The sequence below is a fragment of the Pistacia vera genome, unplaced genomic scaffold (assembly GCF_008641045.1).
Source record: "Pistacia vera cultivar Batoury unplaced genomic scaffold, PisVer_v2 Contig173, whole genome shotgun sequence".
Lineage (NCBI taxonomy): Eukaryota > Viridiplantae > Streptophyta > Magnoliopsida > Sapindales > Anacardiaceae > Pistacia > Pistacia vera.
In genome coordinates, this window is record NW_022195823.1 from 423,490 (window position 1) to 495,578 (window position 72,089).

The 72,089-nt window shown below is 36.7% G+C and overlaps 3 protein-coding genes across 3 annotated transcripts; 2 read left to right on the forward strand and 1 right to left on the reverse strand.

Moving 5' to 3' along the window:
- The first annotated feature begins 11,789 nt into the window (after positions 1-11,789).
- Positions 11,790-26,999, forward strand: LOC116125878 (protein NRT1/ PTR FAMILY 5.10-like). The gene is given in 7 exon segments (XM_031411593.1): positions 11,790-12,026; positions 12,116-12,333; positions 19,086-19,630; positions 19,797-20,613; positions 26,171-26,375; positions 26,378-26,426; positions 26,428-26,999. Coding segments are annotated over 7 exon segments (2,505 nt in total). The 5' UTR covers positions 11,790-11,911; the 3' UTR covers positions 26,984-26,999.
- Positions 27,000-47,321: 20,322 nt separating this feature from the next.
- Positions 47,322-50,051, forward strand: LOC116125863 (patellin-3). Its single transcript, XM_031411580.1, has 5 exons — positions 47,322-47,908; positions 47,992-48,764; positions 48,863-48,987; positions 49,203-49,344; positions 49,490-50,051. Exons 1-5 carry the CDS (start codon positions 47,428-47,430, stop codon positions 49,742-49,744), a joined length of 1,776 nt encoding a protein of 591 aa, XP_031267440.1. The 5' UTR covers positions 47,322-47,427; the 3' UTR covers positions 49,745-50,051.
- Positions 50,052-58,705: 8,654 nt separating this feature from the next.
- Positions 58,706-61,271, reverse strand: LOC116125862 (patellin-3). Its single transcript, XM_031411579.1, has 4 exons — positions 60,013-61,271; positions 59,801-59,925; positions 59,550-59,700; positions 58,706-59,374 (listed from the first exon to the last, which is right to left on the reverse strand). The coding sequence occupies exons 1-4, from the start codon at positions 61,174-61,176 to the stop codon at positions 59,120-59,122; spliced, it is 1,695 nt and encodes a 564-aa protein (XP_031267439.1). The 5' UTR covers positions 61,177-61,271; the 3' UTR covers positions 58,706-59,119.
- Positions 61,272-72,089: the final 10,818 nt, after the last annotated feature.

The window sequence follows — 72,089 nt, forward strand, 5'->3', positions numbered from 1 at the left end:
TTGACACAAGACAGATAATGGTCCACTGAACTGATCGTACAGTCAAAATTCAAGCTTATTTCAATCTATTCCCCCCACATCATACAAGATTTGACTGCATTTTGGTCAGTAAAAAGAGCACAATAATCATTCCCAAATACACCATCCATATTTGTGAAATGAGGTAAGTTTCTACTAACGTGTCACACAAGTGCATTATGACATTCATCTATACATCATACGGTTGTAACCTTAATATATGTTGATGGAATTAGGTTGCAAATAATCCTTCTTAATTGGCCTTAATATGTGTTAATAACTAATGTTGCTTAACATTAACGTTAATAATCATGTGATGTTGTGAACATCTGAAGTTCACATTAAAGTCACTTAATATGGGGTTGACAACCTATTCAAAGAAAAAAAAAAGGATCACTAAAGCGATCCAGTGTTTATAAGCCTTCGTCACTTAAGCAATAATATAAATCGCTTAAGCGATCTTGTGAAAGGCATAATAAAGATCATCCGAATATACTAGATCGCTTAAGCGATTTCAGGTCTCACTTAAGCAATCCAGTATGTTTAGCCTTAGTTGCTTAAGCGATCATGTACAAGCCAGAATCAAGATCACTTAAGCGATTCTTCACTTTTAGCCTTAGTCGCTTAAGTGATGCATGAATGCTTAAGCGATCAAGTCCAAGGCAGAATGAAGTCACCCCAGATGCAGGATTGCTTAAGCGATTCTTCACTTTTACACTTGGTTGCTTAAGCGATCTAAGATTGCTTAAGTGATCAAGTCCAAGGCAGAATCAAAGTTACTTTAGCGATTCTTCACTTTTAGCCTTAGTTGATTAAGTGATTTACAATGGCTTAAGCGATCAAGTTCAAGGCAGAATTAAGATCATCCGAGATGCACGATCGCTTAAGTGATATATGTATCGCTTAAGCGATATGATTCTTCATTTTTAGCCTTGGTCGCTTAATCAATTTACGATCGCTTAAGCGATTAAGTCCAAGGCAAAATCAAGATCATTTTAGGTGCACGATCGCTTAAGCAATTTACGGGCTCACTTAAGCGATTCTTCACGTTTAGCCTTGGTCGCTTAAGCGATTTAGGATCATTTAAGTGATCAAGTCCAAGGCAGAATCAAGATCATCCCAGATGCACGATCACTTAAGCGATTTAGGGTCTCACTTAAGAGATTCTTCACTTTTAGCCTCAGTCACTTAAGTGATTTACGATCACTTAAACGATCAAGTCTAAGGCAGAATCAAGATCATCTCTGGTGCATAATCGCTTAAGCGATTTACAGTTTTGCTTAAGCTATTCTTCACTTTTAGCATTGGTTGCTTAAGTGATTTACGATCGCTTAAGCGATCAAGTCCAAGGCAGAATCAAGATCATCTTAGGTGCACAATCACTTAAGCAATTTATGTATCAGTTAAGCGATCCTGTTTAGAAAAACCCTTGATTGCTTAAGCGATATATATAGTCACTTAAGCAGTCATTGGCAACACCTATTTTTTCCAGCTTTTCTCCTAAATTTTGACAAACTAAAATCACCAACACATATTAATTTCATCTTTTCTCCTAAATTTGACAACTTAATTGCATCAACACTTTAATGCCATTTAATAAGAATATTAAATAAACTGAAACTCAAAAAAGGGAAAGAAATACTAAATTGCTTTTGTACAAATTTGAAATGTGTCAATTACATTAAATTATAACATTATATACAACAACAAAAATCCTATATACACCCAAAATAAAAGCAGTGCCAGTAGCCTCCATCCTCCCTCTTCATCATTCTCTTCAGCCACTTCTCCATCCTCCACAATTATCTAGCACACCTTCAGCATTAGCAACAGCAACAACAGTAACCTCTTCGTCTTCTTCTATAGCAACCCTTCCAACATTATCTAGCCTTGGCCTTGGCCACAAAGTATACACAACACCACAACCCAAATATCAACAGCCTAACGCCTAACAACCCTAGCTGATCCAATTCAAGACAATCCAATTATTCAAGACAACCCAATAAGAAATGCATTTCACATAAACTACAAAACTGTAAGTCTAACTTCCATACCTGATCTTAACTGCTGATCTTACGACATATTGCTTGCTTTCTTGCATTTGATCAATTCGAACCTGATTTTCTAGATTTGCATGTGATCAATTCTGGCAGCTGCTTCTCTTATGGCCAGGTTGCTTGCAAATAGAGAACTTATTTATCCTCTGAGGAACCTCACAGGCTGATGGAATACACTTAACTCTTTTTCTCCCCTTTTCTATCTTCTTAAATGGTGGATGGATGATAATTTTAACCAACTCTAGCGGCACCAGCCACTGCTCTTCTGGAGGAACTAGATATATCGTTTCTGAATAAGCCAACATGTAGTGGTTTGCCATATAGAGAGGGGAGCAAAGTTTCATGTAAATTCTTGCACCAAAATCCAGTTTCTGTTGGTGTTTCAATGCTGCCAGTGCATGAGGACAAGGTAAACGTTGAATGTCAAGCACTTTACAGCTGCAAGTTTTAGTAAGAATGTTAACTAGGGCATCCGGACTATAGCTGCATACGGTAAACTCTTAAGCATTGAGAGGATAGGTAAATAGTGCATTTGATAGTTTCATATGTTCTCGCAATAATTTTTCAGCTAACGGAAAAAGGGTTGCAGTAAAATTATTTGACTCTGTAAGATGCTCATGGAACCACCGTGATAATGTCCTCTGGATTGCATCAAAAAGGGCAACAATTGGAAACTCTCTTTCTATTAACAACTTTGAATTTATGGACTCAACTATGTTCATGGTCATGACATCGAACATTCTTCCAGGAAAGTAAGCTCTACTCCATGCTCAAGATACTTAGCAATTCTATCATCCTTGATTTAGATTTGCCGAAAGTGTTCCTCAAACTCATCAACTCCATAAGCTTTTGCTACCATGTAGTATATCTGAAGGAGGTCAGCGCACGTGAACTTTTATTTTATGTTCTCTCCAAGGTACCTCATACAGAATCTATAATGTGCTTGAGGGTAAGTAGTGGTAATCCCCTTTTTATAAAGTTGTGTCTATCAGATATTATGCACAACTCATCAGTGTCAGGCACTATTGTAAGTAATTGCTAGAAAAACCAAGTCCACGACTTTTCGTTCTCAAAGTCAACCACACACCATGCAACAGGATATGTGTGATTCTCGTTGTCCTATGCAGTGGCCACCAACAATGTACCTTCATACTTTCCCATCAAAAAGAAACCATCAACAGTCAACACATTTCTCATGTTTACAAAACCCCTTATAACAACACTGTAAGCAACAAAAAAATATTTTAACCTCATATTCTTGTCCCACTTCAAAGTCATCTTACTACCTTGGTTTGTCAACTCAAACATATAACGGTACACTTCTAATATTGCGTACCCATGCTCTAGCATGCCCCTCACAAAATCTTGTGCATGTTGTCTCCCTTTCCAGGATTTCTAGTAACTAACATCGCAAATCGAACTCTATGCGCATAAGTCTCTGAATGTCCTTAAGAGATGGACATTTCCTTTCAACAAACTGACTTTTGACAGATTGTCCAATAACATCAGTGGAGGCTTATCGATGCTCGCCTGAAATATATCCAAACACAGAAGTGTGCTCATAGGTATATGTGCTTACAATAAATTTTTTAGACTGCCGACCTTCTATACCCACCCGCCACTTGCACTTTCGATCATAACATGCAATCGTCACTACCAATGAATTAGACTTTTTGGTGATGAACTTAAAATTAGCTCTCACAGCAACAAGTTTTAGCTTCCTCACCACTTCCTCCTTGCTATCAAATAAATAACCTATGCACAAGTCTGATCCACCAGTAAAAACATGAGCTGATTCATTACTACCCGCAATTGCTGCCTTTGAACTTGTATAAACAACCATAATGTTCTCTTCCTCACAAAATACACTTTCTGCATAATCTCTATTTATAGGCATCTCTACATCTGCAGGAACATGTATGGGGTCCTCCTCCTCCACATTTTCAATCTGCCCACACGACCAACCTCTTCTACAGTGTCCTCCTCACCACCCAAATCACCACCTACTCTTGATTTTTCAATAAAGAAATCAATGCCCTCATAGTTAAAATTAAAACCAGCATTCTCCCCACCCAAATCAGTGCTTACTCCTGAACCAACTTCCAAAGCTTTATCCACAACCAAAACTGTTAAAATCAGCCTCGAAACATTATCGCCCACATCAAGCATAAATAATTTCACATCTTCATCAGACATTAATACAACAGGGGATACCTTAAAATTTGTAGGAGCTCTGCTTAAAACATATTTCACAACTATATCACTACATGAGCAACTCAACCCACCTCTTCCAATGATTTATCAATCAACTCATCAAAGCTAACTTATGTACTCACGGCAATTGTTTTAACTTGTTTGCTCTTCCCAATCCACTTCCAGCAACTTTCTTCCTCCACCCACTCACCAAAATATTCAACATTCAAAACCACTTATCCCATGTCTAATAATAACCAAGTACCTATAATGCAAGAAAGCAAAAATTATTAACCAATATATTAAGGGTTGACAAATTTTAAAAAGCATCTCTAGAGTATCGCTTAAGCGATATGGTGTATCGCTTAAGCAATCTGATATATTGCATATTGGATCGCTTAAGCAATCAAGTATATCGCTTAAGCGATCTAGTATAAATAAGTCTGATCACTTCAGCGATCTTATGTCATACACATGATCGCTTAAACGATCTGATACCATATACCAGACTTATAGCAGATCGCTTAAGTGATCTTCTGCCATAAACCTAATCGCTTAAGTGATCTCCTGCCATAAACCTAATCGCTTAAGCGATTTGCCATCTGGTGCATTAAACCAGACATACAAGATTGCTTAAGTGATACATAAGATTGCTTAAGCAATACATAAGATCGCTTAAGCGATCCATCAAATACAGAACATATTTTCAGTCATCTCTACCTACAATCGGTGCTACCACCCCCAGCTACCCACAATGCAAGAAAATATTCAACAAATTTCACTCCTTTGAACTTGCATTACATCAAACACAACCTAACAACCTAAACAACTAAATCAAAATCATAACCCAAACTCAATCCATCATTAAATCTTTGCAAATCAAAATTTAAAATGCAAAGAGAAGATACACATACCTAGACGAAATGTTAGGAAGAGAAGGAGGAGGAAGGGGATCTTTGGCGAAGAAGATATTAATGGCGGAGGAAGAAGAAAATGTTAATGGCGGAGGAAGAAGAAGATGTAGACAAAGCTTAGAAGAAACAACCAGGGGAGGTGCGTTAATGGCGGGAGGAAGAAGAAAAAGTTGTTTGGGTTTGTTTGCAAGAATTTCGGCTTTTTGGGGACATATTATAATTTTTTAAAAATTACACAATACTTCATTAATTTTAATTAACTGCTAATCATGTTTAATTAACCTTAATCAATGATAAGGCTATTTACTTAACACTTTATATGTACATGGCCTTTTAATTAAATTTGAACTTGATTTGGTCTTTTAATAAAATGTCCCTAGGTATTTATGATTCAAACTGGTTTCTTTATTTTAATTTTTAAGATTAATTTTTTTTTTTTTTTCCTTTTAAAGAGATTATGCTACGGGTATAAATGAAGTGATGTTTTTGTTATCAAGTGATGATATAATATTCCATCAAATACTATAGGTTGTGTAAGAAACTGACATTCATGAGAAATTTGTAGGATAGAAGATTTGCTCAAACTAAACACTCCTGATGACCCTACAATTACGAATTACTTACACAACATTCGTTAATGTCAAAGGGAGTCGGTAGGTTTTGCCCGCACGATCCTTGACTTACACAAGATTAGCGCTAGTGGATTATGGCAGTGTGATCCCTTCTATGCTTAATTTGGATACTAGATCAATAAAAACAACAAAAAGTAAGAGAAAAAGTAGCGATTGAGTTAAGTTTTACCCTTAGCTAGTTCCCCTTGCGTGATTTTTTGTCTATATTATATATACAATAAATAATTTAAAAATATAATTAACCAAATATACAATTATAAATTTTAAAAAGCTCAACAATTTTATAAATAATATTTACAAACACAAATTACCTTATATTTTAAGATGATAATTTTCAAAAAAGAAATATAAGAAAATTAGAAAAAGGGTTGTTAACATATAAATTATGGTAACCACCAATTATATTTTAAGATGATAATTTTAAGGCCTTGGGCCATGACATGTTCATTTCGTTATTGGACCTCATCAGGCTCAGGACGATTTTTGGCCCTAACACATATCCACCCATTTATCCTCCCAACCAAACATATTATTCACCAATTTATTCGAACCAACCAAACACATTTTCTAAACATTCTCAATAATCTTCAAGATGATCTTTTATTCCGTTAATATAATATCCATTTACAATAAAACATTATATGATCCAAATACCCCTTAGGAATAAAATAACGAAACAAAGGTGGAGCCATGTGCAGTGCACAGAGAGCTATTCAAAAGCCAGACAAAAACACTTAAAAATAAAAAGATTAGAAGCCACAAAGCTATAAATTAGAGAGTTAATTGCATTTACCCCTAGGTTTCGGGTTCATTAGTCCAAGCCTTACAGTTTAAAATACTAGGATATACTCTCCTAATTGTAATGGTTGTTAAGAAGAAATAAATAATTCGATGCAGAATCTAGGGTTGCATTTGTTTCACTATTTTTCTGCTATTTTATTCTAAAAACCCAAAAATGTATTTGTTTCAATATTCTTAATATCCAATCCTACTTTATTCAACTCAAAAAATTAACAATTATCTTTCTCAAAATACTATTTTATAACTCAACTTTTACTTTTTTTCAAAATATTATTTTAAAAAGCACCAGAATAGTGAACCAAACGGAGCTTAGACTTTTTAAACTGGGAAAATATCAAAATGAAGAGCATTCTAGTCTTTAAACAGAAAAATTATTCCAACTAAATTGATTATATGAACGTTTGTTAAATTAAAGAGGGTAAATCCTAGTATTTTAAAACAGAGAACATAAACCATAGTTGACAGAAACTTCAAAGTGGATAAAGTCTTTCTCTCGGAAAATTAGAAGCTCATTTCCTTGAACAATGTTGTTTTCTACCAATATCATAAATGGTGCAACCGTTACCTTCAAATTACAAGGAATATCCACCTTCTAGGAATTATCCCATACAAATTAAACAAGGTGGATCTATTGACATCAATTGCCTTGCTTAAAAGAATAGAAAGTACAATTTACACGTCAGTGGATCTATTGACACTCCATTCATGAACTAAAGAAGCTCCACTTTTTAATGAATAATATAATGACAAATTCATCCCTAAATTAAAATATTAATATTAACTTTAATTTCCTAATCTTTCAAATGCTTTTGACACCCCACTATTATCTCATAAACCCCTAATTTCTTTTGTGTTATTCAAATCATTCTCAAAACAAAAAAAAGTTTTAATAAAGGAAAAAGATTTACAATGGGACAAAACAGGTTACAAGAAATATAAAATTGTAAGTTTTTAATTAGTTCACATAATTTTTTTTTAGCTTTAATTTCTTTTGAATTTTCAATTTAAATATCTAAAATTTTATTTTAGGAATAACGATGGTGGAGTTTATTCCATAAATGCAAGGAATAAAATTTAACTCTTTTAAAATATTAAAAAAAAAAATAGGGAATGAAGGGCTTTTAAGGAATTTATGGGGTGCNTTGGAATCTTAGTAGGACACTAAGTCCTATTTTGGGAGATAATCCCTATCATGAAAGAGATATGATTTCTTGACCTTATTAGATTAAGTTTGATAGTATGAGTAAGATTTGGAATCTTAGTAGAAGAGGAAATAGAATGGGATTCTGATTTCCTATTTATATACTATTGCAAGCTAATGGGTTGAAACCCAGTTTAGCTTAGCTTATAGGATATTCTAACTCATAGAGTGGGTAGTTCACAAGGTGATTTTAAGCGTAGGCCCAATTGGGATAGGGTTGAGGCCTTGGGCCGTGACATGTTTATTTCGTTATTGTGCCTCGTCAAGCCCAAGACAATTTTTAGCCCTAACAGTTAAGCCCCCACTCTCTAAGTTAAAGAGTATTTAGCCTAGAGAGAAGATCTAATCGAATGAGTGCAGACTGAGCGGATTAGTGATAACAGCTCATTAGGTCGGATGGATCTTTGTGTGGATTGGGTCGATGACTTATCGATTTGAGGTGCAAGTCCTTCAATCGGTCTGGGCCGATTGAATGTGTAAATCTATAAATTGGTCTGGGCCAATCGAAGGTGTATACTTATGAATCGGTCTAGGCCAATCGAAGGTGTAAACTTATGAATCAGTTTGGGCCGATCGAAGGTGTAAACTTATGAATAGGTCTAGGCTGATCGAAGGTATCAACTCATGAATCGGTTTGAGCAAATCGAAGGTATAAACTCATGAATCAGTCTGGGCTGATCGAAGATGTAAACTCATGAATCGGTCTAAGCCAATCGAAAGTGTAAACTCATGAATCGGCCTAGGCCGATCGAAGGTGTAAACTCATGAATCGGTCTAAGCCAATCGAAGGTGTAAACTCATGAATCGGCCCAGGCCGATCGAAAGTGTAGACTTATAAGTCGGTCTAGGCTGATCAAACTTGTAAACTTATGAATCGGTCTGAGCCGATCGAAGGTGTAAACTGATGAATCAGTCTGGGCCATCGAAGGTGTAAACTCATGAATCGTTCTGGGCCGATCGAATATGTTTTATCAATATTATTTGAAAAATTTGCCGGTCAAATGACTTTCAACCGAAAAGGAAAATACTTTCACATTTGTTTAAGTTAAAATAATGAAGTACGCATTGAAAAAATAATCTAACAAGTTTATTTGGAGTGGAAATTAGGGATATTCTAATAATTGCATATCTTGATTATACTTGCTATTCTTAATTTGTCCAAATTAGTCATTTTATAAAAGGATAAAACTAAATTATTAATTAAAAAAAAAAAGATGAAAAGGGTCTAGTAGATAAAAGGTTAGAGCATACATCACTCAAAAAAAGAGCAAAGGACATGTTCCCACCCAAAAGTGGCGAAAAGGCAAGTTTTCACCCCTAGTTTCATTTATTCCAATCCTCACCCTTAAAGTAACACATCAATGACATCTAAATATGTAGGGGTACAATTACCAAATTACCCTCCCTTCTTCTTCTTCATCTTCCCTCCTCATCTCCACTGCCACTACCGCCACACAGACACCGTTGGTTGTGGCTTTTTTGCAAACAATGGTGGGTGCCAATGGGTGAGTGGAAAATGGTCGTTTTTTCAACATCTAATCTCCCAAAATGCAACAAATCAACTTCAATCAATGGCCAAACAAAACCTCCTGCAAAATCACTCCCAAACAACTCCAAAAATCAATCAAAGAAACCAAAAGTGAAGAACAACCATTTGGAAGTTCCTTCACCATCCCGCCTCATTGACCGCCATCGCAGTTCCTTGCCTACTCCCATTGTCGCCGGCGACTTTTGAAGTTCCCCCGCACAACCCCACCTAAAACACACCCACCACCTTTCCTTTGTCGCAGCAAACCACCATTCGCAATGGCAGTTCGTGTGATGCTTGCGCGTGCAAAGAAGTCATTGCGCCTTATCACCCCGCACCTCCGCTCTCATCCCCATGCACCCCTAAGTCAACCTCACCGTCCACTCCGCCGAATACATCTCGAGTGCCTTTGCGTAACAAGGTTTGTTTTTTCGATTAAGATTTGATTGGTGAAGTTGATTAAATACATTTTGTTGGGAGTTTGAAGTGTATTCGTGCTGTGGATTAAAGTTATTGTGTTTGGTGGTGGATTTGGAGGCAAAGAGGAAGGTGTCGTTTGCACAAAATTTTGATATAGATATTGTAGATGCAAAAAATCTACCGTCATAAAATAGGGTCTGATCCCGTGAGGTTGAAGCCACTGACAATCCGCTAGACCTGAACTATGAAAGGGCAAACGTGAAGCTCCTGAAAACATCGGGGTGGTGTTTGTCGTAGGCACTCTGACGCTCAAGTCAGCGAGGCTGAAAGAGTTATTTGATAGATATGGAGATAGAATTACCAGGATCTGTTGGAGCTAGGACTACGGTGGAGGTGTCGGGTTCTTAGAGTAAAAACTTTAGGACAAATAGATGGTTTTGAATACTAGATTGACTATGGAGATTCCATGCCTAATGAGAGGGCAAACCTCTGTTTTATAGTTGAACCCAAGGGGTTGGAATCCTAGTAGAACATTAGTCCTCTTTTTTGGGAGATAATCTCTATCAAGAAAGAAATATATTTCTTGACCTTATCAGACTAAGTTAATAGTTTAAATCAGATTTGGAATCTAGTAGTCACTAAGTCCTATTTGGGAGATAATCCATATCATGAAAGAGATATTTTTTGACCTTATCAGATTAAGTTTAATAAGTTAAATAAAATTTGGAACAGCTTCACTATTTAGATATTTGCCTTGCGATTGGGCCCAAGCCCATTTTATTAGCCCAATTGCTTGACAAAATCCTCCTATGGTTGTGACTGGAACTCTTATAGTTATAGATGGAAAGTCATCTTAGCCCTCGTATAATCGACTAGTAATAGTAACCCCCATGATTAAGTACACTATATTTATATTTTAAAATCTCTTTTTGAACCCCGCTTAATACCAAAATTGTCCTTTTAGACTTAATACCAAAACTACCCTTTTAGACTTAAATTTTTTTCCCTTTTAAGTCTCCTAAACTCAATATTTTAATTACTAAAATATATTTTCCTTACTTCTTCCATCAACCGGCAACTATTGAGTACAAAGATATGTATTCCTAGAAGAATTCCTAGGAACTCCACAGTGAGTTTATAACTTTAAGTTTAAGAAGAACTAACATACTTAAGGTAGATAATTGTAAAAAAAAAGGAAAAAGATGAAGATATGAAAAATCATATCTGGATTTAACCAAAAAATATAAATAAGATAGAGAAGTGAAAAGTAATTTAAAATGATACACTATGAGTTTTAAATGTTATAAAAAATAAATGGAAGGAAGATGTAAAATAAAGTAGGGGTGTACCTAGAATTTGTAATATCCTTTATAGTAATTTTACTTAAGGTTAAATTTGTCAAAGTGAGGGCTGAAAATGACTACCCTTGGCTAAAATCGTAACTCTTAATAAATGAAGCATTATAAAAAGAGATTAAGTATGATAAGTTTAGGAAGAATGAAGTAATTTTTAGCCCCATCAAATTTAGAAGCATTCTCATACACCTCTATTACTGTTAAAAGTTTCTCTTTAAATTTCATTTAATACCGAAAATAGTCCTACTTAATTTGATATCTTGTTTGCACCTATTTTCCCAATTTCAAACTTAATTTAAGATTTTTGTTAATACCACTTCTCTTTACCTTTTTCTTCTTTAGATTGAAATTCAAATTCATACTGTTGTTTTATTACTTTTTCTATAACTTTAATAATATATTTTCATCAAACAAAGAGATATTTGGGAAAAAGAAATAAATAAATTGTTTCAATGATTTAGAAAATATAAAGTTTGGGTTTATGTAAGAATTAAAAGTTGAAAATATAAACTAGAATATAAGTGTATTTAGAAATTATTATGTCATTCCTAATCATTTTTATTAAGGTCAAACAAATCACATATTTTCATTAATGGAGGTCAAAAATCACATCCTTTAGGAAAATAAATGTAGTCTTCTTTATCTTAGAATATGTTGATTCCCAAACGTGGTGACTTCAATACAATATTCTTTTTAAAGAAAACACCATTTGCCAAACGCTAACCCAATAACAGAAACAACCACTCCAATGAATCTCTAAAAAGTCTCATAAACTTTGGCTCTGATCCACTCATGGCCACAGAAACTCTACTTTCAGAAGAAACTGTAGATGGGTCTGTCGACTACAGAGGCCGTCGGGTCTCCAGATTCAACTCCGGCGGCTGGAGATCAGCCTCTTTCATTATAGGTAATTAACATAACTTTACTCATGAGTGATTAAGAAGAAGCAGTATTTATTACATGTGTTTGATAAGATAGAATTAATTATTATTTCAGGGACTGAAGCGGCGGAGAGATTTGCCTATCATGGAGTACTATCAAATCTTATAACATATTTAACGGGGCCTCTTGGTGAGTCCACGGCGACGGCTGCTGAGAATGTGAACTTGTGGTCTGGCACTGCCACGCTTATTCCTCTTCTAGGAGGGGCTGTAGCTGATTCTTTTCTTGGGAGATATTATACCATCCTTCTTGCTTCCCTCATCTACATCTTGGTTAGTTTCTCCTTTCTCTTTTGTCTCTCTCTTTCGCCTGCATCTGCAACTACTCTGGGGAGATATTTACTGTACATTTTTATGAATTGCTAAGAGAATTTGAAGAAGTTGTTGATAAAAATATACTCTTCGCAATTATTTATGAGTCAACAAAAGTTTGATTTGGTGAAGAATAGAGGGGTTTCTTTCTTGCGTGAACGTAAATACAAATTATTTTCTTTGGTATAAATTATAAGCGTGAAAGGCATTGAGCAATTATTTTATTTCTTCTTTTATTTTAACAGTATTAAAGTAAGGTCACATTTTTTTATTTTATTTTATGAGTAACGGTACAAATCTCGAAAATTAAAATATTTATTAAATTATTACTATATTTTGATTTTATATCACTTGAGATGAGAATTTTAAAATATTTTTAGGAATGCCTAATGTTATTTATATTTTATTGGATTTAAATATGATTGATATTTGGTCTTTGTCAAAAGAAAAAAACTTGGCTTACGGGATCTAAAATGTGACTTTCTGCCCAAACATTTTTGACAATGTGTAAAGACGCAAATGTCCTTTCTTGGTGTATCAACTTTCCCAGTTTTTCTATTATTAACTTGTATGACACTGTTGGTATTGAGGGTATAATTGTCATTGCATCAATATTATTCGAAAAATTTGCGGGTCAAATTACTTTCAACCGAAAAGGAAAATACTTAAATCACATTTTATAATGTCAACTTTGTCCTCCTTCATCAAATTATTGAGTTTTTTTTAATCCCTACGGTTTTTTTTTTAATAATTAAAAAAGAAAATAAGTTTAAGTCAAAATAATGAAGTACGCATTGAAAAAAAATTAATCTAAAACAAGGTTTTATTTGGAGTGGAAATTAGGGATATTCTAATAATTGCATATCTTGATTATACTTGCTATTTTTAATTTGTCCAAATTAGTCATTTTATAAAAGGATAAAACTAGAATTATTTTTAAAAAAAAAAAAAAAAAAGGAGAGAAAAGATGAAAAGGGGTCTAGTAAGATAAAAGGTTAGAGCAATACCATCACTCAAAAAAAGAGCAAAGGACATGTTCCCACCCAGGCAAGTTTTCACCCTTAGTTTCATTTATTCCAAATCCCCACCCTTAAAGTAACACAATCAATGAACTCTAAATATGTAGGGGTACAATTACCAAATTACCCTCCCTTCTTCTTCTTCATCTTCCCCTCCTCATCTCCACTGCCACTACCGCCACACAGACACCGTTGGTTGTGGCTTTTTTGCAAACAAATGGTGGGTGCCAATGGGTGAGTGGAAAATGGTCGTTTTTTCAACAATCTAATCTCCCAAAATGCAACAAATCAACTTCAATCAATGGCCAAACAAAACCTCCTGCAAAATCACTCCCAAACAACTCCAAAAATCAAATCAAAGAAACCAAAAGTGAAGAACAAACCATTTTGAAGTTCCTTCACCACTCCCGCCTCATTGACGCGCCATCGCAGTTCCTTCGCTACTCCCATTGTCGCCGGCGACTTTTGAAGTTCCCCCGCAACAACCCCACCTAAAACCAACCCACCACCTTTCCTTTGTCGCAGCAAAACCCATTCGCGAATGGCAGTTCGTGTGATGCTTGCGCGTGCAAAGAAGGTCATTGCGCCTTATCACCCCGCACCTCCCGCTCTCATCCCCATGCACCCCTAAGTCAACCTCACCGTCCAACTGCCGCCGAATACATCTCGAGTGCCTTTGCGTAACAAGGTTTGTTTTTTCGATTAAGATTTGATTGGTGAAGTTGATTAAATACAGTTTGTTGGGAGTTTGAAGTGTATTCGTGCTGTGGATTAAAGTTATTGGTGTTGGTGGTGGATTTGGAGGCAAAGAGGAAGGGTGGCGTTTGCACAAAATTTTGATATAGATATTGTAGATGCAAAAAATCTACCGTCATGAAAATAGGGTCTGATCCCGTGAGGTTGAAGCCACTGACAATCCGCTAGACCTGAACATATGAAAGGGCAAACGTGAAGCTTCCTGAAAACATCGGGGTGGTGTTTGTCGTAGGCACTCTGACGCTCAAGTCAGCGAGGCTGAAAGAGATTATTTGATAAGAATTAAGGAGATGAAGAATTACCAGGAATCTTGTTGGAAGCTAGGACTACGGTGGAGGTGTCGGGTTCTTAGGAGTAAGAACTTTAGGAGCAAATAGATGGTTTTGAGTAACGTAGATTGACTATGGGAGATTCCATGCCTAATGAGAGGGCAAACCTCTGTTTTTATAGTGAACCCAAGGGGTTGGAATCCTAGTAGGACATTGAGTCCTCTTTTTTGGGAGATAATCTCTATCAAGAAAGAAATATTATTTCTTGACCTTATCAGACTAAGTTTAATAGTTTAAATCAGATTTGGAATCTTAGTAGGTCACTAAGTCCTATTTTGGGAGATAATCCATATCATGAAAGAGATATAATTTTTTGACCTTATCAGATTAAGTTTAATAAGTTAAATAAAATTTGGAATCTTAGTAGGACACTAAGTCCTATTTTGGGAGATAATCCCTATCATGAAAGAGATATGATTTCTTGACCTTATTAGATTAAGTTTGATAGTATGAGTAAGATTTGGAATCTTAGTAGAAGAGGAAATAGAATGGGATTCTGATTTCCTATTTATATACTATTGCAAGCTAATGGGTTGAAACCCAGTTTAGCTTAGCTTATAGGATATTCTAACTCATAGAGTGGGTAGTTCACAAGGTGATTTTAAGCGTAGGCCCAATTGGGATAGGGTTGAGGCCTTGGGCCGTGACATGTTTATTTCGTTATTGTGCCTCGTCAAGCCCAAGACAATTTTTAGCCCTAACAGTTAAGCCCCCACTCTCTAAGTTAAAGAGTATTTAGCCTAGAGAGAAGATCTAATCGAATGAGTGCAGACTGAGCGGATTAGTGATAACAGCTCATTAGGTCGGATGGATCTTTGTGTGGATTGGGTCGATGACTTATCGATTTGAGGTGCAAGTCCTTCAATCGGTCTGGGCCGATTGAATGTGTAAATCTATAAATTGGTCTGGGCCAATCGAAGGTGTATACTTATGAATCGGTCTAGGCCAATCGAAGGTGTAAACTTATGAATCAGTTTGGGCCGATCGAAGGTGTAAACTTATGAATAGGTCTAGGCTGATCGAAGGTATCAACTCATGAATCGGTTTGAGCAAATCGAAGGTATAAACTCATGAATCAGTCTGGGCTGATCGAAGATGTAAACTCATGAATCGGTCTAAGCCAATCGAAAGTGTAAACTCATGAATCGGCCTAGGCCGATCGAAGGTGTAAACTCATGAATCGGTCTAAGCCAATCGAAGGTGTAAACTCATGAATCGGCCCAGGCCGATCGAAAGTGTAGACTTATAAGTCGGTCTAGGCTGATCAAACTTGTAAACTTATGAATCGGTCTGAGCCGATCGAAGGTGTAAACTGATGAATCAGTCTGGGCCATCGAAGGTGTAAACTCATGAATCGTTCTGGGCCGATCGAATATGTAAACTCATAAATCGGTCTGAGCCGATCGAAGGTGTAAACTCATGAATCGGTCTGGGTCGATCGAAGGTGTAAACTCATGAATCGGTCTGAGCAGATCGAAGGTGTAAACTCATGAATCGAGCTAGGCCGATCGAATGTGTAAACTCATGAATCGGTCTGGGCCGATCGAAGGTGTAAACTTATGAATCGGTCTGGGCCGATCGAAGGTGTAAACTCATGAATCGGTCTGGGCCGATCGAATATGTAAACTCATGAATCAGTCTGGGCCGATCGGAGGTGTAAACTCATGAATCAGTCTGGGCCGATCGAATATGTAAACTCATGAATCGGTCTAGGCCAATCGAAGATGTAAACTCATGAGTCGGTCTAGACCGATCGAAGGTGTAAACTCATGAATCGGTCTAAGCCGATTGAAGGTGTAAACTCATTAATCAGTCTGGGTCGATCGAAGGTGTAAACTCATGAATCGGTCTAAGCTGATCAAAGGTGTAAACTCATGAATCGGTTTGGGCCAATCGAAGGTGTATGCCAAGTGGAGCTTGTATGGAGTTTACGGTCGAGTCGGCGTGACTGACTTATAGTTGAAAGTTGAAACCTTTGAAAGCTATGTGGCCTAGTCGGCGTGACCGACTTTGTAGTTGAAAACATTTGATTGAAGCTGGAGTAGTGGCATACATGGCATGCATGTTTTAAGTAAAGAACCAAATGGAGAGTCAATATGCATTATGTGCATGTGTTATGGACTGAATGAAGAGTGAGCTAAATGGAAAAATGGGCTACATATATTTAAGTAATGGCCGAATAAAGAAAGATCTAACCAAATAGAGTGGTTGTTAAAATGAGATAATGACACATACTTTTCCCCTTCAAGTGCTGCCACCCATGCTTGCTGGACTGAGTGGAGAGAGGGGTGTTACTTTCTATGTCGGAGCTGAACCAGTTGAAGTTGAGTGGGCACATGATTCACTTTTGGGTTGAACCAAATGGGCACGTTGATATTGTATGTGCAGACCCAAATATCATCGAGTGGACTACTCATGTTGTTTAGTGGTGCTCAGTTGTAGTGGGGAGTGGAAAGTTTGCAAACAGCATGGAGCATGAAGGCTTTTGTGACAGGTGTGCTGGAGATTGTGATGTGAAGGTGGTTTGAGTTGATATGTATTGGTTAGGAATGGGAGATGGTTCGAGTTTGGAGTTTTGGAATACGATGGGGTAAGGAGATTAGACGAGAGTGGGGTGGCGTCACTTAAGCAGGTTTTGTTTGGGGGGTTTCTCTTCGTGTTTAGTAGATGACTTTGGATGTTTTGAGAGAATTATTGCTGTGTTTTTAGGATTTAACTGTATGATTAGAGAAGCTGTTAGGGCGATTTTAGGAGAACAGGTAGACGAGTTTTGGGTTTCAAAGTGATGGCAAATCTCAGTGAAGTTGAATTGGGATTGGATCAAGGTTGGTCGAGTTTTGAGTTACCTTCTAATAGGGCGAAGGTCTTGGAGATGCTGGCGTATTGCGGCATCTTCTTGAATGAACAAATTGACTGGTTTTATGGCGGATAATGCATTGCAAAGCTCTGATGACGGTGGCGGACCACCTGGTGGTTTGATGATTGAAGTGAAAAAATGCGTGTAGAGAGGTTAGAGACAGAAGCTATTGCCTTATCTGAACAAAGGATTAGAGAAGAGAGATTGTTGAAGCAAAGTCAATGAATCAAGTGGTTCAAGAACACCACTTTAAACTCTGACACATTATTATTTTATTATTAATTTACAACAATAATATGAGCTTCAAGGTCTTATACTACCTACTGAATGGATATAATATAAAATAAATTATGATATGCCGAATAGATATAATGTGGCATGTGAATAGATAAAACAAACGAAGAGAAAAAAAAAATTCTTATCGTGATGGGATTTTCTAATTAACATTTTCAATCAAAAGGAGTTCTGTGTCGCCTCCCATGTTGTAAGTCGTCGTTGGCAGATGATTGTCAGGGCCCCACGGTGGGTGCCAAACTGTAGATGCAAAAAATCTACCGTCATGAAAATAGGGTCTAATCCCGTAAGGTTGAAGCCACTGACAATCTGCTAGACTTGCACACATGAAAGGGCAAGCGTGAAGCTTCCGGAAAACACCGGGGTGCTGTTTGCCGTAGGCACTCTGACGCTTAAGTCAGCAAGGCTGAAAGAGATTATTTGATATGAATTAAGGAGATGAAGAATTACCAAGAGTCTTGTCGGAAGCTAGGACTACAGCGAAGGCATCGAGTTCTTGGGAGTAAGAACTTTAGGAGCAAATAGATGGTTTTGAGTAGTATACATTGATTATGGGAGATTGCATGCCTAATGAGAGGGCAAGCCTCTGTTTTTATAGTGAACCCAAGGGGTTGGAATCCTAGTAGGACATTGAGTCCTCTTTTTTGGGAGATAATCCCTATCAAGAAAAAAATATCATTTTTTGACCTTATCAGATTAAGTTTAATAGTTTAAATAAGATTTGAAATCTTAGTAGGACACTAAGTCCTATTTTGAGAGATAATCCCTATCATGAAAGAGATACGAGTTCTTGACCTTATCAGATTAAGTTTAATAGTTTAAATAAGATTTGGAATCTTAGTAAGACACTAAGTCCTATTTTGGGGGTAATCCTTATCATGAAAGAGATATGATTTCTTGACCTTATCAGATTAAGTTTGATAGTTTGAGTAAGATTTGAAATATTAGTAGAAGAGGACATAGAATAGGATTCTGATTTTCTACTTATAGATTGTTGCAGGCTAATGGGCTGAGACCTAGTTTTGCTTAACTTATAGGATAGCCCAACTTATAGAGTAGGTAGCTCACAATGTGATTTTAAGCATAGGCCCAATCGGGATTGGATTGAGGCCTTGGGCCTTGATATGTTTATTTCGTTATTGAGTCTCGTCAAGCTCCAGACGATTTTTGGCCCTAACAAATATGATTTATTATTTTTGGATAAAAAGACCTAAATAACCCTTAACTGTTATATTAAATTATTTTTGTTAATTTAATGGTGGAAATTTGGAATAAATGAAACCAAGGGTGGAACATTGTAATTTCACTAATTTTGTGCGGGAACATGTTGTTTACTCCTCAAAAAAATTAATACGAATTTAATGAAAATAAATACATGTGCTCCCCAAAGTAGGGAATGTAGTTGTAGGTTTCATAAATGTGTTCGAATTTTTTAGTCAAAATTTTAATGTATTGCAGGGACTAAGCTTGTTGACGCTTTCGGCTTTCTTAACATCTCTCAGTAATGTCAATGGCCAAAACAATCTTTCCACAGAATCATATTCTCCCCAAACAGTCATATTTTTCATCTCCCTATATCTCGTTGCTGTAGGGCAAGGTGGGCACAAGCCTTGCCTTATGGCATTCGGAGCCGATCAATTCGATGGAAAAAACTCAGAAGAAAGCAAATCCAAAAGCTCTTTCTTCAATTGGTGGTACTTCAGTTTATCTATAGCTATCATGTCGTCTCTCGTGGTGGTAGTCTACATTCAAGACAACATTAATTGGATCCTTGGATTTGGAGTTCCCTGTGCAGTAATGGTAGCTTCACTTGTTATTTTCTTGGTTGGAACTAAGACCTATAGATTTACTGTTAAAAGGAATGAGAAAAATCCATTTGGAAGAATCAGTCGAGTGTTCGTTGCAGCAGCTAAGAATTGGAAAACTTCTTCTTTAGTGATGGGTAGTGAAGATCATGAAGCTCGAGCTATCCTCCCTCAACAAAACAATTCTCAGCAATTCAAGTAAGAGAAATAACTCTATTAGCATTAATGGTAAATGGATTTTTAAATACAATTTTCTAAATATTTTTAGACACAATTCAAGTAAGAAAAAATTCCTGACTAGTCCTTGGTCGGATGACAATTTAATAGATAAAATCTCCTTTGAAATAATACTTCTTTGATCCAGGTTCCTCAACAAAGCTTTAGATGAAAAAGATGATTCGTTGGAAGATGGGAAAATGTGCAGCCTGAATGATGTTGAAGATGCCAAGGCATTATTAAGGCTTGCACCCATATGGGTCACAAGCTTGGGATATGCCATTGTGTTTGCTCAGTCCACCACTTTCTTCACAAAGCAAGGAGCAACCATGGACAGAACAATTTTCAAAGGCTTCGTAATTCCATCAGCTTCGCTTCAATTCTTCATCGGTGTTTCCATCGTCCTCCTCATGCCAATCTACGACCGCATGTTTGTTCCCATAGCAAGAGCAATAACCCAGAAACCCTCCGGAATCACAATGCTTCAAAGAATCGGAACTGGGATGCTTTTATCAACCATTTCCATGGTAATTGCAGCATTAGTCGAAATGAAAAGGCTTGAAACCGCTAAAGAATATGGACTAGTTGATGAGCCAAATGCCATAATTCCCATGAGTGTGTGGTGGTTGATTCCTCAATATCTCTTGCTTGGGCTTGCAGATGTGTTCACCATAGTTGGTCTTCAAGAGTTTTTCTGTGATCAAGTGCCCAAAGATTTGAGGAGTTTTGGTCTCTCTCTTTATTTCAGCATAATTGGAGTAGGGAGCTTTTTAAGCAGCTTTCTTGTGTCGATAATAAATAAAGCTACAGGTGGAGAAGGCAGAGAGAGTTGGTTTGCTAATAATCTGAATCAGGCACATCTTGATTACTTTTACTGGTTACTTGCTGGACTTAGTGCATTAGGTTTAGCTGCCTATTTGCATTCTTCTAAGTCTTACATTTATAAGAGGGAAGATAATGTTAATTAGGTTTTTTTTTTTTTTAGTATTTGAAAAATTATCAAATATATATATGAAATTAACTTTAAATTTTAAAGTTTGTATATCTTTTTATATACTTAGAAAGATAAATATTGAGGTCATCATTAATATATTAGATTATAAACATTTCAAAAATATATATTTTGATGCATTATTTAAGGGATCGAAACATAATAATGAAATTACAACGAAAATATGATATTTTACCATGAAAGCTAGATAGATCTTTGAATTTGGAGATGATCATATTTGTATTGACTTGATAACTTGCTAAATTTTATTTGCTGTGTTTTACATTCGTCATGCTCTTTCCTCACCTTTGTTTAGGATTAGTGGTAAAACTTTGATAAATGGAGCAAGCAATATGTTCTTATAAGGCCAACTCGATGATACTATTTTGACGGCCTAAGATAAAAACCTAGCCTGTATTAGGCCTGGCCTTGGCATATATAACACCCTTAGTACAGGCTTGGAAAATCAAGCTCGGGTTCTACCAGGAAAGCTTAGGCCCAGGTATATCTTAGAAGTTTTGTGAAAATACATATAACTTCCTATCTAAAATTACGTGAAACCCCCACATAATATTTGTAATACCCAGTCTTACAAATATTATTATAATTAATTATTAAACAACCTAGTTAATTAATTGAAGAGAAAATTCATAGATTCAGTTTAACTCATTAATTCATACCCGGATATCGATTGTCTGGAATAGATCATTTTTTCTTGTCTCGGGTATACAATTAGAAGTAAACAAGAGATCGAGAGAATTTTTCAAAACTAAAAATATTATTAACTTTCTCTGATTACAAATGTACAAAGCTTCTCTTTATATAGAGAAGTTCAGATTTCAAAAATTTTGAATCCGTAGATAAGATAAAATTTTACAAATCACAATGTCAATCACAAAACATGTGATTTGACTTTTAGCCTAATAAACATACACATGTAACTAAAAGAAAATATAGAAAATGTCATGGGGTCCACATGTCTCTCATGTTTAAAACAAACTAACTTATTACACATGTAACGTATTACATATGACACAATATTCAAGATTGCCTTTAAATATGCTGCGTTAAATTTCGTCGGCAAAATCTTGACGGTCCACGTATTATTTCCGCCTGTTGGATACACGTCAGCGTATTACGTGTTGGACATTTCCGGTTGTCTAAATTTCCATCTTCCAGATTTTATCAATCCTTAAAGTTATCCACTTCTATAAGATCAATAAAATCTTTTAGAGTCGTATCTTCTTGGGCTTCCTTTCGTGGGCTAAGACCAACCATAGAAGATCAATAGTTCCTTCCATTAAAGCCTGCTTTGGTAGATGGGTTAAATCGAACCCTTCTAGTAGCATTCTCAATTGGGCCTGTTAAAGCTTCTAAGGCAGCTACCTCTGCGAGATTCCTACTGGTAATAGTAATCCAATAAATTCTCGACAAAGCATATCCTTGAAGAGTGCAAAGATAGCCTCTCTATTCTTCAAGTCACCTACAGTATCTAACAGACCCGTACCAGCTTCTAGACTTCTCCAAAAGCTTCCTGCAGCTCCCTGCAGTGTAGATCTTAGAAATCTGTAAGTATCACTGAGTCCAAAATTCTTGTTTTGGATATGAACCCAGTTAACAGTTTCCCATGCTTCGATTGCATCTGTTACATTCGTAACACAATCGATGTTTAGGAAACTTCCGCTAGACGGTATCTCCACCATTCTAGGTACTCCCCGAGGCATAAACTCCGACCTTATCCTCGTGGGATAAGTTTGTTTATATTCGGGTTTAGAGATTTCCTTAAGGAATCCTTCGAAAGAATTTAAAGGATTACGAATTCCTTCAAGGGGATCATCTTTAAACTCAGATTCCCTAAGTTTCGAGATTAGCTCATCGAGCTCCGCCTTTTTAGGACCTGGACTTGGAATTGGTTTAAATCCTCCAGTTTCGTCTCCTTTCCTTTGTTTCTTCATTTCTTCCTCATAATACCTGCTAATTCGCTCAGCATTCGAGGGAGAAATTTCCGGAATATCAACCTTCCGTTTTCCATCCATTTTAGAAACAAAATCTTCTTCCTTGACACCTTTCATAAAGAGTTTTTCTGCCTTTTCCCAATCACCTTGGGTTTCTTTGGCCACAAACTGTGCATATCCTGGAGGCAATCCGAGATATTTTGCTTGCAAACTAGCTGCGAACTGATCCAAAACATCCTGACCACCCATGGTTAATCTGAATCAGGTCTCAACTCAGTTGCAAAGTCTGACTCTTTATATGATGTAGGATCTGGATCCAGCTGGGATTCGCCGTACCAGTAAGGAATTACCGCCTCAGCTTTTTCCAACCACTTATTCCGAAGCTCTAGCTCAGAGACTTCAATGGTGGAAATCCGGCAAATAAAACACAAATCTTGTGCACCCTTGACTAAAAGCCTTTTGAATAGCATCCAAAAGTCGCTTTACACCTAGCCAAGTCAGATACTCTTCTCGAATATCTGGGTTGTTTTTACAGAGGTCTAACACAACCCGTTAACTCTTGTTCGGTATATCCTTCAATAGGCCACACTTGTTCGATGTCACTTAACACCAGAGACATCTCCTATTTTACCGGCTTAGTAAATAGTTAGAATAGTTTCCAGTGTTTTGACCTTTTGAGTACAGAATTAATCTTTTCAATTTGGTTCCAATCTGGGTTAATTCTTCGTTTAGAGCAAATATATTAAATAACCAACAACCCCCTGTATAACTGGATCACTCTTATAAAGTAAAATTTCAAAAAAAAAACCCTCTTGACATCAGTTTGAAGCCCGAATTCAAAACCCATGCTTGGATTTTCGAAAAGAAACCCGGGCCGAGCCCAATGAGCCCAGCCTGGGTCAAGGTTATTACATCCCTGCCTAGGAGCTGGACTCTCACGTCGGAGTCTTCTGCCACCTAGGTCCCCCGCCCCTCTTGGGCTGAGCCGGTGAGGCCTACTTTAGGCTTGTTTTAGGCCTTTATTTCCTATTGGACCATTATTATGGAATGGATATTGGATGACTCACGTGACGTCACATTTTACCATGTTAGCCCTAATACCCATAAGTCCATACAATATATATCAACTAGTTTATATGTTTGATTTAATCAAATGTTTTCGGACACCGAGATAAAATTGATGGTCATAACAAATATCTTCAAACAACCAAAATCTTTTACTTGAAAACATGAAAAAGCCAGCGAATCTGACATCCAATAACAACAAAACAAAGAAAACCAAAAAACAAAATCAAGGAATCAGCATCACCGTTACCACATGTACCAAGATATAAAGATATCATTTTTATTCCTCCAATTAGATTTTGGTCTTAGATGATGGCCGCCGTTCCTACTTCTCCCGACGCAGCAACTCCGCTTCTTGAAGACAGAATTGATGGGTCCGTCGACTGCAAAGGCCGCCAGCCAACAGACGCACTTCTGGCCGCTGAGATCTGCATCTTTCATTATTGCTGTTGAAATGGCTGAGAGATTCGCCTATTATGGGATTGGTTCCAACCTTATTACCTACTTGACGGGGCCATTGGGTCAGTCCACTGCCACGGCCGCAGAGAACGTCAACGCCTGGTCAGGCACGCACGCTTCTGCCTCTTTTAGGAGCATTTGTTGCTGATTCTTTTCTTGGACGTACCGTACTATTGTTGTTGCCTCCCTCCTACTTACATTCTGGTTAGTTTCTTCCATTCCTCAATTGTGGGATTTGTTTCATCGTGGAGAAAGCTGGTTTTTTTTTTTTTTTTTTTTTTTTTTTTTTTTGCTACCCTGAAGTCAAGCTGGTTGATTTAAGATGAGAATTCTTTGTTTTCTTTAGTTTTATTTTAATTTGTTTTCTCTAGTTTTATTTTGTCTTAGTCTTAAGCATGGTTGATAAAAGCTATAATGTTTCCAAATTGATCAGAGGAAGCCAAGTCATCTTCTTCTTTTATTTTATTTTTTTCTGTAGAATAGTGAAGCTTAGATTTTCATAGTTAAAATCTTGCACCTTTTGTATGATTTGTTTTGTCAACACAGTGCTTTCAAATTAGTTTGCGTTTAGAAAGCAAGGGTTTATTGCTGGGTTTTGTGCTCTTTCAAGGTTTTCGGTTTTGTTAGTTTATGCCGTGATGATGTCAATGTACCAGCAATGTTGGTTTAATTTCCGGGGCATATTAAATTATAAATTCGCTAATTACTATTCAAAAACAATCTGCTCAATATACGTAGATGCTTTTATTAGCTTATTTGTTTTATCAATTTGCACCAGTTGGAAGACAAACTTTGATTGCAAGTTTGGAAAATCATCGGAATTCTTTTGCTAGTTAAGAATTTAGATTTTGAATAATACCGGACATAAGAAAGCTGAACGCTAAAGTATATTATATTTTATTTCGTGGGAGAAATGCCATGAATATTTATTTTGATTTACTGAGAAAAAGTTGAGTGCATTCTCTTACCAAATTTCTTTCATATTTGCGTTTTCACTGTACTGACCTGAATTTGTATGATTTTTAACAGGGACTGGGCTTGTTGACTTTATCAGCTGTGTTGCCATTGCCTGACATTCGATTGCCAAAACACAAATAAAATCACTCATGTTCTCCTTATCATTCCAAGTAATTTTATTCTTCTTCTCTTTGTACTTGGTAGCGCTTGGGCAGGGAGGGCACAAGCCTTGTGTTCAGGCTTTGGTGCGGATCAGTTTGATGGTCAAGATCCAAGGAATGCAAGCTAAAAGTTCATTCTTTAATTGGTGGTATTTTGGAATGTGTGGGGGAACCTTGGTGACACTTTTAATCTTAAACTACATCCAAGACAATCTCAATTGGGTTCTTGGATTTGGACTCCATGTTTATTGATGGCTATTGCCCTGTTTATTTTCTTGCTCGGAACCGAGACTTATCGATTTAGCATAAAATGATGGGAAAAACCCGTTTGTGAGAATTGGTAATGTTTTTGTTGCTGCGGTTAGGAATTGGCGAACTACGCCTTCTGCTATAGCTCTTGAAGAGGAAGCTCGTGGGAACCTTGCCACATCAAAATTCTAAGCAATACATAAGGAAAATATTTAAATCATTCGAGATTTAAAAGCAATAAAGGCCACAAACATCAAGTTAGTTTTCTCTGAAGAGATTTGATGTCTGAAAATTTAATAAGATCTGTTCATGCACAACATCAACTTATCCTGCAAAGTAACTTGAAATAAATGAATATTTATTCTTCAAGGATCAAATTATCACGTAAAACTAATCACTTTGTTTTGTTTTGTTATGGCATTGACATGTTATATATAATTATATATTTATGGTGCTGTGAAATTTCATTTTCTGCTTACCATCAGAGAAACATTTACTCATCAATACCATGAAACTTGTACCCATATATTACTGATGCCACCATAAAGAGATCTCTTATTAGTGGAGAAGTACTCTGTTCTTTATTTGTTTCCACGACTCTTGCTTCTTTCTGGTGGTTCTAAATTTTTAATCCATTGTTTTAGAACATTTTATGCAATCAATTTATCGCACAAAAATCTTGCAGGTTTCTCAACAAAGCCTTGCTTCACCAGATGGTTCAAAGGAATATGGGAAGTTGTGTGGCATCAGTGAAGTTGAAGAAGCAAAAGCATTTCTCAGGCTTGTTCCAATATGGGTTACAAGCTTGGTGTATGCAATCGTGTTTGCTCAATCTTCAACTTTCTTTACAAAGCAAGGAGTTACAATGGACAGATCAATTGCACCAAGCTTTACGTACCAGCTGCTTCACTTCAATCCTTCATCAGCCTTGCCATTTTTCTCCATTCCAATCTATGACCGTGTTTTTGTTCCAATTGCAAGAACCTTTACCGGGAAACCTGCTGGCATTACAATGCTTCAAAGAATTGGAACTGTATGTTTTTATCTGTTTTTGGTCGTGGTGATTGCAGCTTTAGTTGAGATGAAGAGACTTAAAACTGCTGAAGAATATGGACTGATTGACAAGCCAAATGTGACAATTCCAATGAGTGTGTGCTGGTTGATTCCTCAATATATCTTGTTTGGTGTTGCTGATGCTTTCACCATGGTAGGTCTTCAAGAATTTTTCTATGATCAAGTCCCATCTGAATTAAGGAGTGTAGGTCTCTCACTATACCTCAGTATCTTCGGTGTTGGGAGCTTTCTTAGCAGCTTTCTAATATCTGCCATTGAGAAAGCAACTGGTGGAAATGGCCATGAAAGCTGGTTTTCTAATAATCTCAACAAGGCACATCTTGATTACTTCTATTGGCTTCTCGCTGGACTGAGTGTTATAGAATTTGTAGTCTACTTGTATTTTGCAAAATCATACATTTATAATAAAGGAAGCACAATATGAATGGACTGCCCTGTAAGGAATGCTGTTGTTGTGGCTAGCTAGCAAGCATCATGAGGTTTCTTTTGAATATAACAGCTATTGATGCAAGTAGTAAGAGATTTAAGGCAAGTGAGAATTGCTCAAAAAGAGGAAGATTTATCAAACAAAAATGAAATGACAAGTTATTGATGGTGGTCAAGGGTCGGCAGCAAACTGGAGAACTGAGTTTACATACCCATCCAAACCCGATAAATTAGGGTCCCATTCATTTAATATTTAGTGCTATTACCCTTTACTTCACCTGAGGTTTGGATTTCTGTCAAACACCCCCAAAACTAAAATAGAATTCCAAGGATTAGATCTTAATAGCAGGACTGCAGGAGGAAGAAAGGAATGTTGATATGTTTTTGTATTGGTTCAATGTTTCTTTTGTGCATTTTTATATTATAAGTTTTGGAAGAGTACCACCTGTGTTTTTTGTAGGGGTGTGCAAAACCGGATATCCGATCTAGATGGAGAGTTTTCTAATCCGATCCGAATATTCGGATCGGGATAAACTTTGATTCGGATTTTGGCTGATCCATTTTTTCGGATATTCGAATTTGATCCAAATTTAATAAAAAAATGTTTATTAAAGTCAGCACATAGGAACCTTCCTTACTCTTTCCCATCCAATCCCCCAATAAAACTTCATGTTCTAGTTCTTGTTATAAGAGTTGTTGTGAGGGTATTTTAAAAACAATAATACTATACCCACAAACTTTTCTTATTAATTTTTTCTCATAAACGCACATGCTAATTTGTGATTAGTCAACTTATAATGGGTCTCGTTTGCTCAACAATAGATCTCGTCTACCCAAATACGAGTTAATTAATTGCAATCAGCCACGTCAATGTTTGTGAGAAGTTTGTCAGCTTATCTCTATTTTTTAAAAAAATTAAAATACCCAATCTCACTTCAGATAGATAACTCTTTCCTAGGCTCTTTATAAAGGAGAGTGAACTAAAGAAAGAAGGCTCCCATGCGCACGAGGCTTCATAACCCAAGCCAAAATCAAGAAATTGACCTGGAAACCAATTGACCGGGTGCGTACACGCGACAACTCGTACAAATCCACCCAATTGGGCCTTGTTTGTGAGTGCGGGCTTGGCCCTTTTCGTTATTTTTTACTTCTGTCAGGGTTAGTTACTTCTGTCACCAATTAAACCCCTGGTAAGGTGCTGGTAATGGGTTTAAAAAATGTAATTGTTTTTGCTTATTATTTTGAAGAAACTTTTTGCCTGCACTAGGCAGGCTTGACACGTTGTGTTGGGTACCACGTTGTGGTGGTCATGGATTTCATTTTTTCCTGTTTCTTGTTTGAAAATGGATGGATCTATTGATTTGGTCTAAAAAAATAGGTTGTTGGTAGGATTAATTTGTGTTGCTCTATTTGAAAATGGGTTGTTTGCTAGGTTGGCGTGTTTTACTTGGGCTTAAAAAACAAAGGGGAAAACTCAGAAAGTGCTTAAACTAAAAGAATATTCCCTATGATTAAATTGGGCCTCCCTTCTAGGGCAAAATGTTTGAACAAAAAATTGAATTTATATATATATATATTTTAGTGATTGAAATAAAATGTTGGTAAAATTTTTAAGTGATTAAACATATCTAAGCCTTGGCTTACACTGGAGAATTTATATGGCCTTAACTGTGGATAGTTAACTAGCCATGTTCTAGGTTTATGACTACATTTTAGAGTGGATCTATTGACACCTCGCTAGTGTCAGACTAAAGAAATCATTCTTTTTAATAAATTTTATAATGACAAATTTATTCGTATATTAAATTACTAAAATTAACTTTGATTTTATATTCTTAATAAATACTTTTTGACACCTCACTATTATCTCATAAACACTAATTTTTTCTTTTATGTTATTTAAATCATTTTTAGAACAAAATAGATAGTTTAACTGATGAAGAAGATTTGTAATTGGATATATTATATTACAAGTAATACCAAAACGAGAAAAAATCAAAAACCCACCCAATAGTTTCGGACAGTCAATTCGGGTGAAACTTTGACGATTTTAAGCAAGCTGCACTCAGTTGTTTCTGAAATACATCAAAATCCCCCCAAATTGGTTACAGCATTACAATATTCCTTAAATGCTCATATATGAATTATGTAAAAGACTAATAACACCTTTTTTTTTTTTTTTTTTTTNAAAGAGGAATCAAGCAGAAAATTGTTAATTTGGCAGGGAGGCAGCTGACCCTCGAAGTCAGTATTCTGGGAGGTGACTGACCCTCGAAGTCAGCCTTAGTACCATTTCTTTTATTGCACTTTCTGTGTTTATTTAGTACATTTGCTTAGTGAGTACTGATAGAGCAAGGCTACTGGAAGTATTGTTCTAGTTGTAGTGTTCTGTGCAGATATTAATAGAATTGGGCATTTTATTGTTGATTGTGAGTGACTGGTTGTGTGTTGTGGTATATTCTGTGGTATTGCTGGTGTTTTTGCAGGACAGGTTCTATCATATTCTGTCAACAAATCTTCAATTAAGTTTTTCACTTCCAGAAAAGATGAATTCCCAGTAATTCTTCTTGAGGTCGCTCGTGTTCTTCAAAAATTTACAAAGCTTATGGGTTTCTGTTCTTCAGACTTATTCAAACTGTTCTTTGTGCCACACCACACGAGTTGTTTGGCAAACTCTTCTATTAAAATTTTTCCAGAAAGTTGTAAAGGGAAATGGTTTTTCTAATTAAGATTGAACGCACTGTGTGAGTGTAACTTTCTTTAACCTCATTTTGTTTCAACCATTACTTCCCATAGCAATAAAGCTTAAGACGCCGGGGTATTTGCACCGAAAATATGTACCGGCTTACGTTTTCTCTAACTCACACCAGTAATCCAGATGCGTGATTAAACAATAAATATTTTTCTAGTGAACAGCCGTCCATACATGGACTTCCGTCCATATTATATGGACGGGGTCCATTTACTACGGTCGGACGTCCCCATTTAAATGACACCCGTCCATAAGTAAAATGGAATAAAAATTTTTATAAAAATTAAGGACGGCCATTCATATGTTATGGACAGTTGTACCTAAATATTGGACGTCCCTTACTTTATTTTGGTTTTACAAAACTAAAGAAAAAATTTGGACTAACGGCCGTAGTAAATGGACCTCATCCATATAATATGGACAGGAGTCTATGTAAGTGAACAGCTGTCTATATTTAATGGACGACCGTTCACTAGAAAAATATTTATTGTTTAACCAAGCGTCTGGATTGTTGGTGTGAGTCAGGAGAACACATAGGCCGATACAAATTTTTAGTGCAAAAACCCCGATGTCCGTAGCTTTATTGCTTCCCATAGTTTTCCATTCTAATTTAATATCTGTTGATGCTTGATTCTAACACCAACTAAACGACACGTGTGCAACGTTGATTGGTCAAGAAGCACACGTGATTATGGATAGAGAATACGAAATAAATGCAATAAGAGCTTTTAAAGTGGTTCGGATGCTAAGGTAGCAAGTCCTACGTCCACTGATTTATATTGATATTGTGGGTCAGGTCGCAAAAGCGAACCGACTTACAAATGATTGAGAAAGTAAATATGCAGTTTACAAGAGAGAGAGAGTTCAAGTGTAAGAATGGCCGAATCCCCTTAATGAAGGGGTTTTCCTCTTTTTATACCCAGTTGAATGCATGTAATCATCATTAAATCCTTGGGTTGGTGTGATTCTCAGGACATAATCCGGCTTTACGTCTCATTGCCCATTTTCCAAGCTGATTTCACGCGATTTGGAGCAGGGAAACGGACACGTGGGAGTCCCACGGCGCTTGGCAGGCCTGACATGCACTTACCACTCTGACGGGAGCAGGTCACGCTTTATCACGTGACTCCACGTCAGCCCTTGATTTTCCAGGCATAACAGAAGTCCCCTAGTTTTTAAGGTTTGAGGATCAAACCTTGGAAACTAAGTCATGCCGCGATTGGAGGTTCTGGTCGCTTCGACCTGAATGGGAGAAGCTCGGGACAGGGCCCTTGGCGAACACGACCTCGCACAATTCTTTGCCTAAACGACCTGACAATCTTCATCCTAGCGACCTGGATTCGTCGGGCGTTCCTTTCCGTGCCTTAGGGTTGGAGATTCAATGAACCTGGTTCTGTGCTGTCAGGCACTCTGCACGCGTTAAAGCATCTGGTAGGCTCATTAAAGGCGTTGTGTGCTGACCCGGCGTCGTTTTGACAGCATTAATTATACGACGCATTTGAAACGACGGCCCTTATCACGGCATTTAATGCGATGTGGGGCGCATTTAATGCGGGGAGAGAGAGAAAGCTGTCGTTTCGGTTCCGAGAGGTGGTAACCATCGATTTGCAGTCCATATAAAAGCTCACATTTTTCAGATGACGCCACCAAAATTCCTTTTGCCTCGAGTGACAAGCCTTTGCAAACCGAGAGTTCTTGTTTTCCGATTGGCGTCTCTCAGATATCTGAAACAAGATTCGGCCTTGGTCGCGCGTCCCAGAAGGTAAGATCTTTCTTCTTCCTCCTTTGTGTTTGGTTGGTGGGCAATGGCGTTGGGTCTCCCGGTGTTTCACCAGAGACGCGACGCCATCGTTGGATTCGAGCCGTGGATGGCGGCTCGAGTTACTGTTAGGGTTTAAGGGATTTGTCCCATGCCGCCGTGCGGGATATGCGATGGCTAAAATGACCTGTTTGTCGGTGTTACAGACTGGAATGGAACCGTCGACGTCCAAACCCGAGGAAGCGGCCAGCTCATCCTCGCGGGATGTTCCCGAGGACGCGTCCCTTGATGTCTTCTCGGTTCTCACCCAAGAAGAGTTCAATAGGATAAAAAAGCAGTTTGACGTCCGCGTAGAGGTGTTCCTCAACCACACCCGGTCGTCACGGCATCCTTCAGATGGCCTTGCTGCGATCTCCGAAGAGATCTTCAAGGGTGGAGGGATGATTCCCTTCCATCCTTTCATCAGGTCGGTACTGGATCACTTCGGGATCGCACCGATGCCGCTGACGCCAAACGCGTATGTCATCGCCGTCGCGATGTACATCGCATGCTGCGAGAGTGGCTTGGGAGAGCCAACGGTGGTGGAGCTCGGCATCGCCTACTATCTTAAGAAGAGTAGGGACAATGATTCGTATTACTTGTCCCGGTGACCTACCATCGCCGAGGGGATACATAGCTATCCTAGCAACGCGGGGGCCTACGAGACAAAATTCTTCTTTTTCTGTTATGACGGCTACTACCGCTTTCAGGAACCAAGTAGGTTCTTCTTCACTAGGTTCATTGTCTGTTCGCATGCTTTATAATAACGACCTGATTTCTTCTTTTGCAGTTAATAGAACGACCAGCCAAGACTTGCTTGACGACCCAGATAGGCTCGTGTCTTTTGGAGTCCTTCCCGAGGAAAGCCGAGACGTGAGGAAGCTCGTGACAACCGCGAACTTGCAGAAGTACGGTTTTATCAGTGACAACGCGTCTTTAGAGCCCCTAGAAGGTAAGTTACACTGATTTCTTTCTGGTCGTAGAATAATTTTGTTTACTAATGTACTTGCATGCAGCAACTATACCTTCGAAGGAGTCCGAGCAGCCTCGCCGAACACCGTTCGTCTTCCCTCGATCGAGGAGAGAGAGAACGGCCGAAACTGCTCGTCCCATTCTGGCACAATCGGTGCGAACAATCGCGCCTCCCCAGCCCCATCCTGTACAAGAAGCGACCAGGACAGAACAGGTCGCTCAGGCACCACCTGCTCACCCAAGGAGGAAGGCTCCGGCCCAAAGGTCGAAGAAGAGGAAGCAGATTCAGGCCGAAGAGTCGGAGACCGAATCTGAGGAAGAACCTTTGAGGTCGCGACAGGAATCAAGGAGGTCGGGTAAGGAACCCGTGAGCGAGGCGATCGCTGCCGACAAGGCGAAGGACGCACCAGTGCTGGACTCATTGTGGAGTCTGCCTGAATACCTACAGCCGATAGTCTATTCTCTACTCGAGTGTAGGCTATCGGAGTCGTATGAGGAGTTAGCTGATACGGGCGGCGACTTGATGACCACGTCGTTCCAGCATCTAAGCAAGGTAAACGAGCTGTATTTAAAGTTTCATTCTAATTCATATCTTGCTCGCAGGCTTTGCTTGCGATGAGGATGTCTATGGAGAAGACACGACTGGGGGCCGCGAAGGGGGCAAGCGACCTAAAGGAGGAGGTCGCGAAGCTGAAGCAGAGCCTGGAGTCCGTCAAAGCGGAGAGACACAAGCATTCGAAGCGGCGAACTGGTATCTGAACCAAAAGGATGCTGCTTTGCGAACAGTGGACTTCCAAAAGGCAGAGCTCGAGCGACGTGCGGAGGAAGTGAAGGAACTTCAAAGGACAACCGTCAGGCTCTCTAAGGAGGTCAGAGAAAAGGACCAGGAGATCCAGGCGACCTCCATATGGGCTCAGCGAGCTGAACAGGAGAGGGAGGCCTCCGAAAAGGAAAGGCAAGTTCTTGAGGCCGAACTCCAGGAGAGTCGGGAAAAAATCGCTTCTCTGACTGAAGAAATGCGGATTCAGTCAGAAGAGGTGGAGGATAAGGCCGCAGACTAGGCAATCGGGTCTATTTATTCCCTACGATCAAAGAACCTAGATCTGAACATTTCCGACCTCCCGGAGGGGTGGCAAGAGGCCTTGCGGATTCTGGCAGAGGAAGACGATCAAGCAGCAGCGGCCACCCGACGATCCGACCAGGCAAGGGGTTCTGGTCCTGTTTCGAAGGATCCCCCCGACCAGCCATAATGTAACGAGCCTGACTCCATTGAGATTGGGTCTTAATTTTTGTTTGTACATAAATGAAAATACATTTTGCTTTCAATTACTGTTCGCCTTTTCATACATAAGTACAGTTTACAATTCAGACTTACATAGGCAATTACAAATTCTTACACGCGAACAGAACACATGCGAACTGTTTCAAGCGAACAAAGTAATACTTTTACATTAAAGAAGAAACTAAAAAAAACTGAGAGCTGAGTTCGGGATTACTGATAGTATGGCTGGAGGTGCTCGGCATTCCAAGCTCGGGGTACTCTGGAACTGTTCAATCTTTTGAGATGGTAAGTCCCCGGTCTAATCACCTTATCGACCCGGTACGGACCTTCCCAGTTAGGTCCTAGTACCCCCGCACTTGGCTCCCTGTTTCCAAGGAGAACTTCCTTTAGCACAAGGTCCCCGACCTGGAAGTCTCTTCGCTTGACCTTTGAGTCGAAAAACCTCTTTGAACGCTGCTGGTAGGCTGCTATCCTTAGCGAAGCCTTGCTGCGGTGCTCTTCAACGAGATCCAAACTTGCCCTCATAAGTGCTTCGTTTTCGACCTCATTGTACAAGTCTCTCCGAAGAGAACCAGTTCCCACCTTTACAGGGATCATTGCTTCGCAGCCATAGGCTAGCGAAAAAGGGGTTTCTGAGATGGAAGTTCTTGGAGTTGTCTTGTACGCCCATAATACTTCGGGGAGATCGTCACCCCAATTTCCTTTGGCTGCCCCAAGTTTGGCCTTTAGAGTGTGCTTGATGGTCTTGTTGACTGCTTCAACTTGGCCATTCGCTTGCAGTCTGGCGACTGAGGCGAATTTTTTATGGATGCCTAACTCGTCGCTGAACTGCTTGAACTCCTCGTTATCGAATTGCTTTCCATTATCCGAGATGAGGGTGTGGGGAATTCCGTAGCGGCACACTATATTCTTGAAAACAAAGTCTTTCAGCTTTCTGGTCGTGATCGCGGCTAGCGGTTCGGCTTTCACCCATTTTGTGAAATAATCTACCGCGACCACGGCATACTTGACCCCTCCCTTTCCAACTGGCATGGGACCGATAAGGTCGATCCCCTACATGGAAAATGGCCAAGGGCTAGACATCGTTATCAGCTCGCGAGAGGGGGCTCGCAGAATGTTCGCGAACCGCTGGCACTTGTCACATTTCTTGACAAAATTGTGCGTATCTTCTTGGATTCGAGGCCAATAATATCCCTGACGAACAACCTTGCTCGCAAGAGATCGGGCAGCTGTGTGGTTACCGCATATCCCTTCATGAATTTCCCTCATGATGTAGTCTGCTTCTTCACTGGTTACACATCGGGGGAGAGGGGCACTGAATCCTCTCCTGTACAGCTGGTCCCCGATGAGCGTGTAACGAGCAGATCTTGTTCGCAGGACCCTTGCCTCGACCTTGTCGCTTGGCAAGGTCCCATCCTTGAGGTATTGGACAATGGGAGTCATCCAGGAATCTGGTTGAGCCACGTTTACGGTCTGTTCGATCGAGCTGATAGTTGGAGCATCGACGAAGCGAACATGAATGTTATCTGGAGCCTCTGAATCTAATGATGAGGCTATCTTTGCTAGGGCGTCTGCTATAGAATTGCTATCGCTGGGGATCTGAGCGATTTTAAAGTGCTTAAACGACCCCAGAGCGGTCTTAGCCTCTTTCAGGTAGTGGACCATATTCTCTTCCTTGGCTTGGTATTCTCCTAGAATTTGGTTGACGACCAGCATAGAGTCGTTGTAAATGCTGATCGCGGTTGCACCCATTTCTTTGGCAAGTCGCAACCCGACGAGCAGGGCTTCATACTCTGCCTCATTGTTGGTTGCCTTAAACCCGAACCGCAGAATACCATGAATTCGAGCCCGTCGGGGCTTACAAGGAGAAGACCCGCACCAGCTCTTTTCCTGTTTGATGACCCGTCGACGTAGAGGTTCCAGGTCGACAGGTTCTGAATACTTTCTTGCACGACTTCGCTAGGCTGTTGCTCGCTTGGGAGATAGGAAAATTCTGAAATGAAGTCTGCAACAGCTTGCCCTTTAATGGTCGGCCTGGGCTTGTACTTCAGGTCGAACTGGCTCAATTCCATGGCCCATTTGAGCAGTTTACCCGAGGCTTCTGGTTTCTGGAGGACCTGCCTGAGAGGGTAATTAGTTATTACATTGATTGTATGGGCATGGAAGTAAGGTCGCAGCTTTTTGGACGCGATTAGCAGAGCAAAGGCTAGTAGCTCTATTTCTGGATACCGCATCTCGGCATCCGATAGACGCTTACTTGCATAATACACTGGCCACTACGCCTTTTCCTCTTCCCGTACTAAAGCTGCACTAACCGCGAACTGGGAGACGGACAGGTAGATGAGCAGGATTTCCTGTGGAAGAGGCTTAGAGAGGAGAGGTGGCTTCCCAAGGTGTTCTTTTATACTCTGGAATGCCTGCTCGCATTCGAGAGTCCATTCAAATTTCTTATTGGCCTTCAGGACATTGAAAAATGGTAAGCAGCGGTCTGTTAGCCTTGATATGAAGCGACTAAGTGCCGCTATTCGCCCATTTAGACTCATGACCTGTTTTTTGCTGGTCGGGCTCTCCATATCTAGCAGAGCTTGAATCTTTTCGGGGTTTATTTCTATGCCCCGCTGATTAACCATATACCCCAGGAACTTTCCTGATGATACCCCGAACGAACACTTGAGAGGGTTCAGCTTCATTCTGCAGAGTCGGAGTATGTCAAACATCTCAGTGAGATGCGCAATATACTCTGAGGCGACCTGGGATTTGACCAGCATGTCGTCCACATAGACCTCCATTGTCCTCCCGATCTGGTCGGAGAACATTCGGTTGACCAACCTCTGATAGGTCGCGCCCGCATTCTTGAGGCCGAAAGGCATGACTTTGTAACAGTATAGCCCCCGGTCCGTAATAAAAGACGTATGCTCCTCGTCTGGCCTATACATCGGGATTTGATTGTATCCCGAGTATGCATCCATGAAGCATAACAGCTCGCGCCCCGAGGTGGCATCAACGAGCTGATCGATTCTCGACAGAGGGAAACTGTCTTTCGGGCAAGCCTTGTTGAGGTCGATGAAGTCAACGCAGGTCCGCCACTTACCATTTGGCTTCTTTACCAGGACCGGGTTGGCAACCCAGGTCGGGTAGAGAGCCTCACGAATGGATCCATTTCGGAGAAGGTTCTCCACTTTTGATTTTAGTGCAGCGTACCGCTCCGAATCCATCGCCCTTCTTTTCTGGCAAACTGGTTTGGCTTCGCTGCTGACGTTCAATGAATGGCAAATAATGTCCGAGCTGATCCCGACCATATCTGCGTGCAACCAGGCGAACACGTCAATGTTTTCCTTTAAGAAGCTTGTCAGTTCGGAAGCGAGCTGAGGGTTGAGACAGCTTCCAATCCTTAACACTCGGCTCGGCTCGGCTCTTTTGGATCAACCGAAATTTCGGACAGATCCTCAACCGGGCTGCTAGGGGGGATTTCCTGGATTCGCGGATCTATGTTATCCTCCGCTGGACCAGGCTGTGACTCGATCCAGCTGATCACCATAGCCTGGCAGGGCACATATCGCGAAATGCCCTTTCCCTTGTCTACCATTTGGACCGCTTTTACATAGCATTTGCGAGATGCGCTTTGCGATCTGCTTACTTCCCCTATCCCCGTTGGAGTGGGGAACTTCATCTTGAGGTGATAAATGGAAGTGACTGCCTTGAAGGTTCTCAACAAAGGTCGCCCCAAGATTCCATTAAAGGCCGATGGGTAGTCCACAACCAAAAATTCGATAACCCTAGTCACCTTGTCGTAGTCGCCGAGCGTGACTGGTAGCTGGATCGTTCCTTTGGGGATCAGGTGATCCCCTGTAAAACCGTAAAAAGGCATCGAGGCTGGCTTCAGGTCGGCCTTGACTAGGTTCGTTCTATCGAAAGCGGTCTTGAACAGAATGTTCACAGCGCTTCCGTTGTCCACAAGCATTCTGCAGACATTATGGCACCCTATCAGGGGCGTGATCACCAAAGCGTCCTCATGAGGATGGTGCAAGCGAGCTGCCTCCTTCTCGCAGAAGCTGATCGGTTCCTCCTTTCTAGCCTTTTGAGGTCGCTGCGAAGTGTTCATTACCCTGATCGGGTCATGATGTGCTTCACGAGCATACCTTTCCTGCGCTCCTCGCATGTTTCCCGCGAGGTGTGGACCTCCGAAGATTATGTTAACACTGCTGTACCCGATGCAATCACGACGTTTTTTCTTCTGCTCCCCTTGGTTCTCTTTTGAGGAGCCATCAATGTACTCCTTGAAGTGCCCTTTCTTGATGAGCTCTTCGATAGCCTGCTTTAGAGCTCGGCATTCATCAGTGTGATGCCCATTATCCCGATGGTACCGATAGTATTTTTTACTGTTTCGGGCCATAGCAGGGGTTTTCATGGGTTCCGGCTCACCGAGCAGGCTGGCCTCCTCGGATTTGTCAAGGATTGCAGATATGGACACGTTCAGCGGAGTGTATTGAGTTCTGTCGCGGTCGCGACGAGGAACAGGAGCATGGGACTTTCTCTGCTCGTAGCGGGGTTTCTTCCCTTTTCGCTGATCGTCAATGTCTCCTTTGCGATCAGCTCTCCTATTTTCTCCCCGACCAGACATACTGCTGGAAGTGCCGTGATCGCGACGGCGGAGTGCCGCCAATGAATTCTCTATTCGGAGATATTTTTCTGCAAGGTTGTAGAATCTGGTGAGGGAAACATCGTCCTCAGCCTGCAGTTCTTTCCACAGGTCGGTTTGCGGGCGAACTCCAGCTATTATAAGTGTTCGGATGGACTCTTCTGGAGCGTGAGCCACCTTGTTGAGTTCCCTGTGGAAACGGTCGATGTCAGATTGCAAAGATTCGTCTCTTTCTTGCCTTATGTTGCTGAGGTAGCTCAAAGGCATCGAAAACTTCCGATTCGCTTGGAAATGCCGCAGGAACGTCGTGCTCATCTGAGGCCATGAACTGATCGATCCCGCTGGGAGCAACCTTAACCACCGCTTCGCGTGAGAAGTCAGCGTCACGGCTAAACAACGGCATTTTGCAAGGTCCGAAACCTGGTGGAGCTCCATCAGGTCATTGAACTCATACAAATGATCCTGCGGGTCATGGTTCCTATCAAACGGTCGCATGTCGGGCATTCTGAACCCTGGTGGAAGTGGAGCAGCTAGCACTTCGGGAGAGAAAGGGGATGCAGAGGCGACCTGTGCCTGTTCATTTTGCTGCTCCTTTAACTTGTCCAGAGCTCACTGTAGCTCCTCAATTTGCGGTAACAGAGCCAATTGGGGGTTGCTTTCACCCGTGCGAGTCCGGCCTTCGTGATTACGGTTCAGGAAAGTCCGGAGGTTGGATTCCTCTTCGCCTCGGCCAGCATTTCCGGCCGCACTTGACACACGCTGACTAGAGGCGTGTGAAGGCGATGGATTGTGCGGGGCGTTTTCACGACCCTCGGGGTTGTACGAACCGCCTCGCGAGGTGTGGGGGCCACCCGCATGATAACGATCGGGATCGTTCTGCTGGCGGTGATAGGAATCATCACGCCCGGCACTTTTGGTTGGGTTCACCTGCGACGTGGCATGGGACAGCTCGGGATTCACTTTTTCGCCGAGTCTCAGCTTTGCCGGCACCCTGCTCGGGGCATGGTTTGTGTTCGCTGGTCCTTGGGAGTCCGTAGGCTTACTTTTTGCCACTTGCTTACCTTTACGCCTACGTGCTGCAGTGCTCGCGGCACAGGCTATTTCTCTTTGCCGCGCTTTCGCGCGACCTGCAGGCGTTTTTGGCGGTTGCACCGCCCCAGCTGTCGTAGATGACATGCCTTGGTCCAAACAGTCCAACCTTTGGTTGACCGTCTAAAGAGTGTTGTCGAACCTCTCCAGGTAGCTTCTGATGACGGGGTCGAGTTGCGGAGCTGCCGGGATATCCCCCGTGGCATTTTACGAAACTGGAAGTACCCTGGAGGGGGTATCCCCTTGGGTCAAGGGGACTTCTTCAGCACACTGGTTGACTTGCTCAGGTTCAGATTGGCGGGCCATTTGTTGCTGTAGGACCAGTAGGTCGAAGATTCTCCTGATGAAGGGTAGACACTAAATCAGGCCCTCCTTCTAGCGCCAAACTGTTGATGCTTGATTCTAACACCAACTAAACGACACGTGCACAACGTTGATTGGTCAAGAAGCACACGTGATTATGGATAGAGAATACAAAATAAATGTAATAAGAGCTTTTAAAGTGGTTTGGATTCTAAGGTAGCAAGTCCTACGTCCACTGATTTGTATTGATATTGTGGGTCAGGTCGCAAAAGCGGACCGACTTACAAATGATTGGGAAAGTAAATATGCAGTTTACAAGAGAGAGAGAGAGTTCAAGTGTAAGAATGGCCGAATCCCCTCAATGAAGGGGTCTTTCTCTTTTTATACCCAGTTGAATGCATGTAATCATCATTAAATCCTTGGGTTGGTGTGATTGTCAGGACATAATCCGGCTTTACGTCTCATTGCCCATTTCCCAAGCTGATTTCACGCGATTTGGAGCAGGGAAACGGACACGTGGGCGCCCCACGGCGCTTGGCAGGCCTGACGTGCGCTTACCACTCTGACAGGAGCACGTCACGCTTCATCACGTGACTCCACGTCAGCCCTTGATTTCCCAGGCATAACAATATCTACCAACTCAATCAACAAAAACTTGTTAAATGCATTGTCTAGGGTAGACAAAATAGGGAGAGTGGTGGGTTTGGTATAGGGAAATAAAGGAGTTTAGAGGAGGGAAAAAGAAGAGATGAGGAGGAGGAGGGTATTTTTGGCATTTCAATTAAAAAATTTATATATATTACTCTGCACTTGTCTCGAAAAAGACAAAAAAAGGGTATTATGTATTTTACTTAGTACACATATGAACAGTTAACAGATATTGTAATGTCGTAACCAATTTGGGGGGATTTTGATGCATTTCAAAAACTACTAGGGTTGGGTTTTTCTCAATACAAAATTGTAAGTACCCTATTTTAATTTATATATTTTTTTGCGATGTTTAACTGGATTATATTACTGGGATTAATTTTAAGGACTTTTTTAGTGAACTTTCAATTTTATTGTCTAAAATTTTATTTTAGGAATAACAATGTTGGCGTTATATAGCATATGCTAAGTTAACTTTATATATATATATATATATATATATATATATAGTAAAATCTTTATACAGTAATACTCTATATAGGAATAATATTTGTATAAATAAAAATAGATTTCATATTGTAATAAGTTATAATTTCTCTAATTCTCATCTTAAAAAAGTTGCCTCCACGTAGTAATAATTATATGTATATTGCAAAAATATGTATAATATGTTACATTAAAAGTTTAAGATAAAATAAAATATTTATTTAAAATCATTTGGGACAATAATTTATGTTTTAGAGTTGTTATCACATCTTTTAATTTGTAAGTACGTCATAACTAGCTAGTGTGGACACCTTTTTGTTGAAGCCAAAATATTTCTAACTTCTTAAGTATATTTGAAGTTTCTTGATATGAAATTTTTTGTATTTGTGTACTATCATTCTTAGGATTTTTTTTTCTCTCCTTATTTAATTGCAACAATGACAACTAAAACAATAAATTGAAATCGAAATACATGTTACTAAAACTTGAATTATAAAATAAGAAATCAAAACAGTAATTTTTGTGATTATACCGCTATTAAGTTATAACCTTTTTACATTAATAAATTAGTTTGATTCCACCATTATGATTATAGAGATGTTTTATTACATATGGTCGGCTCATTCCAACTTGAATTTTCAGCTTTTGATTTAAAATAATCTAACTATTAGTAAATGGGAAGTTACAAGTAATTATTTTACGTGCCATGTCATCACTTTTTCAACCGTGGGATAGTGATTTATCAATAACTAAAAATTAATGTGTCTATATATATATATATATAATGCAATAAAATTCCAAATAAATATAGCTTGGGGAACAGGTTGAGAACCTCTCTCCAAGTATGGAGCGTTGAAGAATTTAATTTGTTAAGAGGGTCATTAGGACAAAAGACCAAAACTAGTTTAAGGAAACTTGAGGAATTTGAAACTACAAGTCTTATAATAAAATGGCACTTAATAAAAGGGTAGAAGAGACATTTCCATGAAAAATATTAGATAAAATAGATGTTTTTAGTAAATAGGAAAAAAAATACCGTAGTTTAGGTCAAAACTATAGACTTTTCGATAAATAGAAAAAAAATATAAAATTGTTGTAAATTAATCCCCCACAAAAATAACATGATTTGAAGAGTTTTTAGTGTAAACAAAAGAATCGAGACATTCTTTTAAAATAAATCGGATATCGACCGTTGTATGCTAAAAAGTTAATTTTTGAATAGTGAATTTTTGTAAAATATGGATTTTCGCACTTCAAGGATAAAAAAGTTATTCTTTTGATGCAAAACAATTTTGGGAGATTTTAAAACCCTTTAGCTTTTGTTTTTGACGAAAAAAGCTGTCATGCATGCTCATTAAAATGTCTAATTCATCGAAACATTTTAATTATTAATAAGCCCTATTTAACTTTTTTATCTGTCACTCCGAAGAGAATTTTATTGAAGTGGGTTGGGTCCAACGGTCGCCGAAAAAGGTTCAAGAGAAACAAACCATTGAATCAAGCTCAATGGGCTTCGCTAACACGTCGAACAACTTTGAAACTTATATTAAGCCTACTTCCTTGACAAAAGTGAGTATCAACATAAATAAGTATAAAAACCAACATGATTGTTTTCCCAGGTATTCAAATATTAAAAAGATTTGAGCCGATCTTAATGCTCTAATGACAAGAAAGGTATTGAAAGCTTTTAAGTGAAGTTGATTTAATTTTAAACAACGGGGTTATTATGAGTAAATATTTTTCAAAATTAAACAGAATCTCAAGTGAAGTGAGGAAATGATGATCAATTACCTCACCCAATGACTTGGCTGTATCACTTTTTACAAATCTCCTTCTCGAATATGCCAATAGTAAAATAATTTTATTTTTATTAAAGACAAAAAAAAAATTATTACATAATATCCTACAAACATTTTAAGTTTATCTAACACTCAAAATTTTCAACCACTATGATTTTCTTTTATCAAAAATAAAGAAATTGCAAAAATAATGATGCTATTTAATCCCACTTTTAAATAAACCTTTTTTAAAAGTTTTAAATTATGTTTAATCTTTAAATATACCCGACTTAATTTCAATGTTGCCCTAAAATTTAAAATACGTTAATTTGATTGCAAAAAAAAATTTATACTTAAAATTATATATTTAATAACAATGTACCAAAAAAAAAAAGGCGATTATTAATACATATATAAAATTCTTTTATGACCATGATAACTAAGAAGAATAAAACCTGTAAACATTGTTTATAAAAATTGTGAGTGGAAAATGTTTTATAAAGAAAGAAATGATATGCAAAATAATTATACAGTATTTGCCTTATATGAAATATTAATTGAGGATAATATTGTAATTTTAATATATAAAATATTAAAAAGGTATCTTTTGAAACTTTAGTGAGGATTAAATAGAATCACTCATTATCAAAATCTCATCAATTTTATCAACAATCCCATATAAAAACATCAAACACTTTTAGTTATTACTCACAAGGTTATGAATTCGAGTTATTCTTCGATTACTAATAGAGGTTGTCACTAGAATTCTTGTCCAACAGATAGTTACAAGGTCTTGAAGGATTAGTTGAGGTGTACGTAAATTAGTTTGAACACTCCTAATCATAAAAAAAAAAGAAAAAGAAAAATGAAACACTCATCGGTAATGAGTATGTAATATTATCTGAAAACATTATATGCTAATAAATTAAAAATTAACTTTGATTTATATATATAAAAAAAAAAAAGGAATAATAATAAATTTAATATCATTGATATGCTTTTTCTTTTGTAACACAATACACAATACCCTAATATAAAATATTATATTAAAAAATAATGTTAAAATAATTACAACATGCTATATTAGAGTCACTCTTACATTATCTATTATTATTTAATAATTAAATCAATGCCAACAATTACAAGACTTTGATACAAACCCCACTACACTTATTCATACACACATTCTCAACTACAATCATTCTCCATATTTTTTTATTACAATATTAGGAGTGTAAAACTATATAATAAAAAAAAAAAAATTCAATTTGTAATTAAGCTAATTGGAAGAATCTTTCTTTAATTTAACTTTTATGGTCCCCACCAAAAATTTAACACCAACACGTAATCTCAATTTCCTTTCTTCATTACTTTTCTTATCTGTCAAAATTTACTGGAAATAAAAAAGAAATTAAAAATACAGAAAAGACTTTTCGATTTAGAAAAATTCAAAAATAATAGAAAGGGACAGCAAAGAAAAACCAGCCAACAGCTTTGAGATGCTTTAAGGAGCAAGAAAAGTGTGGTGCCCACACAGAAAAAAGACAAAACGATCCCTTGGAATATCATTTTCGGCAGGCTTTTCCAAGGGACGATAATGTCAAGAAAAAAGATATCATTGCATGACAACCTGTTATGCGGCTTATGACACGTGGCAAAAGTAGGAATGTTGTGGCAAAATATTGTATGGTGGTGGTCCAGCACGAAATGGATCCTGTGATTTTATTCTTATTGACAGCTCTGTCACTCTGTGTTTTTTTTCTTGTTTTTGTTAATCATCAAAGATTTTGTCAATAATTAGATAATACCAAGGGAAATAATAATCTACTACATACGTGCACACCGGTTTGTAAATTTAGAGATTGTGCAGCCCATTGTTTTGAATAATTGGACAGCTGAGCCGGTTAAGATTATGTTACCTAATTTAATTATGTTGAAGACTGATTTACGAAAACGATTTATCATAATCTTTTAACAAATATAATATAATATAATCTATTATAAGTCGTCGGAATTAATATTACAGAAATATCAAATTGATTATATGAAATAATATCAAATAGTGTCAACACAATAACACATTTCTTGTCTTTCTTCATCCATAATTTTAGTATATGGTATAATAATACATGTTAGACGCAGTAAGAGAATGATTTAATTTTTTTTTTATGTATATATAATGGAAATTTAATTATTTAATTAATCACACACATGGTTGATTGATATCATCATTTATCACTTTAATTTTAATTTGTAATGGTGTAAAGCCGAAAATAATTTTTCCTGAGAGATACAACAAAACATATGAGATTAGGCCTTTTGTTGTTTTGTTCTCTAGTTAATGTTAAAATCATATGATTACTTAAAGAAACGAGATTAATTTTTGTATTAAGTAGTTGGTTTGACTTGGTCTATTTCATCCATCAAGACTATAAGACAAAGTATAAAAAATCAAAATAATATTAATATGAGACAGGGATATTATGCTTTATTTAATGGATGATGATTTAAATTAAAACCTACACGTAACACAACAATTCAAACAGTTATTATTATTATTATTTTTGTAATAAACAAATGACCTCACTTATATTAGAATAATTAGTTGATAACTTCAAATTTTAACATTAAAAAACAATAAATAACACCATTTAGGATTCTTTTATATGTAATCATAATTAAAATTTTCAAGTGCAATTTATATTATAAATACTAGCAAAAAGTTAAATAAATAATAATGAATACTTGACTTGTGGTTGGATGATAAGACCTTAAATTACTTATAGATTTTGTATTCGAGTTCCACCACACGGTTATATACCACATTTATGACATATCTGATTTATTGAACTTGTATCGATGAGTTTCGAGAATTAGTTAAAATACGTATAATCTGACTTGAGCACCCTAATTAAATAATAATAATAATAATAATGAACCTTTAATTGAAAAATCCCAATATATCCCTACTCCACTTAACTTATAATGCCTTTATTATTGAGGCTAACGTTACCTCATGATGGAAGATACAGAAGGAGCAAGAAGAACCATCCAAGTTTAAACGGAAATAACGTTATCACTATTTGGAAAGGGTTAGTTTTTGAGTAGTTGACTGAAGATTTTTGACATTGACACGTCATGGTTTACACCAACCGAAAACAGGACAACTCTCAAACTAAACTAAGGGTTTACAACAACAATTGCCTCAGGGTTTGAACAAAGTACAACCACGCCCAGGAACTTTGAATAGTAACATACTTTACCATTATACCCTTTATCTAATTATATATATAAGTATATATATTCTTTTCATTTTTTATTTCTGTAATTTATACTATAACTATATAAATAGTAATATTTATTAACCAATTTTATATAATAAATTATAATTAAAATAAACATATGAATAGTTAAATAATAATTTAATTTTATACAATAAACTAAAAATATAAATTAAAAAAACCTTAACTTTAATTAAAATCATAGAGTTAGAAAATGAATAAAATAAAATAGGAGAGCAAAGTATAATAAAATAAATGATACTTAACTCTTCCAAACAAAGTTTTAAAGTTCTATATTTTTTTTTCTGTTTTTATGTCTTCAATTTATATATGCCCAACAATAACTATATTTTTTTTTTATCTTAATTAGAAATCTATCATTTTATAAATATTACAAAAAAGACATAAAGAATACTTAATTGTCTTCTTCACATTTTTGTATCATTTTGTTTTAAATTTTTACAATTCATGTTACATGATTATATTTTTATAATATAAGCTCATGATTACAATTATAACATTATTGTAAAACAAAATCAAAGATGAGATGAATTCATACAAATTTTTTTTTTCCAATAGTTGTAAAAATATTAAAATATGCATTTAATGATATTGACTAGAAATAATGGACAAATAATTTGCACAAACAATAATACACTTCCTAAATTTTATATCTAAAATGACATGTTATCATATATAGTATTGACACTCAAATAAAGTTATAATGTATTAGATAACATGGCTAGCCTATATGTTGACACATTATTTGACATGTGAAATTTGTGATAAATATTTGGGTGAGTAATATTACTATAAGTATAAAATATAGATTTGAAATGTGTAATATGTGAGAAGAGAAAATATAAATAAAAGAGTTACAACATTTTGTAAATAGGTTGGTTTATATAGTTGTACAAATTATAATAAAGTAAATTTAGAATTGGGATCTAATAAGAAAAAAAGTGGGGCAATAATACTATCCTTTATATATAGTTAAAATAAAAGTTAAAAAGAATATAATTAGACAAAGGGTATTATAGTCTTTATTGGTAAAGCAAGTAATTTTGGGTGCATTTACTTTCTCCAAACCTCAAACTGACCAAATAAAAATAAAACAAAAATTAGATATTTAATTTAAATTTGAATAAGAGAAAGTGACATTAAGGGTAGAGATTTAAAAGTGGTGTGGGGTCCAATGACAAACTGGTGTCTAGCTGGCAATTAGTTCTGACAGACTGTTTCTTTCCTTGTCCACCTCTCTCTCTCTCTCTCTCCTCCTCCTCATTTTAATAACTCCTTTCTTCCTTTCTTCCATTCTAATTTTTTTTTTTTTAACATTTTTTCTTCTTCTCCTTCTCTTTCAATAATCAGTTCAAACTCTTTTGTCTTTTTCATCTTTTATTGAACTTCGATTATGGCCGAGGAGACACAAAAGCCGGCAGCTGCTTCTGAAACCCCTTCATCAACTGAACAAGTTGTTGTGGCGAAACCCATCACTGAGAAGGACCCACTTCCTCCTGCTCCTGAACCTGAGCCTGAGGCTCCTGAGACTGAGAAGCCCACCACTGAAGAAGCCATCGAAGAGGCTATTGAAGCTGAGAAATCATCCAAGCCTGTTGACGAAGATAAGATTGCTCAATCCGCTTCTTTCAAGGAGGAGTCCAACGTTGTTGGTGAGCTTCCCGACCCTGAGAAGAAAGCTCTTGATGAGTTGAAACAACTTATCCAAGAAGCTCTCAACAAGCATGAGTTCACTGCACCGCCTCCTCCTCCACCCGCCAAAGAAGAAGAGAAGGCTCCTGAACCAGTCCAGATCAAAGAGGCTTCTGAAGAAGCAAAACCCGAGGAAGAAACTGAACCGAAAGAATCCACCAAAACGGAGGCTGAACCATCTGGTATAAAATATTTATTTTTTTATCACTTACAACTAATTCATGTATTGAATCATGTATTCACATCATAGTTGAATATGTTACAGCGGAGGCAGCTCCAGCTGTTGTTGAAGTTGAAGCAAAAGAGGAGGAAAAGACTGCACCACCACCAGCTGAGGCGGCGGAGACAGTGGTAGTTGCTGAAGTGGTTGAAACTGTAACGGCTGTTGTTGATGAAGATGGTGCCAAGACTGTTGAGGCTATTAAGGAGACGATAATTCCAGTTTCGGCTCCAGCTACCGCGGAAGAGGCGGCCCCAGCTGAGGTGACTCCCGCAGAAGAACCTAAAGAAGAAGAGGCGATTCCTATTCAACCCGAAGAGGTTTTCATTTGGGGAATTCCACTTCTGGGAGATGAAAAAAGTGATACAATCCTCTTGAAGTTCCTGAGAGCCAGGGATTTTAAGGTCAAGGACGCTTTCACTATGATCAAGAACACCGTTCGCTGGCGAAAGGAGTTCGGTATCGATTCTCTGCTGGAAGAAGATCTTGGAAATGAGTGGGATAAAGTGGTTTTTATGCATGGATTTGATAAGGAAGGTCATCCTGTGTGTTATAATGTGTTTGGTGAATTCCAAAACAAGGAGCTGTATCAGAATACTTTTGCTGATGATGAGAAACGCACCAAATTCTTGAGGTGGAGGATTCAGCTTTTGGAGAAGAGCATTAGAAAACTTGATTTCAGTCCAAGTGGAATCTGTACACTTGTTCAGGTCAATGATCTTAAGAATTTTTCTGGACTCAAGCGGGAGCTCAGGCTGGCTACCAACCAAGCTCTGCAACTTCTTCAAGATAATTATCCTGAATTTGTTGCTAAACAGGTACATGATCCTCCCTTAATTTTGTCCATATAAAACGTAGTTGGTTTTATGTATATGTTTTTAACAATTCTTTCTTTATTTGTTGTTGTTATTGAAAGGTGTTCATCAATGTTCCATGGTGGTACCTTGCCTTCAATAGGATGATTAGCCCTTTCTTCACACAGAGGACCAAGAGCAAGTTTGTATTTGCAGGCCCATCCAAATCTTCAGATGCCCTTTTCAAGTATGTGCAAATCCTTCCAATCTGTTAAATGGCTTGATCATTGATGGTTGCTACTTGCTACTTCATTAATGAATCTTTAGAACTCCAGTTATTGAATATTGATCATTTATATCACTGTGTCTGTGGTTCCCACTCTCCTTTCATTCCCTCTTATTGCTAAATTCAGTCTTTTGAGTTGGGATTGGCCTTATCTAAGAACTTTTGGTGACAAACAGATACATAGCTCCGGAACAAGTACCAGTTCAGTATGGTGGACTGAGCCGGGAGGGTGAGCAGGAATTTACAACTGCTGATGCTGTCACTGATATTATAATCAAGCCAGCTGCCAAACACATTATTGAATATCCAGCTGATGAGGTAGTTTCACCAAACTTAGACTTAGTATGCTTATAAAAAACTCTATTTTCGCATTGACTGCTAGGGTTTAGTGACAACTCGATTTGTTTCTAGGATGCATTGTGTTTGAATTACATGTTGATTATGTAATTTGCAAAATTTGCAGAAGAGCATTCTGGTTTGGGAACTTCGAGTTCTGGGGTGGGATGTGAGCTATGGAGCTGAATTTGTGCCAAGTTCAGAGAGTAGCTACACTGTAATTGTTTCAAAGACAAGGAAGGTTTCACCAACTGATGAGCCGGTTATCTCTGACACTTTCAAAGTTGGCGAACCCGGCAAGGTTGTGCTCACCATTGATAACCAGAGCTCTAAGAAAAAGAAGCTCCTATACAGGTCCAAGACCAAGCCCTGCTCTGATTAAACCCTTGAATGAATGATTACTCAAATGCCTTTCTGGAGTTTCAATATCTTATCAACTAGAAGGCCATTGCATTGCACAATAAGAAAGGGTTATCTTGTTTCTATAATAGAGGGTTATTTTTATTTTTATTTTTTTGGGTTGAAATTTAATTTAAAAAGTTGGGGGAATTTCATTTATATTAATTTTTTTTTTTTCCTATTAGTTTTGGGGACTTTGGTGGTCTGGTTTTGGCTGGAGATGTGTGTGGAATGCGGACAGAAAGTCTGAAATTATTCTTGATAGTAAATGCTTGTAAAATTTGTGTAAATTTGATTAAGTTGTTTATTACTTGGTGTATGTTTATTACTACATTTTGTTTCATTTATACAATATTGCAATTGGCAGTCATGTCAAAATATGATAAGGTTTTTGTTGATTTATTCACATGATAAGATCAGTTTTCTAAGATTGCCATTTTTGACAATGTGGCATTGAAAATAATAAAAGTATAGTTTGCTTATGTAACAGAAATTATTCATAGAAGATGATTGAAAATTCATAAGAAAATTGAAACTAAAATAGACGGAAATTCACGACTGAAAAGGGTCATTCTCTCATTAAGTTTTTGGTATTAAAATAAATGACAAAGATGTAATTTGATAAATATTTATTAATCCTAAAGACTAACGATAGAATGACGCCAGAATGGTGGTAATTTTGTTTGAATATAAAATATAAAAATGAATATATTTATTTATCATTTAATTATTATTGGAATATTTTATTAAATTGAATGAAATAAATGGAATGAAAGTGGTGGTGTAAGTTGAGAATTTAGAAGGTGAAATGTTAGTGGATCAATGGAGGAAGTTTTAAGAATTGGAAAGTGAAAAGGTGAAAAATAACGTGGAATTTAATGTTTTATTTCACTTTGAGTAGTATAAAAAAGTGTTTTTCCTCTTTTTTCAAACACACCTGAAAAAAAATTTGAGAGTTATTTCAATCTCTTATTTTCTTTCTAGTTTTTAAGGTCTTCTTTTGTTGAAGTTAAGACTTTATTCAGTTTGTTAGAATAGAATAGTGGTGCTTCTCTTGCTATTCATCTGTCGTTGTATCTTGGGAAATAGACGCTGCTCAAATCCTTGTGCACCCGAGTGAAGAAGGCGAATATGTTTTAAGGAAATTGTGTTACACAGGCCTCGCATTCTTTCTAAGGTTGTATTCTTTAGATCTCATCCTATCATTCTGAAAGATTTTTTACACGTGATCAAATTGTTGGTATTGTTAATTTTATTGTATTATCTTTTTATTTTATTAATAGTTAATTTTATTATTTTATATTAAAAAGATTTATTATTTGTTGTTACTAATATAATAATTGATTATTTTATTATAACAATATTTTTTCATAATAATTATTTGTTTGAAATTTCCTTCCATCTCTTGCGGATAAAGATATGATGAAACAGCACGTGACTTTTATCCTTAAAATTAAGATGAATTTGACAAGGGGGACCATACAAACGTGTCAAATTCTAGTTTAGAATTAGACATGACAACAGTAAATGTGTCACAATTTGTATAAAATAGAAATAGAAGGCAAATTCAAGTAAAATTAGGTTTGGAATTGGAATTTGTATTTGAATATGTCGATTCCTTGGTAGTTTGGGTTCTAATGATTATCCCCACCACTCCACCACCTTAATTAAAGATGTGATTGCCTNGGTGATAAAGATGTGATGAAACAGCACGTGACATTTATCCTTAAAATTAAGATGAATTTGACAAGGGGGGACCATACAAACGTGTCAAATTCTTGTTTAGAATTAGACATGACAACAGTAAATGTGTCACAATTTGTATAAAATAGAAATAGAAGGCAAATTCAAGTAAAATTAGGTTTGGAATTGGAATTTGTATTTGAATATGTCGATTCCTTGGTAGTTTGGGTTCTAATGATTATCCCCACCACTCCACCACCTTAATTAAAGATGTGATTGACTAACTCATTATCAAATTTCAATAATCATACTACTCTATAGGTTCCACCTCAATGATAATATTCCGATATTTTCCTATTTTACTCTAATCTTTATACTTCACTAGTCTGTGATTCTTTTTTTTTTTTTTTTTTTAATCGGGTTATCCGGACCAGTTTGCACTTATCTTAAATAATTTTTAAAGTTCATTAAACATCTTGTTCAGGCCAGCTTACACGTATTTTAGTTAATTAATTAGAGTCCATTAAATATCTTACAATCTCAAAGGATTAAGTAAGTCACAATAATATTGTAGTAGATGGTCCTAAAATTTGAATCAAAAAACTCAAGAAAGTGAATAAATCTCCTTAACAGCTAGACCAACCCGTTGGGGTTAAAATTCCTTGTTTTTGTCTTTACATATAAATTTAATTGTTTTTTTCTTTCTATTTTGAAGTAAAGAAAATAAAATCCACTTATTTCTCTTATAAGATTGTTTAATATTTAACATACGTATTTAAAATGATTAAAAAATAACGTAAAAGTACATAACTTTCTTTATGACGAGGTATTTGATATTTTTTTTGGCAATGTTGTTAGAGCATATTCAAATGACTCTTTATATGACCCAAACTTTTTATTATAAAGAGTCTATCCATAAAAATAAAAATCCAACATATTCTTTATCTTTAAAATATAAATTAGAGAGTGAGTTTGACTATCTACATTTAGAGAGTCAAATTTCACTCTCTATTATAATTATAATTAATAAATTATAAGTTCTTATGTATTTTATTTATTAATTCTCTCTCCCATTAAGTCTTTTTTTTTTTTTTTTAAATAAAGAACATCTTCATTAAATTTAAAGAATCTATTGGATTTGAATAAAAATTGTGTTCTTTATATTTAAAAATTAATAACGATACTCTTTATTTATATAAAAGATACTCTTCAAAATAAAGAACACCATTTGAAGATACGATGTACTTTAATATAAATCAGTCTGGTAGGAATATACGATGTAAACCTATTTATTATAGTAAATATTGATAAAAAGTAGTTTTTAGAAGAAAAAAAATGGCACTTGTATTTGGTTAGATAAATGTAACAGAATTTTCTAATATTAAATTACTAAAAAAGAAATGTTAAGAATGGTTATTATGAGTTGACCGCCAGGGCACTATGCCATGTTCGGGATTCATTTTGTACATTGCTTCCACCACGAGAGAATACTCAGAATAGCGACCAAACGCTTAATAGTATAAATTATAATTTTTAAAACTTTAGAAAAATGGAAAAAGACTAAAAGAGTATTAAAATTTTGAGTTTTTTTTGCAATTCTAAGAAAAATTATTATTTAGTCATTCATAAACTCCTTTCAATAATATGAGTAATATGCGATAATCTATTATTTTTTTCAAGGTTTATTGAGCACCCTATAAGGGGGTGTTTGTCTGAGCTTATGAAAATTAGCTTATAAGCAACAAGTACTTATAACCTAATTTTAGCTTATAAGAATTTGAAATTTTAAACAATTACGTGTTTGGTTAAAGTACTTATAAGTGACTGATAAGTAGTTGACGTGTTTGGTAAAATGTGGCTTATAAGTATATTTTATTATAAAATGACTAAAAAATGTACTACATTAAACAATGGTATACTATGAAATTTTAAAATTAAACAAGGATAATGTGGTAATATACTTGACAAATTAGCTTATAAACACTCTGCTTATAAGCCAAAAAAAAAAAAAAGTACTCCCCCAACTTATTTTTTTGGCTTATAAGCTCAACTTATAAGTTCAAAAAATTAAAACAAACAGGTCAGCTTAATTTTAGAGCTTATAAGCAAGTTTGACCAGTTTATAAGTTTAGACAAACACCCTCTAAGTTAATGGGTCAAATAAATTACAGATGTGATAAGTGACAATTTTGTAGGACTAACCTAGAGTTAGGAGGTTTGCTCAATTCCTTAAATTTTTGAATTCAAACTTTAGAGTTACTACCACAATATATTGTGGCTTACATGATTCTTTAAACTCGTAATTTGTTTAATGGATTTCGAAAATTAGTTAAGATACACATAAACTAGACCCAGATACTTTAGTACCCAAAATAAAAAAAAAATAAAAAAATTTAGAGGTTATTAAATGCACCAACCATATGCCATGCTTAGATCACGAATTGTGTTTGTGGTTTAATTAATGATGTTCAAGTCAGACAAAATGGCCAATTAATACTGTTTGCTGTTGAAAGAGAACAAGGCATTATAAGTTCATGAAATTTCACAATTTGCCTCGCCTTCTGCTATATATATTAAACCGAGGGTGACGGAATTTATTTTAAAAGGTTATTTTAGTCTAAAACACATAATTTGGGCCTGATGATAGTTTATAGGTAAATTAATTAAATTTAAGAAAAATGAAATAATTATTTATAAAATCTTTTTTTTTTTTTAGGGCCTAAATTAAAATCTAATATTTTCTTAATTGGTTTAGTATAAAAGACCTTTCATCCAATTCTTACTATTTTCACTATAAAAGCTAAAGTCGACTGAACTCTAATGCTCTACAGTAGACACTTTTTTATTTAATTTCTTATTTTTATAAAGTTCAAAACATTCCTCGTTATGAGATAATAAATTTTTAGCATAATCACAATTTAAAAAGATCTTTGTTTTTAAACCTAAGGGGGAATATTATTGTTAACATGGGATTTTTAATATATCCTTTTGGGGTGTTTTAAATAATTTTAAAATAGATTTTGATAATTAAACCCTCTTATGGGATCTTGTAGTACTTTTTTTGAAATTATAAATGCAATATTTAGGAGTGTAAATGGCAAACCTTTATAGCATATTAATTTGGAAATTATCAATTGATTAATTATAAGGATTTCTCAAGTATTTCAACTACCTAAAAGAGTATGAATTTTCAACATATCAAAATATTATTTGTTTTACAATAAAAATAGAAACGTGATATGACAACTCGTAATTGAAATCTATTGTTGGACAGATAGAATCTATTATAAACTGACCCATTGCAATCTAATAGATCATATTTGTAAGAAAAAATTAACGATTATCCTTGTTTTAATTATAGATTATTGTAACTTATCAATCTTGAATAGCAAAATTAGTGAAGGTGATTGAAAGAAGATTAGAGCCAATCTCGGGAAGGTGAGTCATAATTAAAGCTTAAATGAATAAAAAATAGGATATTTATAACTTGAAAAAGAAGAAAAGAATTTGTTTAAAGTTGAGGTGCGTACAACTAAGCAAAGAAGAGAGACGGTGACAGCGATTTTCATATTAATTTAGCCGGCTTTGCGGCCCTTATCCTTTGGGTTTCTGTTACCCTGAGAAAGTACCAACAACCTAGTGGCAAAGTCTTTTTCTTGGAAAAGTATTAAAATAAAACTAAATACATCTTTGAAACTTGTGAAGCTATTTAGACCCCTCAATTATTAGAAACTATCATAGATACCCCTGCCGTCTACTTTGGCCCTTAACATAGGAACAGATAAAGATTGAAAACTTAATTGCAGACACAATTGAATAAAAGATTACTTCATCCTAATATTAAGGCCAAAGAGGATGCTTAGGAATAATTTTTGCAAGTAAGGAAATAAAAAAGTGCCGCTTCACATTAACCATTCGCAGCTTCACTCTCTACCTACTCCAAAGCATCCAAAGCTTCTCTATAAAATCTTTCATCTTCTACCATCTCCCCCAACCACCATTGGGATAATAATTATTCTTGGTTTTGGGCATATCCCACTTCTCGTCCAACCTCGCCACATGGATGGTAACTGAGATCCGACACTCGGAGCGATCTACTTGATTGTAACCACATTTTGACACTTACATGAATTTGTCAAATTCGGTGATAAAGACCTCTTCTCTTGCTCTGCCGAATAATGGAATAGTTTTGGGATTTTTTTTCTTTTCGGAATTCTAGAGTAATTCTATGAAATACTTTTATTAGATTTTTTGTTAAAAAAAAAGTTTTTCACGTTCATTAAAATCGAAATGTCCAATTAGGGTTCCCTTAAGTGGGCCTAATTCAAATAAACATTTCAATTCTAATAAGTCGTATTAGACTTTCTACCGATTTCTGAAAAGGGTTTTAAGTTAAAAGGTCAAAAAAAAAAAAAAACCCCCTTTGAATCGAGCTCAACAAGCTTTGCTCGAATTGCTTAAAACTCCAATTTGTTGATGTTTCATTGAGTCCATTTGGACCTATTGAGCTTCCTTAACAAAAGCGGGTATTAACATAAGCATATATATATGTCTTGCCTTGAAGAATCTTTAAATGGGTTGGGATTGAAAATATTGATGAAATGTGAAGCAGCTACCTCTATTTATATTAAATTTGAGTAAATATCGTTATACCTAACAAAAGAAAAAAGGGAATAATTGAGAAGCATGGCATTGTGTTTTATTAGGTTGGCCACGCCAGTACAGAGGTGCAGTAAAATCATAGATAAAAACCACCAAATGATAAGACTTGGTTTCATTCAATGAACAATAAGCATGAGCAATCATATCTGTCACAAAGCATCTTACTTTATCAAAAAAAAAATGTCAATGTTAAATTAATTGAAGTTATTGGTACCACCCTTCTTCAACTGAATGTATTATTTTATGAACCAGAAATGGTCAATCTCTACATGGTAATTTGAGGGTTAAATCTTCATCTTTATTTATCTCAAGGGATCAATAAGGCTTAATCAAGATCAAGATGCATACACAATTGGCAAGCCAGCATCAACTGGGGCAATACAAGTTATACATAAACAAACTCTAATTGAGATATCTTTACTTGGAGCTACTAGGGCTGTGCAAAAAAATCCGATATCCGATATCCGATCTAATCCGCTCCGCTCCGCTCCGAAAAATCGGATATCCGAAATTCGGATCGGATACGGATCGGAATTTAGCAAAATCCGAATATTCGGATCGGATACCCGAGCGGGATAATTAAAAAATCGGATATCCGTATCGATCCGGATTTTGCTAAACTACGTCGTTTTGGTTTTCAAAATAAATTCACCCCCTAACATGCTTTTCAAAATTAAATTCACCCCCTATTTAACATGCCAACACCCAACAGCCTAACACAGACACAGTAACCACTAAGACACTAACACTGCTTTTCAAAATTAAATTCACCCCTCTCTGTCTCTGTGTCTCAGACTCGACTCGAACAACACGAAGTCACGAACCCTAAAGGCCTAAACAGTAAACACCCAGCAATCCAGCATCTCTCTCGCTCGACTGGAACACGATCGTTACACGAACACGCTGTCTCGCACTCTCGCTCACGCACAGCGTCAATCGTCATCGTCAATCGCACAGTATCGCACAGCCTCTCAGCTCTCACAAGTCACAGCCGTCATCGTCAGTCACACATGGCACAGCCCTCAGTCTCTCAGACCGATCGCGTTGTACTCTGTCGTCTCAATCTCTCACACTTTCACCAGATCTCATCTCAATCGATTGAAGCCCCAAATCGATTGTTGTCACAACGTAATAGCCTGGTGAGATTTTATTCAGTACTTGACTACTTTCTAGTTGCAAATTTGCAATGCTATTGCCTATTATATCGTAGAATAATGGGTACTGAGTTGAAGCAAGTGTTTTTTGAAGTCACCAAATATGCAAGTTTCATGACGCGAGTTAACTTTTACGGTTTTGGCAACTTCATTTACAGGCTGCTAGGAAGTCTAGTTTGAGGGGGATTGTTGAGCAAAGTCCAACTTCTCCAGTTTTAGGTTTTAGCAGTCAAGCTCCCAGTTTCCACTTTCCAGTTTTAGCTTCCAGCTTTGTTTGTTTGAATGTTTGTTAGTGATGTGGTGCGTTTTACTCTTCAGCAGCCTACAAAACCAGAAGCTTTGTATTTCGAAACTGCAGAAAATGAGAAACTCTCTCTCTCTCTCTTCAATTTGTTTGCTCTTCATTTTTCTTCGATTGGAATGCTCTTTGAAACTGTACTACAGTGAATTATTGTTGATTTTTCATTGTTTGACATAATATTTTTCCTTTTGTGCAGTGATGAATTGGAGCACCTTCACCTTGGTCTTTTTAGTTTCTACGTGGGGTGGCAACTGGCATTTGGCAAGGGACAAGACTTGATGGTCCCTTGAGCAACTGAATTCGAGTGATTGGACTCAAACAACTGGATTTCTCTTGCTGAATTCGAGTGATTGGACTCAAACAACTGGATTTACTCTTGCTGTCTTTATAGTTTATAGTCATTTTAATTGCTTATACTTTTTAGTTTATAGTTTATGTTGTAGTTCATTGAACAGTTTCGGAAAAATTTTAAATTGCTGTCTTTATAGTTTATAGTTCAATGAAATGAAGGATGAAATGAAGGATTGAATTATGGTTTTATTTTAATAAGAAAATATTAAAATTCGGATAAAATTCGGATATCGATATCCGATCCGAATAATCGGATATCCGGATAACGGATATCCACATAATTCGGATCGGATTCGGATCAACAAATAGCTTGTCCGAAAATTCGGATCGGATCAAAAAATGCCCTATTCGGATCGGATATCCGGATTTGCACAGCCCTAGGAGCTACACTATAAGGAAGGAACCTCAAAACAACACCAATTCTTTAAATTATCACCAGAAAATAACATCTGTGTTAAATGCACATCAATTACAGATCCAATATCATCCAACTTCTGTGTTAAGTGCTTCAGAAAATGATATCATCTATTATATTCACTTTGATTTATAATTTACTGACTTTATTACAACACTAAGCTTCATATAGAACTTAGGTGAAGGAGAGATAATTGGATAAAGTCCAACTAATATTTATAGAATTTGGGAACAAAATTTGATCCACAACCTATATAGTATTTATATATCAATACCAATTTTTGTAAGTTGAGATAGAGAACTGAATGGAAGTGAAAACATACATAACCAAACTAAGTAGTCCAATGAAAAGAGAATTGCAAATTAAGACAGACAGATATTCAAAATATTCGCTGGTTTAATCAATACCCTACTATTATCAAGTTCAAATACCAAGCATTCAAAGATATACAAATACCAACCAATAGCATAGACTGTTAAAAAGTACAAGGCTGCATTGGTTTCAAAATTTAGACATCCATGAGAAAAGAAAATATACAGTGCAAAGCACCCCAATTAAACAGTACATACCATTTATCTCCTGAGCCACCTCAAGTCTATTTGTTCACCCAAAACATGACAATCCTTTTTTAAAGTAAAATGTTGCAAACCAACACCAAATTCACACTCGTGCTAATTTCCACCAGCATTGCTCCTCATGGCAGTAAGCATAAACCACATAGAGAGACTTAACCAGAAACTAAAGAGCAACAAATTAAGTTTCCACATTCAAAGCCTTAATATGATGAGATATTCAATCAGAGAAGGGTTCAATCTTGAACCTGTAGAGAAACTTCTTCTTCTTTGAGGTTGGGTTGTCAATGGTGAGCAATACCTTGCCCAAATTACCAACTTTGAATCTGGTACACACCACCGGTTCATCAGCTGGGGCCATTTTTGTAGGCTTCTGAATGATAATGGCATATTGGTCTTTAGCATCTGGCACAAATTCAGCTCCATAGCTCACCTCCCATCCAACGACTCGGATCTCCCAAACAATAATACATTTCTGCAATTCATGAATTTCTAATTAGTAGAGCAAAAAACTGACAGTTGATTCATCATCATTCATTGACTGCAAATGTATCATATTAAACTTAGTTAATTTGATCATGCAGAAGCAAGTATCGCCTACTAGTACAAACCAAAAAAAAAAAAAAAAAAAAAAAAAAAAGCAATCCAACCTCGTAAATTATGATTTCCACAGTTTGCTTGGTTGCTGGTTTTACAGTGATATCAGTGACAGGATCATCAATCGTGAACTCTGGGTTGCAATCACAGTAATCTACACTCAGGCCACCGTATTGAATCGGTACATGTGCAGGCGAAATATATCTGTTTAATACAATTAAAATAAATCAATCTAAAATTTAAACTAAGCTGGAAATGGAAATTAAACTTTGAATGAGTAACAATAGCAAAAATGGTAGCTAACTTGAAAAGGGTTTCGGCAGATTTTGATGGGCCCGCAAAAACAAACTTGCTCTTGGTCCTTTGAGTCATAAAAGGACTAATCATTGTATAAAACGCAAGATACCACCAAGGAACATTAATAAATACCTAAACAAACCCAAAGTTAAAAATTAATCCCATAAAAAAGAAAGAGAATTGAAACAAGAGAGCACATAAAGGTAGTTAATTTTATACCTGTTTGGCAACAAATTCAGGATAATTATCTTGAAGCAATTGAACAGCCTGCTTGGTAGCCAATCTAAGTTCACGCTTTCCAGGCCCTGGCGAATTCTTAAGATCATTAACCTGAAAAATGGTGCATATTCCACCTGGCTTAAAATCAAGCTTTCTGATGCTTCTCTCCAAGTACTGAATCCTCCAACGCAAAAACTTCATCCTTCTTTCTTCATCAGAAAAAGTCTTCTGATACAATTCCTTATTCTGAAACTCACCATACACGTTGTAACAAACTGGATGCCCGTCCCTATCATAACCATGCATGAACACAACTTTCTCCAAATCATCTCCAAGATCTTCGTCGACAAGCCTGTCTATTCCAAATTCTTTCCTCCATTTGATTGTGTTCTTTATCATTGTAAAAGCATCCATCACTTTGAACTCTCTTGCCCTCAAAAATTTTAGCAGAATCACATCACTTCTATCATCTTTAAGAAGAGGAACTCCCCAGATGAACACCTCTTCTTTGGCTTCTTCCACTGCTGCTACTGCTTGCTTTTCAGGGTTTTCTTCCTCTGGGGGTGGTTTTATTTCAGTGCTTTTATCAGAGTCTGGTTCAGCTTCTGGGGTCTGTTTGTTTTCTTCTTTTGAAGCAAATTGGTGATTATTGAGAGCTTCTTGAACAAGCTTCTTGAACTCTTGCAAAGCCTTTCTCTCAACTTCAGAGAGATCAGCCACTATGTTACTTTCCTCCTTGAATGAGATCAAACTCTGAGGAATATTATGCTTCACAAGGGGCTTCTCTTGCTCTGTTTCAACAACTTCTTGTTTGCTTTTAGGTGGGGTTGTTGTGGGTGAAGATGACGATTCCTTTTCCATCATTGCAGCTAGTGATCTACCTTCTGCAGTCATGGGAGCTGCTGGTAGTGGCGGCGGTTCTTCTTGTTCAGTTATTGGGGGCGGCAGCTGTTCTTCTTGTTCAGTTATCGGTGGCGGCGGCGGCGGTTCTTCTTGTTCAGTTATCGGGGGCGGCGGCTGTTCTTCTTGTTCAGTTATCGGGGGCGGCGGCGGCGGTTCTTCCTGTTCAGTTATCGGGGGCGGCGGCCGCGGTTCTTCTTGTTCAGTTATCGGGGGCGGCGGCGGTGGTGGTTGTGGAGTTGGAGTGGAAGAATCTTCAGCCATTATAGACGGAGATGAGTTTGGTGAGAGAGTAAAGTGAACAAGTGAGAAAAAGAAAGAGAGTTGTTGTGAGGACAGTCTATTGACTATTGCTTTTACACACGTTTAGAGATGCTACTGTTCGGTGCAAATTCTGGAATCCTATGTTATTAATTTATTTAAGGTTTATAAAAATAATTAAATAATAAAAACTTAATCTAAACTTATAAAACATATCAAAAAATTCTATTATTATTAATTTTTTGTACGAAAATAAACTGTTAAATAGTAATTATATAAATATATATTAACAATTAATCATAGTTATATCTTAAGAGTAATGTTATGCTCATAATCATTTTTCACAAACTTTTTCTCAATATTTCAACGTGATAATTTGTAATTGATTAATTACAATTTATCACATGGAATCCAGATGAGATCTATTATAAACTAATCAATTATAAACTGTTACATCAGATTGTAAAAGAAAGTTTGTAAGAAGAGGTTATGGGTATAGTATTTTCAAATCTTAATATTTCATTGCAAAAAAAAATTGTATTATTTGTAAAATCTCTGGGAAAAATTATTTTACTATTTAATTAAATCTTAAGGGTTTAGAGAATAATCCATATATTAAATAAATGGGATATTAATAAATTGACCAAAGATTAGAGGGTTTTTTTAGTAAACTCCGTAATTTTCCATCCAAATATCTCAACTAAATATCAGAATGTCCTTGTCGCGAGTCTTCTAATACCATTTCATTCTCTTCGTTCATTTGCCACACATAATATCATAATTTGTAACCACCGTATTGCTCTAGAAAAACCAAACAATATTACACACTTAATCAAGATATGTCATTGATATTTTTTTGTTTTTAAATTTGTGGTTGCAAAATGAATTTAAATTATGTTTTGTCATACTTGAAATTGTTTTTGTCGGTCGGTGATACTTGGTTGTTATAATTTTATAGAGTAAATGATTTTTTTCTACCCAAATAATGGTCACTGTACTTTTCCATCTAAAAAGTTTTAAAATATAACTTAATTATCTAAACATTAGTAGTATTAATTATGAAGATGAAAATACTTTTTATTATTTGACATTAAATTACCAGTTTGTTCCTAATTTTTTTTTTTCTTCTCTTCTTATCTTTCCTCTCTCTAGCTGTGGTTGTTGTTGCTTCCCTTTCTTTTTCTCTCAAAGCCGAGTTGACTGAGAGAAGACTTGATTGTTTGATATCTTTTTTATATGATTTTTCTTGATTGATGATTGTTGTGTGTTCTGATGATTGTGGTGAGAAAGAATTGAAGTTTGGTGGTGTGTTTGGGTCGGATTTTGCTCACAGGAATATTGCTCATGGGAAGCTTGAAGTTTTTTGGAACGGCCAAAACACGAACCACCACGATAGTTGATTTCGACAGCCAAAACCCCACCCATCACCATTCCTAGCCCCATTGTCACCCTCTTAACAAAATCCCCAACATCTTGATGTCTGGTAGTTCGTCGAACCCCGTCCACCACTCTTTTGGTTGTTGTGGGTGATAGTCACAATTTATAGCTGATTGGATTTTATTTATTTATTTTGAGTTGTTTTGGAAGGAATTTGATTGTATTTGGAGTCCTTTTTGTTGCGGATTGATTGTAATTTCCTTACCGTTGGCCACCAATCCACCCACCTTTGAAACACGCCTACCAACTGTTCGATTTTTTTTATTTTTGACGCATAATGTTAATTGACCATCCTACCCTTATTTGTAACGAATTTTTGACTATCTTGCATTTGTTCACAACACTAACAAATCTGTATTATGAGTAATAAAGTTGTATTTTGAAACTTTTTAGGCGAAAAAATATCATTAAACCATTATAAGGATGAGAAAAAGTTGTTTACTTTAATTCTATATCATATAGTCATTGAGTCAATACATCAAATAAAAGTAAAATGGGAAGAAATCGTACGAGAGCATACAATTTCTAATTCACGATCGCTTGTGAGAATTTATCCAATTTGTGTGGTGAAGATCCACTTGGAGCACGCAACTATGTAATTTCACACAAAGTGACAGTTTTAATTGTGTTTGAAGTTTAATTTTGCCTTTTTATCATTCGTATACTAGGTTGGACAAATTTTGTTTTTTAATTTTTTTATAAAAAAATCTATTATTTTCATCCCTTTAGTTAAGGTTTTTTACTCTACTCTGGCCACCTGAATCTTTGAAATTCACACTTTGGCCCCATAATGTATCTTACTAACTCCTCATCGACCCTTTCATTGATTCAATGTAACATTTTGGCCTCCTAGAATTAATTGTAAGATTACTTAAAATGAACAATTTGGTCATTTGGGTGGTTACAAGAAGGGGGAGGTGAGGTCCATTAACACAAAATGATGAACAACAAGCCAAGTCACAGAAGCTTCACCACCGAACATAGATAAAATAAAAACAGTTAATTTATTAACAATTTTCACATAATTCTAGTAATTATCATATTGCATCTAGTAATTCATTATGTGAGTTTGTTCATCTAGTAATTTTTTTTAAATATTTTCTAGTATTCGAAGAATCAATGGATTATTGAAATTTTCATCATTACTTTGGATACTCATTGAATCAACGAATTTTGGATTTACCCCTTACTTCTCCACCCGACATTAAAAAAAAAAAAAAAAAAACTCTCTAAAAAGCTCCTATAGTTATTATACCTAATTAAGCAAAGTTATTTTCAGTATTAAATAGGGTTTAATATATATGTGTGTGTGTGTGTGTGTGTAACAATGACGGATAAGATCAATTTGATAAGGTTAAAAATCACTTCTCGTTTGATATTTCATTTAGTTTATTTTTGCACTTAATAATTGGAGTGGATAAAATCTCATAGTATATTTTTGGGTTTAATTATTTAAGGGGGTAATTGAAAGTATATAAACTATTGAGGGCTAAAAAAAAACTTAAAGATTTTTTTATTATGTTTCATTTTCAATTTAATTATACTATAAATTAGACTCTCACTTAAATTAGAGTGATGTTTCAAAATTTTCTTGAAAAAAATCCAACTTTTATAAGTACGTTGAGTTTCTCATTAATGATGTTATATTTCAATTTCATAATAATAAATAATAATCTCATCCTGGCTTGTAACGTAAAAGAGGCAAATCCATGGAATAATTGATGGTTGAGATTCAATGACGTTGATGATTTCCATTTCTTCAACCATCATTATTAAATTGCAAACTTTCATATCTTCATGATTTTCATAAATTAGGATCTTTTCCTCCCATAAAAAGAAGTTCTTTAATTAAATAGAAAATTCAATATTATAATTTTACCCTCAATTAAATACATCACGGAGACTTGTAAGAAAAAAGGTCATACACATGTTCATCCTCATCCACATGAAAAACCCATAAAACTAGAATAATTGATATTTCTATTATCACAAATTTAACATGTTTTCATTATCTACATTATTTAACCTTTGGGAAACTAAATCAAAGCTATTAATTTGTGTTCTCCTTGAGAAATATTTAAGTCAAAAACAGACAAACAATTATTAAAAAAAAAAAAAACTTCCCACATGTGGGTTTTCTTTATTATAGTATTTTAAAGGTTTTTTTTTTTTTTTTAATAAATTTTTTAGGGTGTTTTATAATATTTTTAATAAAACACCCCTAAAACCATGGGCCGGGTGTTTTCAACGTAAATTATCTCTTAATAGGTGAATGAAATAAAAACCCACTGATTTCTTATCAAATTTTATTAAACTCATAGATATTAGTAAAGTATATACTAAACCACAAATCTTATCAACAAAGATTCGTAAAATATGTCATAAATCTAATCCTTTGCTGAGAAAGCTCTTTTGATCAATGTGTTTATATCATGTGAAAAATACATTATTAACATTGAACATTAATTATGGAAAAGGTGTAGAATTAATGAAACATATTTAAAAAAAAAATCAATCAATTCTCACCTTTTGTAAAATAAACATATGGATTTTCAAGGATATCTTTCATATATCTCTAAAAATAATATTCAATTATAACGTCTCCTATATATTCTATAAGGCCTTCAATCAATTCTCGGTTTTATCCCGATTTAAATGATGCAATGGGTTATGGTTGCAGGGCAATCTCAACCATGGCAGTCATAGTAATCATCATTCAATCTTAGACAATACCACCATTGCTTCATTTCGACTTCAATGCTTTATTTCTGCTTTTAACCATGGAGTACTTCTCCTGATATGATCTAACAAGGTTAGAATTGGCTTTGAATTTTGATCTCATATCACCTAACCAACTACTTTATGGTTCACTAAAGTTGTTGGTGATGATAAGTCAACTGCATGCTTGGACCAGGTTGAAGGCTGAAGCAGATCAAGCCACTTAAAAGCTTTCTCATCATAGTCTTTTAGTTTTTGCATGATTTCAATAAAATCAACTCTCTCAGTGGCTTTCCATGTTGACCAGGAAAGATCCTCCTGAAATTTGCATATAGCAGTTTTTCGCAGGATTATCAGGCCAATGTTCTTTGAATTCACCAAAATGCTCATGAAACAATTGTAGAAACCATAACCTACTTGCATTATTTTCCACCTAACATATATGATATACCCACTGCAATAGAGAATAAACCATTGTTGGGGTCCACTGTTACTGTTGACATAACTACACCTTGGTATGGACCCTTGAGATGACATCGAAACAAAACAATCAACTATTTTCACCTCTTTAAAAAGCTATCTCGCTGTCCAGGGAAACACATGAAAAACCTATTAAATCGTGAGGGTTCATCATCTGAAAGTCTTGTAGTATTGACACTTGTTATGGCACCAGGGTTCTGAGCTTATATAATGGCATAATATCTGAATAGTAGGCCATATGAAGACTCATGGTTCTCACCCATCACCTTCAATGTATCCTCTATACAATGAATAACTTCTAATTTTCAGTACCCTCTGTTTTAAAAGCTTCTTCACCAATTTCTTTGATATTCACCTTTGTATTTATCTTAAATCTATTTGTTAATGTGAAGCACAAAAACAATGTCGTTGAACTTTAAGTTCAACGTTGTCATTTTACTCAATCTGCCACATAAAGAGATCAAGACCATTGAGAGATTTCAGCATCTGATGGCCAGCATTATCCCACCTCAAAACAGTATACATCAAACATTCATTTTGATGAAAAATGCAGTCCTTCATACTGTTCTTCAGCTTAGAAATTCTCTGTTAGATTTAGTTGTGAATCTCTTTGACAGGTTGTAATCTTGGGTGGTTGATTGTAATCACGTTTTAAGGGTTGTGTTTCCCTTGAGTCTTGAGGATCTGTGTATAGTATTCTCATAGGAAAGATTGTAGTTTATTATGAGAGAGAGTTTTGCAGTGTTTGAGTGATTGGGTGTACATCTTGGTTGTATTGTTGTTGAACTCAATCTTTAGTGTAGTGAGCCCCAAGTTTCTGGAGCTCAACGTGGATGTAGCTTATCCTATATTGGGTAAGTGAACCACGATAAAATCCATGTTCTTGTTTCTTGATTTCTCTTTCAGTTTTGATTGTGTGTGTTGTTCTGTGTGAAATTGGGATTGTTAGGTTAGTTGTTTTGCATATTATCTCTACAGTGGTATCAGAGGCATCGTTTTAGGGTTTGTCAATTTTAGGGTTTACTGTTGAAATTAGGGTTTGATAAATTTTGGGGGTTTCTTGATTTCAAGATTCAGTGAGGTTTAGAGTTAGGAAATCTTCGAAACTTAGTCCCTAAATTTCTTGTGGTAACCACGAATCCGAGTGAAACCTTTTGTTCTTCGAATATGTTTGTCAAATTTACCAAACACCATTACGATCTGTTTCACATAATGAGTACCACATGGGTTGAAATCACGCACTATGATGGCAAAATTGATTTCAACACATGGAAGAAGAAAATAAGGCACTCCTGTCACATAACAAAGTGGCAGTCGCACTGGAGAAGGACCATACCAAATGGCCAGAGGAAAAGCTGAAAAAGAAAGCCGAAATTGACGAGGAAGCGTACAATCTTATCATCATGAACCTGGTCGATAACGTGTTACGGAAGGTAGATGGTGTTGAGACACCGCTAACTCTTTGGGGTAAGCTTGAATCTCTCTATGCAGTTCAATCTGCTCCTAATCTTGCTTATTTGAAAGGTATACTGTTTTCATACAAAATGGATAACGCTAGGACCATAGAAGAGAACCTAGATGAGTTCTTGAAAATGACCCTTGTACTCAAGGGCACTGATCAAGAACTTAGTGAGTCTAGCTTAGCCATGATCCTTTTGAATTCCATTACTGAGGAATATCAGGTTGTCAAGAATGCTCTGCTTTACACAGGAACTGTCCCTAGTCTAGACCTAATTACATCAGGATTGAAGGCTAGAGAACTAAAGCTTAGGGTTCACAAGAAAAACAACAGTAGTCTGTTTGTAAAAGGAAAGAGAGATTCTAGGCAGTCTGGGGGTAATTCACAGTTTAATACTGGTTTTAAAAATAAAAAGAAGAACAAGAACACTCATAAAATAAAAGGAGAAACAAGAAAATGCTTCTTCTGTAACAAGACTAGACATCTGAAAAAAAAATTGTTATGATTGGATCAGGAAACAAAAACAGAATAGTACAGGGAGTAATTTAGCCTCTAGTGAAAATGATATCCAAGAATCTGAAGTCTTGACTATATTTGGGTTTGAAAAGATAGATGAATGGGGTTAGACTTTGGGTGCTCATTTCATATGAGCCCAAATAGAGAGTGGTTTCAGGATTTTGAAGCTGGTGAGTTAGAAACTGTGTATATGGGTAATAATAATGCCTGCAAGGTTCAGGGAATTGGGAGTATAGTTTTAAGACTTGATAATGGAAAATCTGTCAAATTAACTAGGGTGAGATATACACTAGAACTGAAAAGAAACCTGATCTCCCTAGGCACATTAGATGAATCTGGTTGCTGCTATAAGCCTGAATATGGTTGCCTAAATGTGTATAAGAATAAGAACTTAGTCCTAAAAGGTGTCAAACGAAATGGCCTCTATATCCTGTGTGGTAATTACTGTTCAAATTATGTTAATTCTGCTCTGTTCACTACTAATCTTACTGTTATAGAAAAGTGACACCTCAGAATGGGTCACATGAATCAGAAAGGACTCAACATTCTGAGCCAGCAAGGTATGTTTGGTAAGGATCCTATTAACACTTTAAATTTTTGTGAGACCTGTATATTAGGTAAACAACACAGGGTGAGTTTCCAGAAAGGAACTCACCTAGCCACTAATTGCTTATAATATCTTCATGCTGACTTGTGGGGGCCTGAAAAAACCAAAACACATAGGGGAAGCAGTTACTTTTTGTCTATAGTTGATGACTATAGCAGAAAAGTTTGGGTTTACCTACTTAAGACCAAAGATGAGGCCCTTGTTAGGTTTAGAAGTTGGAAGGTGTTGGTAGAGAACCAAACTGATAAGAGAGTCAAAGCTCTCAGAACAGATAACGGCTTAGAATTCTGTAATAGTGAGTTTGACCAATTTTGTAGTGACCAAGGGATACTTAGAGATAGGACTGTGAGGAACACTCCACAACAAAATGGAGTCGCTGAGAGGATGAACATGACCTTGTTAGAAAAGATTAGATGTCTACTGTTTACCTCAGGTTTACCAAAATCTTTATGGGGTGAGGCCCTTAATACTGTAGCTTACTTGGTTAATAGAAGTCCTTCAAGTGCCATTAATTTCATGTGCCTAGAAGAAAAATGGTCTAAGAGGAAGCCCAACCTAGGTCACCTTAGAGCCTTTGGATGTGTTGCTTATGCACACACCAGTGAGGGAAAACTAGAACCTAGGTCTTTGAGATGTATATTCTTAGGCTACCAAGAGGGGACTAAAGCGTATAAGTTGTGGGAAAGAGATGCACAAGGGGTAAAAGTTATTATTAGCAAGGATGTTATCTTTAACGAAAACTTGTTTCTTTGTAAAACTTCTAATAATCCTGCAGGTACATCAACCAGTGAGAGCACTAGTCAAGATCAGCATCATGGGACACAAATTAAGGTGGAGCAGGTTAGAGTTCAAACTGAACTGGAGAACCAAGAACAAACACCTGCAACATCAAATTTGGAACATGAATCAGATGATGACCAAACTGAAAATTCAGATCAGCCACAACAGGAGTCATTGGCACAATATCAACTCACCAGAGATAGAACCAGGAGAGAAATTAGACCTCCTGCAAGGTATTCGTATGCTGACTTAGTTTTTACTGCTTTGGTTACAGGTGCTGAAATTCAGAGAACTGAACTAGATAGCTATGATGAAGCTATAAATTCCAAAGACAGGGATAAATGGCAAGCTGCCATGGAAGAGGAGATGCACTCCTTGAAGGTAAATGGGACTTGGTCCCTAGTACCCTGTCCTAAAAACCAGAAGCTCATTGACTGCAGATGGTTGTACAAGGTAAATGAAGGTATGATTCCTACTGATCCACCTAGGTTTAAAGCTAGACTTGTAGCAAAAGGCTACACCCAAAGGGAAGGGATAGATTTTAATGAAATCTTCTCTCCTGTAGTCAAATATAAAACCATTAGGATCATGCTATCTGTAGTTGCACACCTAGACCTAGAACTAGAGCAGTTAGATGTAAAAACTGCTTTCCTGCATGGTAGCTTAGATGAAAAAATCTTCATGAAACAGCCTATGAGCTTTATTGATAGAAACTGCCCTGAACATGTTAGCTTGCTGCATAAATCCCTATATGGGCTTAAACAAGCCCCTAGACAATGGTATAAAAGGTTTGACACGTTCATTACCAGTATAGGATTCAAAAGAAGTGAATATGACAATTGCTTTTACTATGACTTGAATGTTGGTATGCCTGTGTATTTACTGCTTTATGTGGATGACATGTTGCTAATTAGTAAATAAAAAACTAGGATAAATGATTTAAAGTCTAGGCTGAATTCTGAGTTTGACATGAAGAACCTAGGGAGTGCTAAAAAGATCCTAGGAATAGTCATTGACAGGAAAAGAGAGGACTGTGAACTAAAACTTCAGTAGTCCTCCTATCTACTGAAACTGATATCCAAATTTGGAATGTTAGGTTCCAGGCCAATATCCATGCCCTTAGCCAGTCACTTTACACTTAGTAAAACTCAATGTCCCAAGTCTGAAACTGAATTCATTAAAATGGAAAAAATACCATATGCCAATGTGATAGGATCAATCATGTACGCCATGATTAGCACAAGGCCTGACCTATCTTATTCCATTTCGCTTCTTAGTCGTTTTATGTTCAATCCAGGTATAGAGCACTGGTCAGCATTGAAATGGTTACTGAAATACATTAATAGTACAATATATGTTGGGTTGGAATATAAGAAAAGAGGAAATTCACTTGATCTTGTGCGATATGTAGACTCTGACTTTGCAGGAGACAGGGACACAAGAAAGTCTACCACCTCATACTACTTCACATTGGGAGGAAATTGCATAAGTTGGAAGTCCCAACTTCAACCCATTGTTGCCTTCTCCTCCACTGAAGCAGAATACATTGTTATAGCAGATGTATTCAAAGAAGCATTATGGCTTAAGGGGATTCTATCTGAGGTGGAGCTGATTGATGAGGAGACAGTAGTGTTTTCGGATAGCCAGAGTGCAATTCACCTAAGTAGGAACCCAGCCTACCATGAAAGGACGAATCATATGGATGTGAGGTACCATTTCGTAAGGGATTTAGTGGCTAAAGGCATCATAGATCTAAAGAAGATATCAATTGAGGACAATCTAGCTGACATAGGCACAAAGGTAGTAATTGTCACAAAGTTCAAACACTGTTTGAACCTACTGTTTATAAAATGAGCAGCAAACAATAGAGCTAAGAAGGGTTCTTGGGAGGTAGCTGCACTAGAGAGAATTCGACTGAGTAGCATGGTTGGTTTCTTTTGTTTTTTGGAGCTTCAAGGTGGAGAATGTTAATGTGAAGCACAAAAACGATGTCGTTGAACTTTAAGTTCAATGCTGTCGTTTTACTCAATCTGCCACATAAAGAGATCCAAACCATTGAAAGATTTCAGCATCTGATGGCCAGCATTATCCCACCTCAAAACAGTATACATCAAGCATTCATTTGACGAAAAATGCAGTTCTTTATACTGTTCTTCAGCTTAGAAATTCTCTGTTAGATTTAGTTGTGAATCTCTTTGACAGGTTGTAATCTTGGGTGGTTGATTGTAATCACGTTTTAAGGGTTGTGTTTCCCTTGAGTCTTGAGGATCTGTGTATAGTATTCTCATAGGAAAGATTGCAGTTTATTGTGAGAGAGAGTTTCGCAGTGTTTGAGTGATTGGATGTAAATCTTGGTTGTATTGTTGTTGAACTCAATCTTTAGTGCAGTGAGCCCCAAGTTTCTGGAGCTCAACGTGGATGTAGCTTATCCTATATTGGGTAAGTGAACCACAATAAAATCCGTGTTCTTGTTTCTTGATTTCTCTTTCAGTTTTGATTGTGTGTGTTTTTCTGTGTGAAATTGGGCTTGTTAGGTTAGTTGTTTTGCAGATTATCTCTACACTATTCATATATTCTCTGCATACCAAACTAGTTATCACATCTTTATTGGTTCTGACCCTTTGGCAATTGTGCTTAGGATTATGAGTTTTTATTTGGAATGATTCTTTCTCACCTCCTATTAGAAATGCATGCGGTCTCCACCAACAATTAGTGGCAGGACACCTACAAGAAAATCTATATCTCTCATTCTTGATCCTTTTCAATTCAAAACCTTTTTGCACTTAGTGTTCAATGACCACTTCCTTGAGATGCTTTAAGTCCTTGAAAACCATCTTTACTTTAAGCTTAGAAGAGACTTGTTTATTAGATTGTTCTTGGTATTGTCTCCTCTTCATATCCTTGGAAAGATTGTTTATT

Coding starts and splice junctions, on each gene's coding strand:
- LOC116125863 (XM_031411580.1), top strand. CDS start 47,428: ATGGCCGAGGAGACACAAAAGCCGGCAGCTGCTTCTGAAACCCCTTCA. Junction 47,909..47,991: donor AACGGAGGCTGAACCATCTG/GTATAAAATATT, acceptor AATATGTTACAG/CGGAGGCAGCTCCAGCTGTT. Junction 49,345..49,489: donor TTGAATATCCAGCTGATGAG/GTAGTTTCACCA, acceptor CAAAATTTGCAG/AAGAGCATTCTGGTTTGGGA.
- LOC116125862 (XM_031411579.1), bottom strand. CDS start 61,176: ATGGCTGAAGATTCTTCCACTCCAACTCCACAACCACCACCGCCGCCG. Junction 59,701..59,800: donor TCTGCCGAAACCCTTTTCAA/GTTAGCTACCAT, acceptor TGTATTAAACAG/ATATATTTCGCCTGCACATG. Junction 59,375..59,549: donor TGGAAATCATAATTTACGAG/GTTGGATTGCTT, acceptor CATGAATTGCAG/AAATGTATTATTGTTTGGGA.